Source organism: Vitis vinifera, chromosome 3 (assembly GCF_030704535.1).
Source record: "Vitis vinifera cultivar Pinot Noir 40024 chromosome 3, ASM3070453v1".
In the NCBI taxonomy this organism is placed as follows: domain Eukaryota; kingdom Viridiplantae; phylum Streptophyta; class Magnoliopsida; order Vitales; family Vitaceae; genus Vitis; species Vitis vinifera.
Window position 1 is genome coordinate 20785597 of NC_081807.1, and position 72089 is coordinate 20857685.

General features: G+C 35.6%; 1 protein-coding gene and 1 pseudogene across 1 annotated transcript; both read left to right on the forward strand.

Moving 5' to 3' along the window:
- Positions 1-13446: 13446 nt before the first annotated feature.
- On the forward strand, positions 13447-15418 carry LOC100255275 (anthocyanidin 3-O-glucosyltransferase 2-like; annotated as a pseudogene).
- A 34273-nt stretch (positions 15419-49691) lies between these two features.
- Positions 49692-51272, forward strand: LOC100244985 (anthocyanidin 3-O-glucosyltransferase 6). Its single transcript, XM_002265031.5, has one exon. The coding sequence runs from the start codon at positions 49757-49759 to the stop codon at positions 51185-51187; it is 1431 nt and encodes a 476-aa protein (XP_002265067.1). The 5' UTR covers positions 49692-49756; the 3' UTR covers positions 51188-51272.
- The last annotated feature ends 20817 nt before the right edge of the window (positions 51273-72089 follow it).

Below are 72089 nucleotides of genomic sequence, written 5' to 3' on the forward strand. Positions count from 1 at the left end.
AGATGAGTCTGTAGAGAAGTATAAAGCTCGTTTAGTTTCCAAAGGCTTTAAACAAAGGAATGATGTAGATTACTTTGACATATTTTCCCTTGTGACTAGAATAGCGTCAATTAGAGTATTGATCGCTCTATCTTCCATTCATAACCTGGTGATACACCAAATGGACGTCAAAATTGCATTCTTGAATGGGGATTTGGAAGAGCAAATTTATATGGAACAACTTGAGGGTTGTGTAGTTCTAGGGAAGAAGAAAAATGTGTGTAGGTTGGTTAAATCACTATATAGGTTAAAACAAGTTCCCAAACAATGGCACATCAAGTTTGATCATGTGTTAGTAACTAATAGATATTCCATTCATGATGTTGATAAATGTATCTACAACAAGTATGAGGATAACACATGTGTAGTCATTTGCCTTTATGTTGATGACATGCTGATTTTTGGAACTAGCCTAGAGGTTGTGTGTAAGACCAAAAAATTCCTAGGTTCTGAGTTTGATATGAAAGACCTAGGAAAGGTAGAGGTGATTCTAGGAATTAAAATAACTAGAACACATAATGGGCTTAAGCTTTCTCAAGAGCACTATGCTGAGAAGATCCTAAAGAAGTTTGAACACTTTGATTGTAAACCAGTGTCAACTCCTTATGATCTCAGCTCACAACTGAAGAAAAATAAAGAACAAAATGTTGCCCAAATCGAGTATGCTCAAATCATAGGAACCCTAATGTACTTAATGAACTATACCATACTTGACATTGCTTATGTAGTAGGTAGATTAAGTCGGTACACCTAAAGTCCTAATCAGGACCATTGGACCATTGTTCGTAGAGTCCTTAAGTATTTGAGAGGCACCATTAACTATGGTTTGTGCTATAGTGGATATCCAAGTGTCCTTGAAGGATTTAGTGATGTAAATTGGATCTTAGAGTCAGATGAGATGAAATCCACTAGTGGATATGTTTTCATCCTTGGTAGAAGTGTAGTTTCTTGAAAGTTTGCCAAGCAAACTTGCATTACTCAGTCTACTATGGAAGCTAAGTTTATTACCTTAGAAAAGACAAGTTCTGAGGTTGAGTGGCTTAGAAACCTCTTAGTAGATCCCGTCTGTGTCTATGCGTTGTGATAGCCAAGTTGTAATTGCTAAGGCTAAGAGTAAAATATTTAATGGAAAGAACAAACATATATGCCTAAGGCACAATATTGTGCGACTGCTGCTTGAAATAGGGGTTATATCTCTAGAATTTGTGAGGTCAAAGTTGAATTTGCTCGATCCTTTGACCAAACCACTAAATAAGAAACTAATGGAAGAAACATCGAGGGGGATGGGGCTTATGCCTATTACAAAAGTCAACAGTGGTGGTAACCTAACCTATTAGAATGGAAAATTCTATGAAGTTGGTTCATATGGGTAATAACAAATCGCTTGTCAACTTGAGGTGCTCTATCAACTTTAATTGTATGAGAGTCTATCCCTATGGTGTGGATAGAGCATATTCTGCATTGACTAAGGTTGAGTGTTTACTCTTAATGAATGCCACATTCCTTATGAATGGTATGTTTAAATGCATAATATACTTGATGGATTCAACTATATGAGAGTAGAGATGAGACCACTTCCTATAAAAACTTAAGCAGGTTCTCTAGAGCTCTCATAAATATCCAGGCAGAGTACATGGCCTATTTGTGTCAACCCGTTATGTACAACTCATAATGTAATTAAGAAAACCAATGTGGATAAAGGTCTCTTAAGTTACATCAAGAAACACTGGTTCATAGAAATTCATTTTTCACCGTATTTTGTGATTCAATACTTATTTGTCCTAAGATTGGTTCATAGCCTTTGGGTACCAATACTGATGCATTTGATTTTTTTTTCTCCATTTTTTCCTTCCTTCACATCTACTCTCTATGAGGGATTGCAGAAAGAGTGTAAATGTGAAGTTGTGTTTGACTTAGTCTTTTATTTTTTAATGACTCTTTGGGAAGATTCCCATTAGGAGTGTGCTAGTAGAGTCTCGTTCCGCTTACATGTAGAGTCTTGTTCTGTTTAAACTAGAGTCATGTTCTAATTACAAGTAGAGTCATATTTTTATTACAAGTAGAGTCCTGTTGGGACTGTGTTAGTGGCCTATAAAAGCAGGTCACTCCTCACTCTCAAATATATTTTTTTTTTCAGAGAGTTCTTCTAAATCTTCCAACATTTGGCTTTCCTCTCCACTCTTTCATACATCTATCTGGAGGAATTTTTTAGAACACGAATTGTACACATCTCGCCTGTAGAGTGCACCCAAGGTGAGATTCACTGGTTGATGAATCCTAGAGGTAGATCACTGGTACCCTAGTGCACCAAGTTTATCTTCAAGGAAGGTGAATCGATTTCAAGAACACTGTTTGTCACACCTCAACCGATCATCGATAAGTTTCGTGTTATTCATTCTATTCTTTGTTTGTGTGTTTTGGGCTATTCATTTGTTTTCATACCCTTAAAACAATAGTTACTTCATGGGAAAGAGAACATTGGAAGATAAGAAGATTTTTGGAGGAATATGACAATTGTATTCTCTAGGGAGCCACAACATCAATATGAGAAGAGTAAGTCTTCATTGAAAAAAAAAAAAAGACAAATTTAAGGAAAATGATCAACAGGGACTGCAAATTTGATTTTGAGGGTCTCCTTACAATAGACCGAACCATCTAACAACCCTTTTCTTCATAAGAGGACATCACTTTATGACCATACTAAATCCAACATTGCCATTTGGACCGTAAGGATGCTTGCTTGCTATTTGCACCAGAGAAGGATGAATGAAGTTGTATCGTGCACCATTTTGTGAGTTGCAAACCACATTCTGGTAAGTTAAGAGGAAATAATCCACATCAAATTTTGGAAGCCATGACATCTGGGAGGTTATTGATACTTGAGAGGAAAATTTTCAACTTTTTGACTTCTTTGATCATTTAATCCAACTGAAAGTAAAAAAAATCAAGGATCATTGACGAATGAGGTTGTGATATGGTGCCTAATTTCTAGTACAATAGCCTTAATTTTGAGTTATATATCATATTCGATCATCAAAGGCAGGAGTAATAGATGACGGGGGTTCAGATTCTTCCATCCATATACCAATGATGGCGTTGATGGTGAGAGGGTCTTGTGGCACACCGTCAAAGCCATCCAAAAAGATTGCCTCATCTACACCGATGACCATGATGCTTCTTCTAATAGCTTGATGGCTCGTGTCGTTCGACATTTTGGTGGAGTTTTCAAGGTGAGGGTTGAGAAGCAGGTTTGAGCGTGTTGAGAAAGAGATTCAAAGCCTTGGGAGGATTTTTTAGAAAAGAGATCGCACACAAAGGGTTGTCCACTTTCCATTTGAGAGAACGATAATCAGAATTTTTAAGGAACAACAATCAGAATTTCTAGAGTGGTGGATGTTAAGAATTTTTTTTTTTTTTTTTTATGGGATAACGATCAGAATTTTTCCGAGAACAACAATCAGAATTTTTGGAGAGGAAGATGCAACAAAGAAACCATCATCTTAATGCGCACCACCAGAATTGTAGAACCAACTCACCATCGATAACTGTTCTCCATCTTCATGCACAGGTTGATCATTCGACCAATGGGACGCACTCTCTACGGGGAAAACCAATAGAACCAGACATCATCTTCACATGAAAGAAGGTTTCCACATTGAGGGGCTGCCACTTTGAAACCATTGTCGGCATCTCTCCATCACAAAGGAGCTTCGGCATGCATCGCTTCACAGGAACACCCATAGGTGAGTTTTTTTTATTTTTTTTGGGAAACTTTGGTATTTGAATCCATGAGTGCTATACATGTAGTGGAAGATTGAGGATTTTTTTTTTTTTTTAAATATAATATAGAGTCATGAGTGTTTGAACGCTAGTGGCTTGGCTTTTTTTAGGGAAAAAAAATTGATGTATATACACGTGGTCCGCCATGTGATGTTTCAAGTATGTTAATAGTTTGTTTCATTGAATTAAAAATTAAAGTGAATGTGGTGGGTCATGTTGTTATTGGTTTACATTGTTATAAATTTACAATGAAACAAATGAAAACTAATATCCATAAAAATTCATTCATTTATTTATTTATTTATTCATTTTCATAAAGTTATTTGTTGCAAATTTTGAATATCCATGTTAGTTTATACTTTTCATAAAACCATTTGTTGTTAATTTTAAATATATATATTAATTTATATTGCTCCTTGAACTTTTAGTTTGTAGTTTTGGTTGATCCATGTTAATTTTTGTTATCCTTAAAATTATCAATTGTTATTTTGGTTGATCCATGTTAATTTTTTGTGGTCCTTTGAATTTTTAGTTTTTAATTTGATGGTCTGTGTTAATTTTTATATACCTTTGAGCTTTTAATTGTTGATTTTAATAAACTATGTTAGTATATATTCCTTCTTGAATTTTTAGTTTTTGGTTTTGGTTGATCCATGTTGATTTATATTGCTCTTTGAATTATTAATTAATATTTTGGTTGATCCATGTTGTTTAATAGTTTTCTTTAAATATGAGGGTTTTAGTTTTTATTTACCTCTTATTAGTTTGTGATTTAAATATCCTTAGATGTTAGTTTTTATTATTTTCCAATTATTCATTCTTATTGAACCTAAATTAGTTCATGTTTTTATTATCTCTAGCATTAGTTTGGTTGTTCCTCATTAATTTAGGTTTTTAATATCCCTAGTTGTTGACTTTTGTTAATATTTCATGTTAGTATATGTTCTTAATAATTTTAGGCTTAGTTTCCTTGACCCTTGATGATATTAATTCATGCTAGTTTAAAATTGTTATTATCATTGTTATTATTATTATTATTTGTTAACCCATATAGATTTTTTTGTTGTCCTTTGACCTTTTAATCTTAGGTATTGATTATCCATGTCATTTGAGTATTATTAGATCATTTTCATGCTATGAGAGTTCTCATCTTTAAAATTTTGGTAATTCTAAGGTGTTAAATCTTCTTAGTATTATTCATGATAATTTTATGTTAAATAATTTTTCTTGAATGACAGTAAATTAGTTTCAGATTTTTCATTATTTGTTTAATATTAGTTAGTTTCATGTTATTTAGATTATTTTCATGCCATTAAAAGTATTATCCCTTATAGTTTATTAATTCTTAGGTTTTAATCTTCTTGTTTTAGCTTCATATCATTATATTATTTCCCATGCTATTAAAAGTTTTGTAATGCAAGTTCGATAATTTTAATATTTGATCTTCATGTTTTTAGTTTCATGTCATTCAATAATTTTTCATGATATTGAAAGTTCTTCTTTGGAAATTTAGTAGTTCTTAAGTTTTAGATCTTCTTGTTATTATTCATGTATTTTGATCCTGTTATCATATTAAAAGTTGTCTTTTTTGGAAACTCGGTAGTCTTAGGATTTAGATCCTAAATCCTCCAATTATTATTCATGCAATTTGTTTGTGTTATGAACTAAAAAATTTATCTTGAAAGGTTTAGAAGTTCTTAGGACTTAGCCTCATTCTTATTTTAGATTCATGTTATTTTTTTATATTCATGCTATTTAGAAATATGGTTGCTCATCTTTTAAAGCTCGTTTTTCTTCTAAGACGTAGTTTCTTGTTACCACTCATGGGGTTTAATTATTTATTTATTTTGAAAGCATATTGGCTAGTTTGGGATTCAGATCTCCTTATTAAAATTCATGTTTGATCTTTTATATTTGAAAGCATGTTATTTGTTTGCAATTCAGCTAAAATTCATGATATTAGTTGTTTATTTTTCAAAGATTGATTTTTAGAAAGAGATTTTTAGAAATTGACATTTTGAATTAAGTCAAAATCTCTTCTTTTCTTTCAAAAAATGAATTTTTCTCCATAAATGATGTGGCTCCTTGATCCCAAATGAAAGGTAGCCAATAAGGCGATCCATGTTGATAATTCTTTTGTTTTCAAATCCCTTTTAAATTAGAAATAAAATAAAATAAAATAAAATAAAATAACTCCATTTTGTGTCCAATGTTTTGGATTTATCAAATCACATGGTTTGATCTTTTGCTTTCCTAAAATCATTCTCAAAGGAATTTAAATATTAAAAAAAAAAATCCATTCCCGGTTTTTAAGGCCAATATCTCACTTTGTTTTAAAGAAAAAAAAATATATATGTAACTTAGTTTTATCCAAATTGCATTCCTTTTTCTTAGTTTTCTAAAACTTTATTTTCTTAACATAGATTTGAACTTGTGTTCCCAAGCTAATAGGAATACACAGGTGAATCTTATGAATATTAATTGGGGATTTGATGGGACCCCAACATAAAAGAATCTTTTCAAAACTTATTTTTGTTGCCACTTTTGCTACTTGTTATAATCATAACCATCAATTTTTTAGGAAAATTATGCAAGATGTATGTGATAATTGATGACTTTGAATACTCTGATAATTTTTGCTACGCTATTTAGATACCAAGCATGCTAGGATTTCTTTTTTTTATTATTTATTACTATAATTTTGATCTAACCTTCCATGTCTTGTGAAAACACACTATAAGTTATCTATGTTATTTAGGTACTCATCTTACCTTCACATTTTAATTTCATAAATTGTGTATTACTTTATATATGATCATTACCTATTGCTTCGTATGTGATTGTCATGTTTAGCATATCTTTTTTTATTGTTTGTTTGACTTGTCATGTTTGATTAAGAGACTAAGGTAAAACGCATGATATGTGTTTTATTTTCTAAACCGACCATTGATGTCATGTGATAGTGCTTAAGTTGCAGTTCAGGTATGCAATACAATCATTTCTTTATGATTGTGTTTTGAATTCTTGTTTGGCTTGCTAGTGTTGAAAGATTTTAAAAATCACCTTAGTCCGTCTAAGTATCCATAATCAACTAACTAATTGTCATATTTCCATCAACTTAGCTAGTAGAGAGACCTCTCTATGGATTAGAAGGGTGCTACCTCTTTGGAGGTATTTTCTTGATAGGTAACTTGATCCCCGGATCCAAACTCGAGTTTTTCGTAGACAGCTTTTCCAAAAGCTAGGAATCATTTTTAAGGGTTTTGTTCTTACTTGATTTCCCCTTTTTAAAATAAATAAATAAAAGTAAGTGGTAACTCCAGTTTTTTTTTTCTCTCGTAAAATACAATTTTTCCTTAAACAAAAGTGAGTCTTATCAATTGAGTGGGGATGTATTGTGAAAAATGTGGGTCCACAACAACCCTTCAAATGATGTGTCTAGTATTTTAAAGACATCTCTTCTAAAGGTCACCTTCAAATCTATAAACAAACATCTCTTCTGAATTAATATTCATCCATTCTCTCCATTCTTTCTCCTTTATTGTCATTCAAGTCTCCTTAGCTTCAAGTCTAGTCATTTCTCTTCTTTTTTTTACCAAATATTTGGTGTACAAGTGAGTACAAATCACCAAGTGATTCACCATTTTTTTTAGTGATTTGAAGTGTTACTATCACAAAAAAGTGATCATTGTAACCTAGGAGACAATTGTCAATAAACCATAAGCACCTGAATGGGGCAAATTCATCTTAAGGACATAAAGTCAACTTTAGCCTTGATCAACCTTATTTGTGACTTTCAGTTTTCTACATATTTTATTTTATTTGTATATTTACTATACACACTTATTATCCCTATATTTTCAGTGATCTGGACTACAACTTTTAGTAGTAAATCGAGATTTCTTCTCCAAACAGGATTTTAGGAGAAGAAATTATGTTTATGGAAAAGTTTTTACTATAGAAAATTAAATTTAATGTAGTAGATCTTGACTTATCGTGTTTGAAAGCTATGATTATTGATTAAAAAAAATTAATGTTATTTTTCTTTTAATTACAAGTATTTTTTATATATAAAGTTAATATTTAAGTATAAAACCTTTTAGAAATGTCAACTCAACTCTATTTATGGAATAATTTTAAATTTTCCTTTTAGCAAAAGTTGAAATAAACGTAAAATAACTACTTTTATTATAAGTTGATTTTATGTTTGGAATAGAATGCTTTTATTCAAAATAAAGAATAATTAAGATATTTTTAAATTTTAGTTAAATAAAACTTGTTGAATACACCAATATTTTCTCTCGTTACACCCATCTTATTTTTAATTTTTTTTTTAGTAAAAATGTGAATGTCTTTTTCTTCATCATCCTTTTGACACTCATGTCTCAAATCTTAATTAGCTTTCTTATTCACTTTTCTTCCCCTTTCCTTTATTTTATTTCAATTTTCCTTTAACTAAAATAGAAAAACAACTAGAAAAATAATAGTTGGTGTGCAACCATGACTATTGTCGGTATAGATAGAAAAGAATTGGTGGATTAAATAACCACTAAATTAATCATCAAAACTTTAACTTTAACTTTTTAACTCAATAAAATTTAGACTTGACAAACAATGAGTCATACACATTGAACGAATGTTATGCAATTCACAAAGCGATATATGACCAAATTTGAAAGGCTACAAAATCAAATCTTGTAAAATAAAAATAAAATAAAATTTTTAAAGTAAAAAAGAGAATTAGAAAAATATATTCTCTTGCTAGTAAATTTCTGAAATGAAAGAAACAAATTGCTTAATTAAATCAAAAGCGAATTGTAAAGAAATATTCTCTTGTTGATAAATTTTTTAAATGAGGGTACACAAATTGCTAAATCAATCAATCAATCAATCAAATTCCTTAAATTGAGTAACCAACTACTGGGGATTCCAAATTTAATTTCTTAACTTCACCTATAAATAAAAATCACCTTCTTCAATATAGGAGATTAAAAAAATAAATAAATAAATAAATTTCAGAAGAAGCCAGAGAAAAAAGGATTCTCAAGGAGAAAAATGTTTCACAATATACCCCCTACAAGTCCAAGAAAAGCACATGAAAAACTATGTACATACTTTTCACCATTCTCAAAGTTCAATAGTCATTTAGAAAACAAGATATGCAAGACTCTCAATTGAACTTTAATTTCAAAGAAATACTTACATCGTCATTCATTAGATTGTGATTAAAACAATCAAATCAGAGGAAAATTTTCTTTACAAAGAATATTATAATAGAAAATTGTACCTCATAAATTTTTCTAATTAGGAAAATTTAGGTAGGTGTATTTAACAACTCTTTAAAAAAATAAATTTTATCCCTAAAAAATTAATATACATTTATAGGAGCACTAAGTGACAAAATTCGAAACTAATGGAGATTTAATGCAATGTTATGAAGATTAGACCGAACGAGGACCGGATTGGTCTGGTTCACCACATCAAGCCACAAATGAGTTGAATCGGCATTAAATCGGTCCAACCACTAGGTGAGTTAGCTCAACCAATTCAAGAGCTACACTTTATTCCCTTTTTTTCTTTTCCAAAACTCACCTAACCGTCCAACACATATAAGTCCATAGTCAATTTGCATGAATGACAAGTTTATATAGCCTACTTTTGCTTCATGCTTTTTCGATGTAGAATCAAGTGAATTTTTGTTTTTGGAGACTAAATGTCATGACCATGGGATTTGAACAAAACATGGAACACCCAAGTTATCCTTACATGTTTGCAAAGAAAAACATTCGAAAGCTATATATACATTATTGAAAATTTTAAAATGAATATAAATATTTATGATTTATCTATAATAAATATGGGAATAATATAAATAAAAAACTAATAATTTGAAGATAATAAAATGTATAGCTATTGAAATCCAAACAAATTAAAATAATAAAATCCTTTTATCTTAATAAATTAAAGTTACTTATTTAATAAAAAAAAAACTAATAATTTAATAAATCATTAAGTTATCGTTATCATATTTTGAGCTATCAATATTATCAATAATAAAATGATGAAATGTGTTTAAAATTTAATTACTTATACATTTTCTTATTTCATATAATTGTTTTTAATTTTATTAATAATGCAATTTATATATTTATGACATCATTGGTTTAATAATTTCAACCATCGATCTAATCGATGAATTATGAATTCGATAACTTTTATAATTTAATGATCAATCCAATTTTGAAAACATTATTTTAATGTATGTACACTAAACCTTAGGGAATTTGATTGAAATTAACTCATACAAACAATTTTGTTTGTATATATTTCTAGTTCTTTTACTTATTTTTATGGGAGAATTATCTTTTGGGGGTAGATGGGCCCCCAAATTAACAAAAGGTCCATGTAACTCTTCAAATTGAGTTGAAGGATATGAAATAGTAACGGACAAATATACCCTTTAAGAACACATATAAAATATTTTATAAAATTAAGTTAAATAATTCTTTTTCAATAATTTTTTTTTTCAAAAATACTAAATTAAATAAAAGTAGTTTTCAAAAATATTAAATTAATTTTTTTTTTCAAAAATATTAAATAAAATAAATTTATTTTTAAAAAATATTAAATAAAATAAATTTATTTTTAAAAAATATTAAATTAAATAAAAGTATTTTAAAAAATATTAAATTAAATAAAAGTATTTTAAAAAATATTAAATTACATAAAAGTATTTTTTAAAAATATTAAATTAAATAAAAAATATTAAATTAAATAAAAGTATTTTTCAAAAATATTAATTTTTTTTCTCAAAATCAACAAATGATATTTTTTGAAATACTGAAGGATGATATCCTTCAACTCAATTTCCATACTTTCATTGGGTCTTGGGCTCAATTTAAAGAGTTATATGGACCTTTTGTTAATTTAGGGGCCCATCTACCCCCAAAACATAATTCTCCCAATTTTTATAGGACTTTCGAAATTTGCACATGTAATTGCCATTGATAGCATTTGGATATGCATTCTAATCTATTGTTCATGCATGACTAAGCAAATAACCTTCGCCACTGTAAACAACCATGATGTGAGTACCAACAAAGCCAAGTCACTCACCCTCTTCATATGGTTTTTATTTTTTATTTTATTTTTTGTTAATGTTTGGATATGGGAATAAAGAAAAAAAGACAAGGCATGCAAGCAAGGGAAAGGAAAAGTAATGGGAGGGATATAAGATTCATAATAATGATAAGGGCTTAGGTATGGTACAAATAACACCTTTTTAGTACCAATTAGTGGGTGTCACATGTGCACTGGTTCATTGCTTTGTTCTTAGCATCTCATTATTTTGTTTTGTATCCTCCCAAGTTGGATCAAACTATGCATCACTTTCCTCCTCAAGATAAAAAAACCAAAAGATAAAAAAGAATAGGCCGGTTAGGTAAACCTTTCTTCAACAATCAAGTTATCCATGAGGTTAAGTGAAAAAGACATAAAAGATGAAATTGTTTTTGTTCCTTATTTTGGAAGTGAGAATTCCTTTTATAGATTTATTTTGGTGTATTAATCATGAAAAGTTAATAAATGGAAACATCAATTCTATATTGTTCCTTAAATGATTTCCATTACGAGTATCATAAAGGCTCTAATCATTATGCAATAATTATGGAATGACATTTAAGGTTTTGGCCATTATGTGATTAATCTGTGAATTGTTGTCATTACATAATTAATGTATAGGTTATCCTTTACACAAGGTCATAATTTGCAATAGTGATCATATTTTATGAGTGGTAGTCATTCCTGAATGTGATCAATGCTTTTTGTGACGTGATGATGATAATGATCTATTTTTACGGTGAGGTGGGTCTCATGGGGACTCTTGACAAGCATTATATGGAGGTAGCACATTGCTTTTTTGACTTTGCTACATGACGAAGGATTTTCATATCCCTACACTTCCTATTTTACATGTGAACTAATTATTTTATATTTTAGTTCCATTATTTTGTAGTTTAGTCTTATTACAGGCATTACATTTTAATCTCATTGATCTATATAATGGTTCCATGTGTTTATAACATGGGTCTTTATACTTTCATTTAGTGACTCAGATTTTATTATATACTTAAATGATTAGGATTAAAATTTCAATATCATATCAAATATAAACCCAATATATTTCTTTTTTTATAATAATAAATTTATTGAAGAAAGGTATGATTGAATATTAGAGATTGTGGCTTTCAAGTTAACACTAAAAAAACTACGCACATAGATGATTTTAGTGTTAAAAAACTTGAGGAGAATTATTTCCAATTGGTGACATGTGTTAGGTATAAAGTTGCCTTTAATAAGATTGATAACTACATTACTAAAATATAAAACCTTATTGGTAATAATAGTAAAGGATTGATTATGACACTAACTACTACTTTTTTGGTATCATATCAAAAAGTTATCATCAACTAAGGGTATCAAATGTATGCATGTTGATCCTATTACTTTGTACTTGATATCTAATTAGTTATACTTTATATACATAATGATCGTATTGGTTTGTATCTTGGTTCATTACTTTTCAACATATGATACCTAGATTTCATTATTTTATACTAAACATTTCATTGTATTATACCATATATGTGATCTCATTGATCCATACCTTTATTCCATTATTTTGTACCATGTGATAGCTCGGATCCTTGCTTTTGCTATATATTACATGTGACTTTGGTTCCATTATTTTGTATTCGAGTGTTTTATTATTTTATAATTTATATATAATTTTATTGTTTTCTACCTTAATTTCACTATTATTAACCATAAATAACAATTTCAATAAAAAAAAGTTTTCTATGATATGGGATGTATATTATATATTAAATTTATCATTTATGGGAGATAATTGCCCCCCATCTAACGCTCAAAAAATTATGCATATGAAAGATTTTAGTGTCGGAAAAGTAGAGATTTTTTTCTAGAATTGGGTCAAAAAGGTATATGTGTGACATTTAAATTTGTCTGCTTATATGATTGAGATAAGAACATTTGGAATTAGAGAATTAGTCGATGTTCAATTAATAATGCAGCAGTGATGAAATTCAGTGGAATTAATTTAGATACTATTGAATGGACGTCTCACAAAGTGGACTAAATTTTATCAATTTGATTGATTTGAAAAATTCATATGTTTAAAATCATTCAACATTCTGAGAATAATTCCTTTTTCAATTAAAAATTGTCTGCTCCACACGAAAAGACAAACTTGGTTTTGGTCTCTTTCCAAAGTAGAAATAATTCCATAAATATTGAATTATATTGTTTACTAAAGAGAATTGAAGAGATCAAAGAATGCCAACCAAAAACAAAAAAACAAAAAAAGACAAATATTTGCACGGAAAAGTCCATGCAATAGTACTCACGCCCACAGCCTAAGACTTCAACATCAGAGATATGAATATTCTATATTCTATGTCGGCCATGACATCACCTCCATTCTTCTTCTCCAAGCTAAAACCACATAGTGAAGATCTATATATATATCTGAATCATCCGGTGTTTAATTCCACTGAAAATAAGAAAATTTCTTAGAATTTTCTCTGTGAGCCGTAGTATTAGCTAGTGATGGTGAAGAAAATAGAGCTTATTTTTGTCTCTGTCTCAGCTATAGGACATCTTGTATCAGCTGTGGAGTTTGCTAAGCTTCTTGTTGGTAGAGATGACCGCTTCTCAGTCACTCTACTCATCATGAAGCTACCTCTTGAGGACTCTGCGGTAACCAACTATATCCATTCAGTTTCTGCTTCCGTTTCCGGGTCCATTCGATTTGTCCACCTTCCTGAACTCGACTCAGATTCATCCAATTCCCACCCATCATCGTCATCCCCTAATATCTTCTATAATATCATTGCAAGGCAGAAGCCTCTAGTGAGGGATGCAGTCCACCAGCTCACTCGGTTTGAGTCGGGTCGACTCGTTGGGATTGTGGTCGATATGCTTTGTACTGTTAGATTAATTTTTGTAATTAATCTATAATTTGGGCCACACATGTAAATAATTAAAATGTGTGTGCTATCATTTAATTAATTAAGCCTAAATATAGTGATCTAATTAATAATTGATTAATTGGCTTAAGGGTATAATTGTCATGAGATTATTGTGTAGATACCATTAGATAATTATTATTTCTATGAGGGGCAGAAATATAATTGTGATAAAATTAAAACTGCCCTAGCGGTTTATAAATAGGGTTATGGTCCCCATTCTACGACTACGCATTCCAATTTCTGAAAATCCTCTCAGTGAGAAATTGACACAAAATCTAGTGGCTAGAATTGGAAGACCATCTCAAAGGGTTTTCTTCCTATAAGGTTTCTCCTTCAATGGATTCAGGTATGCTTCCGCTATTATTTTTTCTACTCATTGTTTTTAATCAGGAGATTCCAGTATATATGAAATTAGGGTATTCACCTTGTTAAATATTCCAGTATATATGAAATTAGGGTATTCATCTTGATTCATTTTAACATGTACTTCCATGATAGATGTAGCTAATAAATTGGGTGTTCCTTCCTATGTGTACTTCGCCTCCAGTGCGGCCTGCCTTGCTCTCATGTTTCATCTTCAAACCCTCAAGGACCGCCAGGGCGTGGATGTTACTGAGTTTGCTAACTCGGATGCTAAGTTGGTGGTCCCGGGTTTTGTCAACTCGGTTCCTGCTCGAGTCTTGCCTGCTACGGCGGTGGACAAGGAGGGTGGCGGATCCATGGATTTCCTCGATCGGGTAAGGAGCTTTAGAGATGCCAAGGGTATTTTGGTAAATACATTTATGGAGCTAGAATCTCATGTGATTAACTCCTTTGTCGATGGTACAACTCCTCCCATTTACACAGTAGGGCCATTATTGAACTTACAACATGCCAACAAACAAAAACAAGATAGTGACTTGGATGTCATCCAATGGCTTGATGATCAACCCACATCATCTGTGGTGTTTTTATGTTTTGGCAGCGCTGGAGCATTCCACATGGATCAAATCAAGGAGATTGCAATTGGGCTTCAGAATAGTGGGCATCGTTTCTTGTGGACACTCCGACAACCTCCACCAAAAGGTAAGATGGCAATACCTAGTGATTATGTGAATTTCGAGGAAGTATTACCTGAAAGGTTCTTAGATCGTACATCTAAAATTGGAAAGATAATTGGATGGGCACCACAAGCAGCTGTTTTAGCTCACTCTGCAGTAGGAGGGTTTATATCTCATTGTGGGTGGAATTCTATATTAGAAAGCATATGGTATGGTGTCCCAGTAGCTACATGACCTATGTATGCAGAACAATAATTGAATGCGTTTCAAATAGTAAGAGAGTTAGAAATGGGGGTAGAGATTAGATTTGATTATAACATGAATACTAGTAATCTTGTAAGTGCTCAAGAAATTAAGAGTAGAATAAGGAGTTTAATGGATGATAGCAACAACATTAGAATGAAAAGGGCAAAAATGAAAGAAAAGTGCATGAAGGCCTTGACAAAAGGTGGATCTTCGGACTCTAGCATACAACGTCTAATTGGAGACATGATAACTAATATCTCATGAAGTGAATGCTAAAGCAATGTATTATAAAAAAAAAGGTTCTAAGTCCTTAAAAATGTTTGTTTCAATTGCTTTTAATAATGTAATGGTTGAGTGTCATAGAAAAGTTGATTAAAAAATTAAGTTGAAAAAAATGTATTGTCTACTTATTTTAAATAAAAATAAAAGTAGCATATGTTACATCTTGTGTGACATCTTTATTTTAATATTAGATGATGTATCAAATCCAAATTGTATGGGAATATAAATAGATTTTAGGCTTTCTCATCTTATATGTCTTGTCCTTGTAAACCCCCATACGAAATGATCACGTCCCATTGCCATTTTCATTCAATTTGGTGTTTAATTTTGTTATTATTAATCGTAAGAGGTTAGTTTTACCCATCTTCCTCACATTTGATTACAAATATTTGAATTTTCAATACCTAACCTTTTCCCATGTCATTTGGGAGTGGTTATTAAAGGATTAAAGTAACTTTGTCAAAGTAGTGGTTGTGAAATGACAAAATTTTGGTTTTAGTAATATAATTTTGTAGATTTAGAGGGTATTTGGTAAATTAACTTAATAACTTAAAGTAACTTGATAACTTAATTTAAGTTATTAATTAAATTAAGTATGTTTTGTAAAATAATTTAATGATATGGCTTAAAGTAAAAAACAACTTTAAGTAATAAGCAAAATAATTAAATTATTTTTAAGTTTATATCCTCATTTGACATTTTTATCCCCATTTACCCTAATTATCTCCACAATCTCTTTTACTATTTCACGATCTTCATTGTTACTCGACTTCCATTTCCCTAATTATAATTTCTAAGAATAAATATGTTAATTTAATTATTTGAAATAAATTTTAAATTAATTTTATCAAACAATCTTAATAATTAAAGTAAGAATTAAGTAATAAGTTTTAAATCAACAACTTAAATATAATTTAACTTAAAATCAACTTAAATTATTAAGTAATAAGTATTAAGTTTTACCAAACATTCCCTTAGGTGGTGTTTGTATTTTTTTTTTTACTTAATTATAAATAGAATTAAAAAACTAAATAGCGTTTAATAGTATTAAGTATTAAGTTATTTATTTTTATAATATTTTATTTTTATTAAGTATTTAAAAATAAAGAAAAAACCAACATATTACTTTTTCTATTTAGAAAAAATTAAATATTTTGATTTTTTTTACTCAAAAAAATCTATAATAAGTCATAAAAATAGAAAAATAACCCTCTTAGTTTATATTAATTTCTTCTTTAACTTAAATGATTTTTTTTTTTTGTAGTTTTTTTTAGTGACTTTTAAAAAAAAATGCAAAAATGGACTTTTTGTGCTTAAGCTTTTCAAATTAATAGATATTTTTATTATTTTGTATTTCATATTAATATAATTAAAAATAAAAAATTGTTAAAATATCTCACGTGTATAAAGGAAATGAATCATGGGTAGAAACAAATGGAATTATGCTAAAATATAAATAAATAAATAAGATATTTTGGTTATATTGTATTTTTTTTATTGATCACCAATTTTTTAAACAAGATCGGGAATTGCATTTTAGTCTCATAGAATGGCCCAAAAAGATTATGACACATTGCATAATAAATAGACAAATGCATTACGTGTGAGGCTGGTCCCAAAGGTGATGGGGGTTGGGTAGAATAGGACTTGCATGTGACACCCAAATATCATATTCCCAAAATCAGAAAATAAATTCCCGAATCAAGGGAAACACTATGAGAGATATGAGAGATGAGAGAATGGAGAAGAAGAAAGAGCAACGAAGGTGTTCTGCTACTACTGCGAGAGGGAGTTTAAGGACGAGAAGATTCTTGTTCAGTACCAGAAGGCCAAGCACTTCAAGTGCCATGTCTGCAACAAGAAGCTCTCCACCGCCTCTGGCATGGCCATCCACGTCCTCCAAGTCCACAAGGAAACTATCTCCAAGAACTTTTGCTTGTCATTTGCAATTTTTTTTTTAAGACAATTTCCATTCATGTGTGGGATTGTTGGAATTTATATTGGTGAATGGAAATTAGGATTTTTTTTTTCTCAGAAGACATGTTTCTTAATAGACACAACTTATTTTAAAGGATGTGTCTTGTATTTAAAAGACACATCCTCTTCCAAAGGATTTGTTTAACGTCTTAAGACACAACTATAAACCCTCTAATTTGTCTTCTTAGCATATGTGACACTAGGTGTCTTCTCATACTCCTCTCTTGACTCGTAGACATCCCTTAGTGGCCCATCGACAATTATATAGTTTCATTTTCTAAACCACCTTCAGGGACCCTTTGTTGAGGTACTCATTCGGACCTACATTGTGACCTTGGCCATCCTTTGTCCTTAGGTTAGATCCCACTTAGGTTCACCTAGGCCCTCTTAGATTTACTAAAGCCCACCTTGGCCCACCTTAACACACCTCAACCCATGTTGGTCACTTTTAGGTAATTCCTGCATGACTTACGTAGTTCGCATGATTTGCATTTTTAACGCTCAAATATACTTGATTTTCTTATTTATTAATTTTTCTATTTATTTATTTATATTTAATATTATTTTTTTAGTTATTTGTTTATTTTTCTTTATTTATTTACCTATTTTCATAAAATAGCGTGTGGTTGGTTATCTTGTCTCTTTTATTACCATGGGAACTCGGGTTATACCATGGGAAATCAAGTTACTATAAGAAGAGTGTAAATGTGAAGTTGTGTTTGACTTAGGTGGTGTTTGTTTTTTTACTTAATTCTAAATAGAACCTTAATACTTAATAGTATTAAATATTAGGTTGTTTGTTTTTATAGTATTTTATTTTTATTAAGTATTAAAAGGTAAAAAAAAATCATTGTGTTATTTTTTCTATTTAGAAAAAGCCACATATTTTGGCTTTTTTTATTTAGTAAAAAGTTTATAATAAGTCATGAAAAAGTAAAAAAACAAACAACCTAAATTCTAAAACTAAATGGTTTTCAGCAAAAAGCCAAAAAAACAAACACCACCTTTAGTCTTTCTTTTTTTCCGACTCTTTGGGAAGAGTCCCATTAGGAGTGTGCTAGTAGAGTCACATTCCACTTACAAGTAGAGTCTCATTCTGCTTACAAGTAAAGTCCTATTTTGATTACAAGTAGAGTCTCAGTGGGATTGTGTTAGTGGCCTATAAAAATAGGTCACCCCTCACTCTCAAATAATTTTTTTTTTTCAAAGAGTTCTTCTAAAACTTCCAGCGTTTTGCTTCCCTCTCCACTCTTTCATACATTTATTTGGAGGAATTTTTTAGAACCCGAGTTGTACACGTCTCGCCTGTAGAGTGCACCTAAGGCGAGACTCACTGGTACCCTTGTGCATTGAGTTCATCTTCGAGAATGGTGGATCTATTTCAAGGATAGTGTTTGTCACACCTTAGCCTATCACCGATAAGTTTCTTGCTATTCATTTTGCTCTTTGTTCGTGTGTTTTGGGCTAGTCCTCTATTTTCATACCCTTAAAACAACAATCATGAAATAGATCCAAATGGAAGCCTCTCTAGTTCACACTTGTCCTAACACCTCTAAGATTGATCCCTTCAACAGGACATTGTTCAAGAGATGGCAGGAAATAGCTTTCTCTACAATTGATGTAGTGGACTTGGGACACATTTTGACTGACCCAAAACCAGAAGATGGTTCTAAATCGTTGCCTACTTGGGAAATTGGTAATAAACAAGTTAGGCATGATATTCTTAGTACCATTTCTACATAGTTGATTCTTGTGATATTTGGCATGGTAGATTAGGACATGTGAACTTTTCGTATATGAAGAAAATGGTTGAATTAAGTTTAATTCCTAAGCGGTCCTTAGAAAACCTTGGAAAATGTTAATCATTTGTAGAATCTAAAACCACAAAGATATCTTGCAAATCAGTAGAAAGAGAATCAAATCTACTAAGTTTAATACACAGTCACTTAGGAGACCTAAAAAATACAATGACTAGAGGTGGTAAACAATTCTACATAACTTTCATAGATGACTACTCAAGGTATACAAGTGTATATCTTTTGAGAAACCAAGATGAAGCAAGAGATGTTTTCATCAAGTACAAAAATGAAGTGGAAAATCAACTAAGTAGGAAGATTAAAAGGCTTAGAACTGATAAAGAATGAGAGTATAAGTCCAACCCCTTTAATTCTTTTTATGAAGATCATGGGATCATTCATGAAACTACTCTTCCTTATTCCCACGAGTCTAATGGAATAGTGGAAAGGAAAAAATAAAACCTTAAAAGAAATTATGAATGCAATGTTGGTAAGTTCAAGAGCATCCTTGAACTTGTGGGGAGAAGCTATCATCTCTGCTTGTCATATTCAAAATAGAATACCTTACAAGAGAATTGGTAAAACTCCTTATGAGTTGTGGAAGGATTATGCACCTAATATAGCATACTTGAAAGTGTGGGGGTGTTTAGCTAAAGTTCTTTTCCTTGAACCTAAAAAATGAAAACTAGAAAATGTTCATTGGTTATGCTGAGAATAGTGTGGCATATAGGTTTCTTGTTACTAAGTCAAAAAATAGTCTTGTAGATGTCAATACCATAATAGAAACAAATAATGCGGATTTCTTTGAAAACATCTTTCCCATGAAACTAAATAGTGAACAGCAAGTTCAGAAAAGAAGTAGAGATGAGACTATTGAACCTTCTAAATTTGAACCTAGAAGGAGTAAAAAAGATAAGAAACAAACAAACCTTAGAGATGGTTTTTAAACCTTCCTAATGGATGAGGACCCTAGATCCTTCAAAGAAGCTATAACTTCTCCTGATGCACCATTCTGGAAGGAGGCCATTAATAGTGAAATTGAATCAATCATGTATAACCATACATGGGAGTTAGTAGATTTGCCTCCTAGTGTAATGACTATTGGTTATAAGTGGATCTTTAAAAGAAAGTTAAAACAAAATGGGTCCATAGAGAAGTATAAAGCTCGTTTAGTTGCCAAAGGCTTGAACAAAGGAATGATGTAGATTACTTTGACACATTTACCCATGTGACTAGAATAACGCCAATTAAAGTATTGATCGCTCTAGCTTCCATTCATAATCTGGTGATACACAAATGGATGTCAAGATTGCATTATTGAATGAGGATTTGGAAAAGGAAATTTATATAGAACAACCTGAGGGTTATGTAGTTCCAGGGAAGGAAAAAAAGGTGTGTAGGTTGGTTAAATCACTATATGGGTTAAAACAAGCTCTGAAACAGTGGCACAACAAGTTTGAGCATGTGTTAGGAACTAATAGATATTCCATTAATGATGCTAATAAATGTATCTATAGCAAGTATGAGCATAACACATGTGTAGTCATTTTTCTTTATGTTGATGACATGCTGATTTTTGGAACTAGCCTAGAGGTTGTGTGTGAGACCAAGAAATTCCTAGGTTCTAAGTTTGATATGAAATACTTAGGAGAGGCAGAGGTGACTCTAGGAATTAAAATAACTAGAACACCTAATGGGTTAAACCTTTCTCAAGAGCATTATACTGAGAAGATCCTAAGGAAGTTTGAACACTTTGATTGTAAACTAGTGTCAACTCCTTATGATCTCAACTCATAGCTGAAGAAAAATAGATAACAAAATGTTCCATAAATCGAGTATGCTCAAATCATAAGGAGCCTAATGTAATAAATGAACTGTATAAGACTTGACATTGCTTATGCAATAGGTAGATTAAGTCAATACACCCAAAGTCCTAATCAGGACCATTGGGCTTCTATTCGTAGAGTTCTTAAGTATTTGAAAGGCACCATTAACTATGGTTTGTGCTATAATGGATTTCCAAGTGTCCTTGAAGGATTTAGTGATGCAAGTTGGATCTCAGATTCAGATGAGATGAAATCCACTAGTGGATATGATTTCATTCTTGGTGGAAGTGCAGTTTCTTGGAAGTCTGCCAAGCAAACTTACATTACTCCTTTACTATGGAGACTAAATTTATTGCCTTAGAAAATGCAAGTTCTAAGCTTGAGTGGCTTTAGAAACCTCTTAGCAGATATCCCTTTATGGACGAGACCAGCCCCATCTGTGTCTATGCGTTGTGATAGCCAATGTACAATTGCTAAGGATAAAAGTAAAATATTTAATGGAAAGAACGAGCATATATGCCTAAGGCACAATATTGTGCAAGAGCTGCTTGAAATCAGGGTTATATCCTTAGAATTTGTGAGGTCGGAGTTGAATTTGGCCGATCCTTTAACCAAACCACTAAATAAGAAACTAGTGGAAGAAACATCGAGGTGGATGGGGCTTATGCCTATTACAAAAGTCAAGGGTGGTGGTAACCCAACCTATTAAAATGGAAATTCCATAAAGTATGTTCATATGGGTAATAACAAATCACTTGTTAACTTGAGGTGCTCTATCAAATTTAATTATACGAGAGTCTATCCCTATGGTGTAGATAAAGTATATTCTTCATTGACTAAGGTTGAGTGTTTACTCTTAATGAATACCATATTCCTTATAGATGGTATGTTTAAATGCAGAGCATACTTTATGGATTCACCTATATGAGAGTGGAGGTGGTGTCGCTTCCTATGAGAACTTAGGCAGGTTCTTTGGAGTTCTCATGAATATCCAGGTAAGGCGCATGGCCTATTTGTGCCAACCCATTATGTACAACTCGTAGTGTAGTTGAGAAAATCAATGTTGATAAAGGTCCCTTGAGTTACATCAAGAAACATTGGTTCATAGAAATTCATTTTTCATCATGTTCTGTGATTCAATACTTATTTGTCCTAAGACTGGTTCATAGCCTTTGGGCACTAATACTGATGCATTGAATTATTTTTTCCTCCATTTTTTTCTTCCATCACATCTACTCTCTATAGGGGATTGTATGAAAAGTGTAAATGTGAAGTTGTGTTTGACTTAGTCTTTTATTTTTTGTTGACTCTTTGGGAAGAGTCTCATTGGGAGTATGCTAGTAGAGTCCTGTTCCGCTTACAAGTAGAGTCATGTTTTGTTTACAAGTAGAGTCCTTTTTTATTACAAGTAGAGTCATGTTCTGATTACGAGTAAAGTCTTGTTAGGACTGTGTTAGTGGCCTACAAAAGCAGGTCACCCCTCACTCTCAAATAATTATTTTTTTCAGATAGTTCTTTTAAGCCTTCTAATTTTTTGCTTCCCTCTCCACTATTTCATACATCTATCTAGAAGAATTTTTTAGAACCCAAACTATACATGTCTCGCCTATAAGGTACACCCAATGAGAGAATCACTAGTTGTTGAATCCTGAAGGTAGGCCACTGCTACCCTAGTGCACCGAGTTTGTATTCGATGAGGGTAGATCTATTTCAAGGACAATGTTTATCACGCCTTAACCTATTACCGATAAGTTTCTTGTTATTCATTTTGTTCTTTGTTTGTGTGTTTTGGGTTAGTCCACTATTTTCATACCCTTAAAACAATAGTTACTTCATGGGAAAGATAGGATTATGACTTGAAGGAAGTGAGATGAAGAAGATGTTGGAAGAGGAAAAGATTTTTGGAGGAAAATGACAATTGTATTCTTTAGGGAGTCGCGCCATCAATATGGGAAGATTGAGTTTCCATTGAAAAAAACAAAGATAAAAAAATATTTAAGAAAAATGATCAACAAAGACTGCTAATTTGATTTTGAGGGTCATTTTACAATAGACCGAACCATCTAATAACCCTTTTCTTCAAAAAAAAGGACATCACCTTATGACCATACTAAATCCAACATTGCCATTTAGACCACAAGGATGTTTGTTTGCTATTTGCACCATAAAATGATGCATGAAGTTGTATCGTGCACCATTTTGTGAGTTGCAAACCACATTCTGGTAAGTTAAGAGTAAATAATCCACATCAAATTTTGGAAGCCATGACATCTGGGGGCTTATTAATACTTGAGAGGAACCTTTTCGACTTTCCGACATCTTTGATCATTTAATCCAAATAAAAGTAAAAAAATCAAAGATAATTAGCGAATAAGGTTGTGATATGGTGCCTAATTTCGGGTGTAATAACCTTAATTTTGAGTTATATATCACATTTGATCGTCAAAGACATGAGCAATAGATAACGGGGGTTTAGATTCTTCCATCCATATACCAATGATGGCGGTGATGGTGAGAGGGTCTTGTGGCGCGCCGTCAAAGCCATCCAAAAAGAAAGCTCCAACCTAGACTACATCATCTACACTGATGACCATGATACTTCTTCTAACAGCTTGATGGCTTGTGTCGTTCAACATTTTGGTGGAGTTTTCAAGGTGAGGGTTGAAAAACAGGTTTGAGCGTGTTGGAAAAGAGATTCAAAGTGTTGGGAGGATTTTTCAAAAAAGAGATCGCACACAAAGGATGGTCCTCTTTCTAGTTGAGAGAACGACGAGCTGAATTTTTTAGGAACAACAATCAGAATTTTTAGAATGGTGGATGTTCAGAATTTTTTTTTTTTTTATGGGATAACGATCAGAATTTTTTCGAGGACATCAATCAAAATTTTTGGAGAGGAAGATGCAACAAAGAGCCATTATCCTAGCGCTCACCACCAAAATTGTAGAACCAACTCACCATTGACAACTTTTCTCTATCTTCATGCACAGGTTGATCAATTGACCATTGGGACACTCTCTCTACGAGAAAACCAATAGAACCAATTGTCATATTCATATGAAAGAAGGTTGCCACATGGAGGGGCTACCACTTTGAAACCATTGTCGGCATTATTGATGCTAAGCCAACTGGAGTTAGGTCCATCTAGCTTCGTTGAAGTTAGAAAAACTTCTTCCCTACTTCGTGACTCTTAAAGAATCCGTCTAGCTATACTGGAGTTAGACAAGCTTGCTTCCTGCACAAAAGGATGTTCGGACGGGTAGTTCAGACACGTCCCTTTGAAGCTAAAGTTAGACAAGAATAGCTCTAACTATTTTGTGGGAAAGAGTGAGTGTGTATGTACACGCGTACCTTGTTCGTACTTTTTGGAGGGTTTATATAGAACTGATGACACTACCACTATAGTACTGACTAGACACTTTGACCTTCTTTTGTAATGATAATTATCCTGCGGGCGGCTGGACAATTATCATAGTTAAGGGCAGTTGGCAGGTGCCATTTGCTGACATGTCAAGATCTCAGACCATGTAGCTATCTGTCCACTCAGTCTGTCAACGTTTGGGATTATGTTGAGTCATTAATTGACATGGACTTGTGGGCTAAATGGAGTCTTGTTGGCTGCTCAAATGTCAAGCGTGAATGATCAAGCATGCCAGAGGTCTTTAAGACATGACTAGACAATTCTTGCCATTTGGGAGTCCAGACTCCCAATGTCACCTGGCCCTATGGGGGAAAGGAACCCTCTCACTTCTAGTGCCAGACGAAACTTGTCTTGGTCTGGATGGAACGATCTGAATAAGTTACACGTTTGTCCTAGACGGCCAAAGTGTTTGAGCTGGAAAAGGACACGTGGAAAGGGACCCCTCACAATACCCCCTTAACCTATCTACCTATGTTCGAACACCGTCGAGTAGAGGTAGAATGAGTTACCTATCTTCTCAGGTTACTTAGGCACTTTAGAACACGTATCACTTGAAGTAGCAATGATGGGTCGCATCCATCGAGGCTACCATTTAGAAGGAGCGCCGCTTTGAGATATGTTTCCAAACAACTTGTCTTTTAGGATTCCTAGGTTTTTGGGTCCTTATAAATAGAGGGCCCCCACACCCTTTGGATTACTTTTTGGTTTTTCCCACTCTAGAGTTTTCTCTTCTTAGTTTCTGCATCTTCATTGTCGTTACGCTAGTTGCCGCTCATTCTCCACTATTCTCACCGTCATTCTCAAGCTTGCTTCCGATGTACTTCCTCTCGCTAGAGAGCACTTACTTTTGACTCTAGTAAGCCTCTTGTCATTCGCTATTTTTGTTGTTCACTGTTCATTTTGGGACTACGTCGACGGTTGTTGAGTTTAGACCAAAAATAGACCTCGTGGCATCCAAATTCTAAGGTTGTCTTATGTCTTCATTTTGGAGAAGATGACTGTATCGACCATCAAATCTAGGATTTTCTAGATTTCTCCATTTTGCTTCCTCATTGTTAATACCTTCAAGGGTCGGTTTAGGCATTTTTTGTCCTGCCACCGTCGTACTAGTAAAAAGGGAGCGTGATCCTCCTTTTGATTACTGGTCAAGAGGCTTGCTCTACAAGTTTCATTAAAAGGTCTGTTTAGACTTGGACTTTTGGTCCATCTAGGTTTTTTGTTGTATAGTTGAGGCACTGCAAAACGGCGGATGGGTCGGGTGACCATTTCTAATAACTTTGTTGTCCCACGCAGGTTTCCACGCTGCCCAAAGTTACTCAGCATGTAGGCAAGATGAGGTATTGCTTCCACCAGTGGAGGTGGTAGGCCCTAGAAAGGTGGTCGGAGAGATACTAGAGTAAAGTGCCTTAAATCAAAACTTCTAGTTGATCTTCTGTCCGAATAGGAGTTTCGGGCACGCTTTCATATCTCAGACAAAATTTCTATCCACCTAGTAGACAACGAGGCTCTATCCTCCAAAAACTAGTCCTATAACTCGATGTACTTCAGCAATGAGCAATTTGTTGTGAGGCTTCATCTACTTCTTCCCTCATTCTATAAGCAATTTCTCCACTTCACCTAGATTCCTCTAGCTTTCCTTCATCCAAATGTTGTCCGGGTGTTGATGGGATGCAGCATTATGGACATGCTCTTCTAGTTGGACCTTTCCTTAATGGAAGTCTTGTTCATCTATACGGTGAAGATGAGTCAGAAGGAAAGGTTTAGCCTGTCATCCCACATCATTTCCCTCTAGCTAGTGACCGGACTTCCAAACTCAAACAAAGGTGGGACAAAGAGGCATGTCCTTGTGTCCGGTCCTTGGAGGGATCCATTTGAGGGGCTAGACAGAGTCTTTACTCTATAGCACTCGCTAGAGATTCCAAGTAGGATATGCCTCTATAACTTTTATCTATTCTTCACAATTATTTCTTCCTCACTGAGAACTTATTGGTAATCTTTCTTTTTGTGTAATGCAGGCAAGGATAGGCAAGGTCGTCTTGTAGAGTAGCTGGATAAAGTTTCCTTCACCTGACTCAACAAGATATTCGAGATAGACGCGTCTGAACGGAATCATCAGGTTCTTTTGTCAGACAAGAATCTATTAGCTTTGATCAACGACCCTAAGCTATTTATTATCCCCGTTTTCCCTCACGTGGCTTCCCTGTCTTTGGTGCCCGACGAGCACTTCGTGCTAAAGGACTTGCTCGTTTATGAGGTTGCTCGTTTGGCAAATTCAGAGACAAGTCAGGCCCGTCTAGAGTCACGGGAGAAAAAATTTTTAGGAAAGGACGCTAAGGCAAGCTTCGACTACAAACCGTCCGGCCTCTAGCTCCACCATCTGGCCTCTTGCTAAGAATAAGAAATGACTTATTGTTTAGCCCATTCAAAGGGCATGGACTCCACCACCTGCACCTCCGACTTCTCCATCAGCTTCATCCTCATCTCCTTCTTCAACTGCCAACACCGAGCCAGAGACAAGGGTTGAGCGGTGGTGGCTCCCATTGTTTGTGAATATGAAGAAAAGGTAGACATGGCTACAAACTTGAGGGCTGGATTTCAGGAGAGGCAACACAAGCACCTGTCCGAATCCATCGTGGTTAACCTTGCTCCCTCGAAGAGAGCCTATCCGAAGCCTATCTACCAAGAACTTGTCTCGGCTCCTACCCCGATGCCAATGTCTTCAACTACTGCTGCATATACCATTCCTGAATTGGACGAGAGGCTTCCTTCCACTGAAGGCATTACTTACCATGATCCAAGGAGGCCCTCCATCGGTCCGGACCATCTCAGTGATGAGTCGCTTGAATACATGACTTTCTTTCCCTCCCATCCAAAGTCATCCTACGTTCCCAGCCGGGAGGAGATAACTGAGTTAATGAGGTAGACTCATTTCTTCACTGAGAGAGAGAATCCAATACAAAATATGGGAGTGCTCTTTCTGGCCACTCAACAGATCCCGGTCGAGATAGAGAGCAATCTCAATCAATCCTTCATAGCATGGCTCCCATTTGGAACTCTAGACACTACCATTTCTCGTATCATGCCCATGCAAGACTATACGACTTTTGAGACGACGGAAGTGGTAAGTCGTTTCCCTTTTCTGTTTATTCTACCTTAGTCTTTGGTTTCTTAATAATTTTCTTGTTGCCCCTTTAGGTGATAGCCGAGGTCTAAAACCTTATATGGCAATGCGCTCAACTCTTCTACCAACTAGAAGCTGCCAAGATCATAAAGGCATACATTGCCTATAACATGGATGACAATAAGAATCTCCACACCAGGTTGGAGACAACAAAGAGTGAGGTCACTACTACCCGAAAGCTCATTGAGGAAAAAGTTGGGCTGTTGAGGAAGACAGAAGAAGGGAATGAGGCAACTGAAGCTGAGGCTAGTCAGCTAGCCAAGGAGATGGAGACGATGGAGATTAGCAAGAAGAAGGTCGATGAGAAGGCTAGACGGCTGAGGTAAGGGCTACAGGAACTCCGGGCCGTGTTCGCTGTTCAAGAGGAAGAGTTGGAGGCTAAGTACCAGAAACAAGTGGACGACATGTTCTTCTATGGCTACAGGTGTTGTATGAAGAAACATGGTATCGCCCAAGACACCCCCAGTTTCTTTTGGACGACGAGAATGAAGCTGCAGGCAGCCCTGCCCAGGGTAGAAGAGATGCTTTTGGAATCAGTCCTTCTGGCAGGCATGCTTGATCTTGTATTTGTACGCGTTTATCCTAGTCGCATGTGTCTTAGACGAAAAAACTTGTAAAGACGTTGGATTTTCCATATTTTTTAATAAATCTATTTTATCCATTTCTTTTCATACATTTTACTTTCATAAACAAGTTTTATTGATAATACAGCTTTAGGTTAGACACATTCCAAGGGCAGAGTAGGGGTACATCGTCTAGTGTTTGAAGATGGTATGCCCTTGAGTCTTTACCCTTAGTCACAACGTATGGCCCTTCCCAATTAGCCTGAAGCTTTTCGGCTCCTACTTCGACTATGTTCTCGAAGACTCTTCTGAGGACTAGAGTTCATGTCCTGAAAAATCGTGGTCGCGTCTTTTTGTTGTAATGAGAGATCGCCCTCTAGCGGTAAGAAGCCATCTGAGTAGCCACGTTTCCTCGTATTTCATCTACCCAATCCAAATGTTTTCCAATTTCTTCATCGTTATCTCTTTAACCTTGGACGACCGTTTTGGCGGTAGGCATGCCTATTTGGGTTGGAATAACGACTTCCATTCCATAGGCAAGGGAGAAAGGAGTAGCTCTTGTTGGCTATCTAGATGTGGTCTGATAAGCCCATAAGACTTCGAGCAGTTCGTCTACCCATTTCCCTTTGGCTCATTCCAATTTTTTTTTTAGTGTAGCCAATAGGGTTTTGTTTGTTGCCTCCGCTTTCCCGTTGCTCTAAGGATAGCGAGGCGTTGAATATAGGTTCTTAATGTTTAACTCCAAGTAGAATGTTTGGAAGACAATACTGTCAAATTATGATCCATTATCTGCCACAATCGCTCGTGGGTCTCCGAACTAGCACACGATGTTTTTCCAAACGACCTTGGAAACATCATTGTCCTTGATGTTGGCATAGGCTTCTGCTTCTACCCACTTGATGAAATAGTTAGTTGCTACAAGTAGAAATTTCTTTTACGCTGCTGCGACAGGTAAGGGGTCGATTATGCCCATCCCCCACTATGCAAACGGCCAAGGACATGTGAGCGGGTTGAGAGCTTTAAAAGGTATACGGGGAATGGGGGCATATCTTTGACAACGATCACATATCTTAACATAGTTTCCAACATCTTGTTTCATGGTGGGCCAATAGTATCCTTACGTGTGAGCACGATGCGCTAGGGTTCGTCCGTCTGGGTGATTGCCACACACACCTTCATGGAGTTCGGCCATGACATATTTGGCTTTTAGATCGCTCAAACATCTTAGGTATGGACCTCCAAATGACCATCTATAAATATGGTCATTGATGAGAGTGAAGATGGCAGCCTATACACAAAGTCTGTGCGCCTACTTCCCGTTTTTCAAGTAATTCTCCCATCTTGAGGTATTTCACAATATCCTGTATCTAACCAAGGTCTGCCTCATTGGCACTACATACTGGTCCAGGTATGATTGAGGGTGTGGCTTGGAGTTGGACGGGCAGCATTATTGCTTCTCTTATAGGGAGAGTGGCAGCTATTCCGGCCAGGGCGTCCACCTTCAAGTTCTACTTTTAGGGTACTCGTCTAACAATCCACTCATCTAGATTTTTTAGGCAATTTTCCACCATAGCGAGGTAGCGAGCCATGCACTCATCATTTTCTTTGTACTCTTTCTGAATTTGTCCAATGATTAGCTGATAATCGCTCCTGATCTCTAGCCTTGTTGTAGTCAATGTTATGGCAAAGTCTAGCCTAGCTAGGACGGCTTCATTTTCCGCTTCATTGTTGGAGGCAGAAAAGTAGAGACGGATGGCTTGCTCCAACAGTTCTTCAGTTGGTGATTATAGGATCAAACTTACTTTAGAATCGGACGCCTTGGATGTTTCATCTACATGAAGTGTTCACCATTGCTCCAGGGGACTCAACTAGATGTGCTAGTTTTTGAGAGAGTTCGGCTATAAAGTCGGTCATAACTTGTCCCTTCAACGCTAACCTTGGCTGGTATTTGATTCCATGTTCACTTAACTCAATGGCCCATTTCAACATTCGTCCAGATAGATTTAGTTTGTGTAGGGTAACTCGGAGTGGCTGATTTGTGAGCACAATCACTTGGTGAGCCTAGAAGTACGGGCGAAGCTTCTAAGTGGCATTTTTCAGGGCTACGGTCATCTACTCCATTCTAGAGTACCGAGTCTCTATGTTGACCATTGCTTTACTCACATAATAGACGGGATTTTGCTATTTGTCTTGTATGTATCGAAACAAGACAGCGCTAACTGCACAGTCAGATACATCCAGGTACATATAGAGTTGTTTATCATACTTGGGGCTGCTCTGAATGGGCGGTTCAATGAGGTTGCGCATGACTACTTCAAATGTCTATTTGCATTCATCCGTCTAGCCGAATGTGCTTGCTCCATTGAGCGTGAGGAAGAAAGGCCTCAACTTGTCTGTGAAACAGGCTATGAAAAGTTGGAAAGCGACTAGACAGCCTGTGAGGTGTTGCAACTCCTTTTTGCTACTCGGGGCAAGTGTTTCAAGGACGACTTTTATTTTATTCGGATTAACTTCAATTCCTCTTTGGGTCACCATAAACCCTAGAAACTTTCCTACACAAACGCCAAAAGTGCACTTAGCAAGATTAAGCTTCATGATGTATGCCCGCATCAAGCGGAATGTTTCTTCCAGGTGCTGGACGTGTTCATCTTGGGTTCCGTTTTCACAATAATGTTGTCAATGTAGACTTCCACGATTCAATCGATCAAGGGCTTAAAGATCTTCCTTATTAATCTTTGATAAGTAGCACCAACATTCTTGGGCCTAAATGACATGACTTTGTAGTAGTACAACCCATATGGTGTAACAAAAACTGTCTTCTCCTCATCCAGCTAGAACATGGGAATTTGGTGGTATCCGGAGAAAGCGTCTATAAAGGAAAGCATCCCATGCTCGACTGTGGCATCAACTATCTGATCTATTTGAGGTAACGAAAAAATATCCTTTGGACATGAGTCATTCAGGTTGGTGTAATCAACACAAACTCACACTTCCCATCATTCTTTGGAATGACCACCACATTTGCCAACCAGTCCGGATACTTGACTTCTCTGATAAACCCGACCACTAGCAACTTGTCAATCTCCGCCTGGATGATTTTCTGCCTATCCGGATGGAAGCGTCGAACCTTTTGTTGGACGGGATGTGAAGAAGGTATGACATTGAGCCTATGAGAGGCCATAGATGGATGGATTCCCGGCATATCAGAGTGAGTCCAAGCGAAGACATCTTTGTTCCATTGAAACACGCTTTCGAGCAGTTCTAATTCAACCGATGTGAGCAAGGAGCTAGTATAGGTGATTTTACCTGTGTCATGTGAGAGGCTCAGTGGTTGGAGTGGATCAGCTGCAGATGGATCATTCTCCACCGAGTTCAATAATTGCTATTGCTCTCTTGTATTTGATAATTTTGGATGTGCCTCTTCACTAGCTGGGTGTTCAGAATCTAATGCACCAATGAGCTAGCTGGTTGCCAAAAAGGTTAATTTGTCCATTCTCAATGAGGTAGCTCACCATTTGATCATACGTAGAGGGAACGACTTTCATTCTATGAAGCCATGCACATCCCATGATGGCGTTGAAATGGGACAAATCCTCGACCACTGAGAATTGTATGTTCAGGGTGATTGAGCTAACCTAGACAGGGAATACAATGTTACCCTAAGAAGTCATCGTGGCTCCATTAAACCTGGATAGTAATCGCCCTAGATTCTCTAGGGCAGAGAGTGAGTAGTCCATCTACTTGTAAGCTGACATTTGTAAGAGGTCAGTTGAGTTACTTGGATCGATCAGAACCCTTCTCACGTCGAACCCACTTATTCCTAGTGTTAGGACTAAGGCATCTTCATGTGGTTGCAATACTTGACTAGCCTTTACAAAAGGAAAGGTTACTATGCCGTCGACGGGGCGCATATTTCCTTCCAGAAAGTTGTGTTGAAAGGTGCTAATTCTCTATCTTATAGAGGTTGTACAAAGCAACCTTTGCCTTTTTTGTTTAAAACTATATTTTTCGTCAATGGGGCCTCCGTGGATGTAATTAATGATAGCTCTAGGAGTTGTTGAAGATGTGGGGGCTTGGACGGCTAGGTCTTAGGTCGTCTCTCTTTGCCTGCCAATTGCACCAACATATTGTTTCAGGTGTTCGACCATGATTAGTTTTTTCACCAAGTAGTGGAGACTTCAGCATTGTTCAATGGTATGGTCGTGATCTTTATGATAAGCACACATTTTGCTCCAATCTTATTTAGCCGGATCTATCTTGATCGATTCTGGTCACCTGAAGTCAGACAGATTGTAGATCATCAGGAGGAGTTTCTCATATGGGATATTGAAGAGGGTCAAACTAGTATGATTCTACTACTGTTGGCCATCTCGCCTCTTGTTAGCTTGCTTCAATTGTTTTAAGGGCTTAGAACTTCCTGTCTGGTCATGCCTGGTCGAACGATTGGTGACCAAGACTTACTGAGTAGCCGCCCGGACGTCATCTTCAAGCATGGAGTACTTATTTGCTCGTTTGAACAAATCGTCCATCGTTGTCGGTGGCTTCTTTGCGAGAGACTCAAAGAATGGTGTGCCTGGACATATGCTTGACTTGAAGATCTGTAGGATGGCGTCCATGTTGCAGGATTCCACCTCGAGAACAGCCTATCCGAACCATTTGATGAAGTCTATGAGTGACTCGTTTTCCTACATCTTGATGTTTTGTAGAGTGTTTATTTTTTTCTTATGATGAGTTGAATATAAGTAGTGGCCCATAAAGGCCTCCGATAAATCCCGAAAATTGTTCACGAAATTATTTGGGAGACGGTGGAACCAAGAGAGAGTCTAGTCGTGTAGGCTGGCTGGAAAGAATTTGCACAACAATGCATCATTCCTTATGTCCAAAGTCATGAGCTGCCTGAAGTGCATGATGTGATTGAACGGATCACTTATTCTGTTGTATATCGTGAATTTTGGCACTATGAACCCCCTTGAGGGCTCATAGTTAATAATGTGAAGGTCGAATGGCATAGAGATCATGTCATCTAACCGTCGACTACCAAAGTCGGGTGTGGCTCGATTTGCGGGGGATCCTCCTTATTACTGCCTAAGTAGATGAGAAGGCGACTCCAACATAATTGTTGCTACTGAGGGACTTAGACGGGCCTCCAGGGTTTCTACCATGTCTGGTTTTCCCTCTATGCCTGGCGTTTGAGGTCTCAATCGGGCTCGCATTACATCTGATAGACGTGACTATTTGTCGCACCTCTTCTTTACTGATACCTAGTTGAGTAGGTGTTTTCGTCCAACTACACCTAGCGAGCTGATGAAAACTCCTCCTCAAACCATGTCATATGATGCCAAATGGGAAATCTGCATTCCCGGGAAAAAATGTCTCATCAGTACGTCTTGAGGCTGTTCACTAGCTTTGCAGTTTGTCGACTTTGAGAGGGGCCCGCTAATGACATTGGGACATGCAACTCTTCACTCTCTTCTTTGAGTCGCCTTGTTTGGTGAAGCAAAGACTGTATCTACCGATCACTCTCTCGTTGGAGTATTTCCATACTTACATGCCAGGCAAAGTAGCTTTCGCTACCCATAGCTGATGATCAGCTTCTAGAGAGTGTTAACTTCCTTAGTCGTTCCCAAAAACGGTGCCAATGTTGATGCTAAGCCAACTAGAGTTAGGTTCATCTAGCTTCACTAAAGTTAGACAAACTTCTGCCCTACTTTGTGCCTCTTGAAGAATCCATCTAGCTATACTGGAGCCAGACGGGTTTGCTTCCTACATAAAATGATGTCCAGAAGGGTAGTCCAAGCACGCCCCTCCGAAGCTTAAGTTAGACAAGAGTAGCTCTAACTATTTTGTGGGAAAGAGAGAGCGTATGTACGCGTGTACCTTGTTTGTGCTTTTTGGAGGGTTTATATAGAGCTAATGACACTACCACTATAGTGCTGACTAGACACTCTGACATTCTTCTATAATGATGATTGTCCTGCAGGCGGCTGGGCAATCATCACAATTAAAGGTGGCTGGTGATTCGTGCCCAACTGGTGTACTCTTGATTCAGTCCTCAGACGAGAGTTATCAACAAAATTTATAAGCTTATTTCACCATATACTAGGGTAGCATAGCATAGTGGTTCTAGGATCATTCACTGGGATGGGTTTTCATTTCACACCTGATATTAGTTTAAAGAATTGGATTGGTGCTTTTTCTTTTCCAAGTTAGCTTTAAAAGAAAACATAATCTTTGGTTTGGAAAATGTTGGTTTTAAGCTAACAAAAAAAAATAGTAATTGATTTTAATTACAAAGAAAAAGGTTTCTTGGAGTTTGAGGTCACTAGATTCAGGCCCCTTATACAAAAGTGGAGATTCCGGATCTTTCCTCGTATTAGGGATTTAACCTATAGTTATTCTCCCAATTGGTGTGTTATAGTTGCTTTCCATTGATGGTTTCAACGCTAAATCCCTCTCACTGATGCATCTTACAATGGCTCGTACCTCTCACCTAGCATTTGCCATTCAAGGTGATCCTTAAGCTTGGATTACCCTTCAAAAGCTGGCAAGAGATAACTAATGGATGTCTCCTTAGAGTCCAAAAGCTTACCAAGTGTTGGCTATTCTAGAAAATCCTACCTTTAAACAACCTACCAGAGGCTCGCAAGAGATAAACTAGTGTAACTCAATGGACGGAGTCCACTTGCTGATTACTACCAAAAAGTGCTATTTTGTAGACCTAACTATAATGGTTTTAAGCACCTTTGAGTAGTAATCATATTCATTTAACCCAATTAATTCATTAAGGTCCTTAGTAATTGGTTTTAACCATTTTGTGGCAAGTTTACATGTTTTTATCAGCTTATGAATCAATTCAAGCATGCCAAATGATGGAGGAGCTACTTGGACAAGTTATGGTAAAGCTTTTGGAAGCTCAAATTCATGAAGAACCAAGCTTTGGAGCTCCATAGCCCTTTGCCAAAGTCGTTCAAAGTATGCAAGGAAAGAACAATGGAAAAGAGGAAAAGCAAGCAAAGTGAAGAGAAGCAAAGAGGACAGCAGCTGCAGTATTCTTTCACACTTTTGGAGCACTTCCTGAAGTCCATTTTTTACATGCTATATACCATTTCAAAGCTCTGGAAGTCAAGAATCCAACTCTTCAAACCGTGTATGATTTGGAGCTGAAATGAGGAAGATATGGCCTTCGGAAGCCAACTGCTCTAGGTTGTACGAAAATTTCGCACGACACAAGGTGTTATGCGAAATTCGCACGACACAAGGTGTTATGCGAAATTCGCATAACACCTTCAAAATTCACATAACCCATGCGTGGTGCGAATTTTCCTCTGTTTTTGCCAACTCCACTTTAGATATTTTCCTTTGTATTTTGTGATGTAATTTCCTTTCTTATCCTTGTAACTAACCAATCACAAGTTTTTGCTTTTGTAAAGACTATATAAGGGGTGGAAATCACCTCTTGGAAAATATATAGAACATAGGTTACGTTTTACACTTAGAGAAATATACAGAGCTCTCTCGTTTCTCTTTTCTCTTTACTATTTTATTTTCTTGGAAGCCAAACAGCCTCTGAGGGCTTTTCCTCAGAGGATGATTGGCTAAAACTTTTAGTTTCTCAAAGTATGGATGTTATGTGATAGCTTGGATGCAATCCCATGGAAATTTCTCGCACCTAGAAGGTAAGGTAGACGTTTTTCATTAAAGGTTCATTAATGCAAAGTTTGGTTTTTATTTCCTTTGGACAACTTCCAACAGCCAATACTTGATAAGCTTTTGGATTTCTATCCATTAGTTATCTCCTACGAGTTATTGGAAGGTGAGGTTTTCAATTCCAAGTTTTGCATTAATCCATTAGAACCAATTTCAATGGCCATTGAAAGGTGAGTTTATCACCTGGAATGACTTTGAGTTGCCAATATTTGGTAAGCTTTTGGCTTTAGACCATTAGTAATCTCTTACGAGCCATTCAAAGGAAGTCTAAGGTGAATAACCATTGATGAAATTCACTACCATCTGTTTTGCCATTTTAAAGGATTAAAACTTGATTTGCTAAATCCATACCGGTTCGGGAAGCAAGCATCACCATAGTTGCAACCCCAACGCGAGGAGCCTATCCTGAGATTTCCAATTTGCATAAGAGCCAGAGCATAGCTATCCTATCTTTGAGAAACTTGTTTTTACACCCTTTCATTTTAGTCTTTAATGTTAGCTTAGATTAGTTTAAATCTTTCTAAAACATTTACATCTTCTTTTAAAGCTAACATCCATAAGAAAATCACCTATTTTCCTAATTTGAATATCACTTATGTTTGCGAAAACTCTTCCCAGTGAACGATCCTAGAACCACTATGCTATAGTAGCTTGGCTACTTTAGTAATAGTATTTAAGGTATAAATTTTGTTGATACGCCTTTAAAGCTAAGCTACCATGAGTCGAATCACTTGCTTTACCAAGTGTTGGCCCAGGTGATTTTAAGTCATTTTAAGTTAACTAAAAATATAAAAATCATTAACGGGTCACAACTTCCTCTTCATTAAAAACTAAAAAAAGGAAAACTCCCACTTTTGTAGTCGGGTCCCTTACCTAGCTCCCTTCCGTCCAAGAGACAAAAAGTCTAACCTCTCATCCTCTAAGAAAATATCTTTAGAGGTTGTTTGGTTAGAAAGAAAAATACAATCAAAACGAGTAGGTAAGGTAGAGCAACGCTCTGTATATTTCTTACTAAAACATGTCAAGTGATCCTCCTCTCCAATGTCTTCCCCTCTTCAAAGAGACGAGAGATATCAAAGATATATGAGAGATATATTACAAGGAGATATCTTAGGATATATATAAAGAGATATTTTCAACCTCTTGATTAGATATCCTAAATATCTTAAAAGATCTTCAACTGATTACAAGGAGAGAATTTATAATTACACCAAATATCTTAAGGTAAAAATCTAACGAAGTCGGTGTAAAATATCTAAATATTACATTTTCGCATCGGAGAAAAGTGATGCAAAAATTTTTGCATCGAAGAAAGGCAGTGTGAAAATTTTCGCATTAGAGAAAGTTAGTGCGAAAAGTTTCACATCGGGGAAAGTCAGTGCAAAAATTTTCGCATCAGGGAATGTCAGTGCGAAATTCCTTTTTAGCTTTATGCAGTTGCCTTCAAATGGTCATAACTTCTTCGTTTTAGCTTCGATTTGCACACCGTTTGAAGCATTGGACTCCTGACTTCCCAAGATTCGAAATAATATATAGTATATAGACAATAAACTCCAAGAAGTGCTCCAAATTTTCCTTGAAACTGCTGCTCTTTTGAATTTTGCATAACATGTGAAGATTTCGCATTACCATGTGAAATTGCTTCATGATGGATTTATTTCTCTAATCCTCTTCCTTTCATCTCTTGATTTTCTTGGAAGCTCATTCCCAAGGGTTGCACAAAATTCTCCCTCATTCTTGGCTTGCTTCAATGATAAAAAAGCTACCAAAAACACCAAAACTAGCCAAAAATTGATTAAAAACATTTGCAAGGTTCCTTAACTTGCCAATTGAGTTAAAAGGTATTAATTACTACTCAAAAGTGTTTAAAATAGTTTATAACAAGCTATAAAAAATGCACTTTTTGAGTAGTAATCAGCTGGCAAGTGCCATCTGCTGACGTGCCAAGATCTTGGATCGTGTAGTTGTCTGTCCCCTCAACCTGTCGACGTCTGAGATTATATGCAGCAATTAATTAACATGGACTTGTGGGCTAAATGGAGTCTCGTAGGCCACTCAAAATGTCAAGCGTGAATGATCACGCATGCCATAGATCTTTAAGACTTGATGGGACAGTTCTTCCCGTTTGGGAGTCCGAACTCCCAATGCCGTTTGGCCTTGTGAGGGAAAGGAACCCTCTCACTTTTGGTGCCAGACGGAACTTGTCTTGGTCTGGATGGAATGATCCGGATGGATTACATACTTGTCCTAGACGACTAGAGTATCTAAGCTGGAAAGGGACACGTGAAGGGGGACCCCCCATAGGCATTTCTTCATCACAAAGGAGCTTCAACATGTACCGCTTCATGGGAACACCCATAGGTGAGTTTTTATTTTTATTTTATAGGAAACTTTGGTATTTGGATCCATGAGGGTCATATATGTAGTGGAAGATTGACAATTGTTTTTTTTTTTTAATATAATATAGAGTCATGAATGTTTGGAAGCTAGTGCCTTGGCTTTTTTTAGAGAAAAAAAAAAAGTAAGATTGCTGTATATACACATGGCCATCCATGCGATGTTTCAAGTGTGTTAGTAGTTTGTTTCATTGAATTAAAAATTAAAGTGAATGTGGTGGGTCATGTTGTTATTGGTTTACATTCTTATAAATTTAAAATGAAACAAATGAAAACTAATATCCATGTAGCTTTATAATATTCATAAAAATTTATTTATTTATTTATTTATTCATTTTTATAAATTTATTTGTTTCAAATTTTGAATATCCATGTTAGTTTATACTTTTCATAAAATCATTTTTTGTTAATTTTAAATATCTATGTTAATTTATATTGCTCCTTGAACTTTTAGTTTGTAATTTTGGTCAATCCATGTTAATTTGTGTTTTCCTTAAAATTATTAATCGTTATTTTCGTTGATCCATGTTAATTTTTTGTGGTCCTTTGAATTTTTAGTTTTTAATTTGATGGCCTATGTTAATTTTTATATACCTCTGAGCTTTTAGTTGATGATTTTAATAACCTATGTTAGTATATATTGCTTCTTGAATTTTTAGTTTTTGGTTTTGGTTGATCCATGTTGATTTATATTGCTCCTTGAATTATTAATTAATATTTTGGTTGATCCATGTTGTTCAATAGTTTTCTTTAAATCTTAGGGTTTTAGTTTTTATTTACCTCTTATTAGTTTGTGATTTAAATATCCTTAGATGTTAGTTTTTATTATTTTCCAATTATTCATTCTTATTGAACCTAAATTAGTTCATGTTTTTATTATCTCTAGCATTAGTTTGGTTGTTCCTCATTAATTTAGGTTTTAATATCCCTAGTTGTTGACTTTTTTTTAATATTTCATGTTAGTATATATTCTTAATAATTTTAGGGTTGGTTTCCATTAATTTATTTTCTCATGTTTTGATATTCTAGTTGTCATTTTTCAATATTTCATGTTAGTACATGTTCTTAATATTTTAAGGAGTAGTTTTCACTTATTTAATATCTCGTGTTTCAATATTTCATACTTACTAGTTTTCGATATTTGATTGTTAGTGCATGTTCTTAACATCTCTAGGCTTAGATGCCATTGATCTTGTTATTCCGTTATTCTTAAAATTTATTGTTGGTAGTTTGATGTTAGTTTTATAAACTAGATGTTAGTATATATTTTTATTTTTTATTCTTTTTTATGTTCAGTTTCCTTTACCCTTGATGCAATTAATTTATGTTAGTTTAAAATTGTTTTTATCATTGTTATTATTATTATTGTTGTTGTTGTTGTTGTTGTTGTTATTATTATTATTATTATTATTATTATTATTATTATTATTTGTTAACCCATATTGATTTTTTTGTTGTCCTTTGATCTTTTAATCTTAGGTATTGATAATCCATGTCATTTGAGTATTATTAGATCATTTTCATGCTATGAGAGTTCTCATCTTTAAAATTTTGGTAGTTTTAAGGTGTTAAATATTCTTAGTATTATTCATGATAATTTTATGTTAAATAATTTTTCTTAAATGGCAGTAAATTAGTTTCAGGATGATTTTTGGTTATTTGTTTGATATTAGTTAGATTCATGTTATTTAGATTATTTGCATGCCATTAAAAGTCTTATCCCTTATAGTTTATTAATTCTTAGGTTTTAATCTTCTTGTTTTAGTTTCATGTCATTCGATAATTTTCCATGATATTGAAAGTTCTCATCTTAGAAATTTAGTAGTTTTTAGGTTTTGGATCCTCTTGTTATTATTCATGTATTTTGATTGTGTTATTGTATTAAACGTTGTCTTTTTTGGAAACTCGGTAGTCTTAGGATTTCGATCCTCCAATTATTATTCATGCAATTTGTTTGTGTTATGAATTAAAAATTTTATCTTGGAAAGTTTAGAAGTTCTTAGGACTTAGCCTCATTCTTATTTTAGATTCATGTTATTTATTTATATTCATGCTATTTAGAAATATGGTTGCTCATCTTTTAAAGCTCGTTTTTCTTTTAAGACGTAGTTTCTTGTTACCACTCATGGTATTTAATTATTTATTTATTTTGAAAGCATATTGGCTTGTTTGGGACTCGAATCTCCTTATTAAAATTCTTGTTTGATCTTTTATATTTGAAAGCATGTTATTTTTTTGTGATTTAGTTAAAATTCATGATGTTAATTGTTTATCTTTCAAAGATTGATTTTTAGAAAAGGATTTTTAAAAATTGACATTTTGAATTAAGTCAAAATCACTTCTTTTCTTTCAAAAAATGAATTTTTCCCCATAAATGATGTGGCTCCTTGATCCCAAATGAAAGGTAGCCAATAAGGCAATGCATGTTGATAATTCTTTTGTTTTCAAATCCCTTTTAAATTAGAAATAAAATAAAGTAAAATAAAAACTTCATTTTGTGTCCAATGTTTTGGATTCATCAAATCACATGGTTTCTTTTGCTTTCCTAAAATCATTCTCAAACGAATTTAAATCTTTTTTTAAAAAAAAAAAAATCTATTCTGGGTTTTTAAGGCTAAGATCTCACTTTGTTTTAAACAAAAAAATATATATGTAACTTAGTTTTATCCAGATTGCATTCCTTTTTCTTAGTTTTCTAAAACTTTATTTTCTTAACATAGATTTAAACTTGTGCTCCCAAGCTAGTAGGAATACACGGGTGAATCTTATGAATATTAATTGGGGATTCGATGGGACCCCAACATAAAAGAATATTTTCAAAACTTATTTTTGTTGCCACTTTTTCTACTTGTTATAATCATAGCCGTCAATTTTTTAGGAATAATATGCAAGATGTATGTGAAAATTGATGACTTTGTATACTCTAATCATTTTTGTTATGCTATTTAGATACCAAGCATCCTAGGATTTCTTTCTTTTATTATTTATTACTAGAATTTTGATCTAACCTTCCATGTCCTATGAAAGCGCATTATAAGTTATCTATGTTATTCAGGTACTCATCTTACCTTCGCATTTTAATTCCATAAATTATGTATTGCTTTATATATGATCATTACGTATTGCTACGTATGTGATTGTCATGTTTAGCTTATTTTTTTTATTGTTTGTTTGGTTTGTCATGTTTGATTAAGAGACTAGGGTAAAATGCATGATGTGTGTTTATTTTCTAAACTGACCATTGATGTCTTGTGATAGTGCTTAAGTTGCGATTCAGGCATGCAATACAATCCTTTCTTTATGATTGTGTTTTGAATTCCTGTTTGGCTTGTAAGTGTTGATAGATTTTAAAAATCACCTTAATCCATCTAAGTATCCATAATCAACTGACTAATTGTCATATTTCCATCAACTTAGCTAGTAGAGACCTCTTTAAGGCTTAAAGGGATGCTACCTCTTTGGAGGTACCTTCCCAATAGGTAACCTAATCCCCAAACCCAGACTCGAGTTTTTCGTAGATAACTTTTTCAAAAGCTAGGAGTCATTTTAAGGGTTTTGTTCTTACTTGATTTCCCCTTTTAAAATTAAATAAATAAAAGTAAGTTGTGACTTTAGTTTTTTTTTTTTTTTCGTAAAATGCAATGTTTCCGTAAACAAAAGTGAGTCTCGCCAATCGAGTGGGGATGTATTGTGAAAAATGTGGGTCCACAACAACCCTTCAAGGAATGTGTCTAGTATTTTAAAGACATTTCTTCTAAAGGTCACCTTCAAATCTATAAACAAACATCTCTTCTGAATGAATATTCATCCATTCTCTCCAATCTCTCTTTTATTGTCATTCAAGTCCTCCTTAGCTTCAAGTCTAGTCATTTCTCTTTTTTTTTTACCAAATATTTGGTATACAAGTGAGTACAAATCACCAAGTGATTCACCATTTTTTTGTGATTTGAAGTGTTACTATCGCAAAAAAGTGACCATTGTATCTTGGGAGACAATTGTCAATAAACCATAAGCACCTGAACGGGAAAAATTCATCTTAAGGACATAGAGTCAAACTTTAGCCTCGATCAACCTTATTTGTGAGTTTCAATTTCCTACTTATTTTATTTATTTGTATATCTACTATACACACTTATTATCCATATATTTTCAGTGATTGGACTACAACTTTTAATCGTAAATAGAGATTTCTTCTCCAAATAGGATTTTAGGAGAAGAAATTATGTTTATGGAAAAGTTTTTACTATAAAAAATCAAATTTAATGTAGTAGATCTTGACTTATCATGTTTGAAAGTCTATGATTATTGATAAAAAAAAAAAATTAATGTTATTTTTCTTTTAATTACAAGTCTGTTATATATAAAAAAGTTAATATTTAAGTATAAAACCTTTTAGAAATGTAACTCAACTCTATTTATGGAATAATTTTAAATTTTCCTTTTAGCGAAAGTTGAAATAAACATAAAATAACTACTTTTATTATAAGTTGATTTTATGTTTGGAATAGAATGCTTTTATTATAAATAAAGAATAATTAAGATATTTTAAAATTTTAGTTAAATAAAACTTGTTGAATACACAAATATTTTCTCTCTTTACACCCATCTTATTTTAATTTTATTTTTTTTATAGTAAAAATGTGAATGTCTTTTTCTTCATCATCCTTTTGATGCTCATGTCTCAAATCTTAATTAGCTTTCTTATTCACTTTTCTTCCCCTTTCCTTTATTTTATTTCAATTTTCTTTTAACTAAAATAGAAAAACAACTAAAAAATAATAATAGTTGGCGTGCAACCATGACTATTGTCGGTATAGATAGAAAAGAATTGGTGGATTAAATAACCACTAAATTAATCATCAAAACTTTAACTTTTTAACTCAATAAAATTTAGACTTGACAAACAATGGGTCATACACATTGAACAAATGTTATGCAATTCAAAAAGTGATATATGGCAAAATTTGAAAGGCCACAAAATCAAATCTTGTAAAATAAAAATAAAATAAAATGATTAAAGTAAAAAAGAGAATTAGAAAAAGATACTCTCTTGTTAGTAAATTTCTGAAATGAAAGAAACAAATTGCTTAATTGAAGTCAAAAGAGAATTGTAAAGAAATATTCTCTCGTTGATAAATTTTTTAAATGAGGGGACACAAATTGCTAAATCAATCAATCAAATCCCTTAAATTGAGTAATCAACTATTGGGGATTCCAAATTTAATATCTTAACTTCACCTATAAATAAATATCAACTCCTTCAATATAGGGGATTAAAAAAATAAATAAATAAATAAATTTAAGAAGAAGACAGAGAAAAAAGGATTCTCAAGGAGAAAAATGTTTCACAATATGCCCCCTACAAGTCCAAAAAAAGCACATGAAAAACTACATACATACTTTTCACCATTCTCAAAGTTCAATAAAGTCATTTAGAAACAAACTATGTAAGACTCTCAATTGAACTTTAATTTCAAAGAAATACTTACATCGTCATTCACTAGATTATGATTAAAACAATCAAATCAAAGGAAAATTTTCTTTACAAAGAATATTATAATGGAGAATTATACCTCATAATTTTTCTAATTAGGAAAATTTAGGTAGGTGTATTTAACAACTCATTCAAAAATAAATTTTATCCCTAAAAAATTAATATACATTTATAGGAGCACTAAGTGACAAAATTCGAAACTAATGGAGATTTAATGCAATTTTATGAAGATTAGACTGAACGAGGACCGGATTGGTCTAGTTCACCACATCAAGCCAAAAATGAGTTGAATCGACATTAAATCGGTCCAACCACTAGGTGAGTTAGCTCAGCCAATTCAAGAGCTACACTTTACTCCCTTTTTTCTTTTCCAAAACTCACCTAACGGTCCAACACATATAAGCCCATAGTTAATTTGCATGAATGACAAGTTTATATAGTCTACTTTTGCTTCATGCTTTTTCAATGTAGAATCAAGTGAATTTTTGTTTTTCGAGACTAAATGTCATGACCATGGGATTTGAACAAAAGATGGAACACCCAAGTTATCCTTACATGTTTGCAAAGAAAAGCATTTGAAAGTGATTGCTACTCAAAAAGTGCTATTTGATAGCCTGTAATTAACTCTTTTAAACACTTTTGAGTAGTAGTTATCACCTTTGAACCCAATTAACATATTAAGGACCCTTGCAATCAATTCTAATCAAATTGTGTTAAGTTTTGGTGTTTTGATAGCTTTTTTATCACCAAAGCAATCCGTGATTAAGGAGAGTTCTTTGGAATCCATAGCAAAGCAATGGAAAGCTCATAAACATGAAGAACCGAAGCTTTGAAGTCCTTTTCCATAAGCAGATTCGGAACGCAATGAGTAAAAGATGTCCGGACAGGATGGCAGCGGAAGTCAATGATCCGGACAACATATCCGGATAGGATATGTTATCGTCCGGGTATGATGTTCACGAGTGCCGTGTGCTTTTCCCTGAGGGAGTCCGGATAAGGGGAGCGCGCCACATGTCCTCTTGGGGAATTCGGATGGTGTTGATCCGGATAGCCTTGCGCTCTCCATGTCATCCGAGAGAGGGGTCCACTTACGCAACATAGCTCATTCCACCCGGGGAAGAATTCTATCCGGCCGACTTTCCACCTTCTCCGGACATTTCATATCCAGAATTCCGTGCGCCGACATTTTACATCCGGATGTGAGCCGTGCGCCGACATTTTGCATCCGGATGGGAGAGGAGGACGTTTCAGCTTCTCCGGTCAGACATATCCGGATCCACTGATAGCACTTACCAAGAGAGTTTTTCTCTCAGTATACAGTGCCACGGTGTTCTCCTGAAGCTTCCTGATATTTCCGACCGACATCCTGAGATATTTTGCTTTAGATATTTGTTATCTAAATCCCCAAACTCTCCTTGTAATCCACCTATCATAGGATTCCTTAGTCTTTAAGTAAGAACAAAGGGGTGAATAACCTCATATATATAGTTTGTAATTTTCTTTACAGAGGATAATTATGTAATCGACGGAAGAAAGAAATATATTTCATAGAGCACTTGCTCTGTTTTTCCTTCATATAATTGTTTTCTCGTTAGTTTTCTTATTAGACAAACAAGCTTTGAGGAAGTTTCCTCAGAGAATGAGTGGCTAGACTTTTAGTTCCTTGGAGTTAAGGTTGCCAGGAAAGGTTCCAAGTGCAAGAATTAGTAGCTTTGTGGTTTCAGTCATTAATGAAGAGAAAGTGTGATCCTTTAATGATTTCTATGTTTTTAGTTAACTTAAAACACCTTCAAGTCACTTGAGCCAACACTTGGTAAGGCACGTGATCTCCGTCCATGGAGATGCACTAGTTTACCTCTTGCGAGCTTTTGGGAAGTGACTTGAAGGTAGGATTTTCTAGAATTGCCAACACTTGGTAAGCTTTTGGACTCCAAGGAGACATCCATTAGTTATCTCTTGCGAGCTTGAGAAGGGAAGTCCAAAGTTAAAGATCACCTTGAATGGAAAATTCTAGGTGAGAGGCACGAGCCATTGCAAGTTGCATCAGTGAGAAGGAATTAGAGCTGAAATCCATTTAAAGGATACATCTGTACAGCACCGGTTAGAGAATTGACTATATGTTAATTCTCTAATGCGAGGAAATGAACCAAATGACCAGAGCTCTGTTTTTGCATAAGGAACCTCCCCTGTGAACCTAAACCTCCAAGGAATGTTTTTCTTCATAAGTAATTTCCATTACTTTCTTTTCAGTTAGCTTTAAACAAAACCTCATTTAAACAAAGTTTGTGTTTTATTTCTTAAGCTAACCTTGAAATGAAAAAGCACCAATTTACTTTGAATTGGTATCACTTGTGAGTTGAAAACCCTTCCCAGTGAACGATCCTAGAGCCACTATGCTATATTAGCTAAGCTATCCTAATGCATGGTGATATAGGTTATAAATTTTGTTGATTACTCTCTCAATCAAAGAGCACCAGCTAGACATGAATCAGTTGAGACACCAATTGGGAACGAATCAAATGGCGCCATTGCCGGGGAAGGTGCCAACTTCATAGTGATATTATTTCAGGGTACTTGTGGTTGTCATCACAAGTTTGGTGAGTTTTCTCTCATTTTACTAACTCTTTTAGTTTTTTTTCTTTTACTCGTTTATATTCTAGCATAGTTTTTAATTTAGTTTTAGTTAATCGAACTCTTTTTGGTAGTTTTGTTTTTGTTTTCCTCTGTTTTTGTTTTTTTTTTTCTTTGTTACAGTTAATACTAGTTGTGTATGCCAAAGTGGATACGAGATTGTGGAGGAAGGCTTGTTAAACTTGAAACACCTCATAACAAGGAGTTGGAAGTAATCTTGAACATCATGGAATCAAAAAGCTATATATACATTATTGAAAATTTTAAAATGAATATAAATATTTATGATTTATCTATAATAAATATGGGAATAATATAAATAAAAAACTAATAATTTGAAGATAATAAAATGTATAGCAATTGAAATACAAACAAATTAAAATAATAAAATCTTTTTATCTTAATAAATAAAAGTTACTCATTTAATAAAACAAAAATTACTAATAATTTAATAAATCATTAAGTTATCCTTATCATATTTTAAGCTATCAATATTAACAATAATAAAATGATGAAATGTGTTTAAAATTTAATTACTTATTTATTTTCTTATTTTGTATAATTGTTTTTAGTTTTATTAATAATGCAATTTATATATTTATGACATCATTGGTTTAATCATTTCAACCATCGATTTGATCAGGGAATTGTGAACTAATAATTTTTCCAATTTAATGATTAATCCAACTTTGAAAACATTATTTTAATGTATGTACACTAAACCTTAGCGGATGTGATTGAAATTAACTCATACAAACAATTTTGTTCGTATATATTTCTAGTTCTTTTACTTATGTTTATATGACTTTTGAAATTTGCACATATAATTGCTATTGATAGCATTTGGATATGCATTCTAACCTATTGGTCATGACTAAGCAAAACCACTATAAACAACCATGACATGAGTACCAACAAAGCCAAGTCACTCACCCTCTTCATATAGTTTTTATTTTTATTTTTATTTTATTTTTATTTTTATTTTTGTTAATGTTTGGATATGAGAATAAGGAAAAAAAGACAAGACATGCAAGCAAGGGAAAGGAAAAGTAATGGGAGGGATAAAAGATTCATAATAATGATAAGGGCTTAAGTATGGTACAGATAAGACCTTTTTAGTACCAATTAGTGGGTATCACATATGCACTGGTTCATTGCTTTGTTCTTAGCATCTCATTATTTTGTATTGTGACCTCCCAAGTTGGATCAAACTATGCATCACTTTCCTCCTCAAGATCAAAAATCCAAAAAATAAAAAAGAATAGGTCGATTAGACAAACCTTTCTTCAATAATCAAGTTAACCATGAGGTTAAGTGAAAAAGACATAAAAGATTAAATTGTTTTTGTACCTTATTTTGGTGTATTAATTATGAGAAGTTAATAAATGGAGGCATCAATTATATATTATACCTTCAATGATTTCCATTATCAATATCTTAAAGGCTCTAATCATTATGCAATAATTATGGAATGACATTTAAGGTTTTGGTCATTACATGATTAATATGTGAGTCATTGTCATTACATAATTAATGTATAGGTTATCATTTATACAAGGTCGTATTTTCAAATACTGATCATATTTTATGAGTGGTAGTCATTCCTAAATGTGATCAATGCTTTTTGTGATATGATGATGATAATGATCTATTATTGTAGTGAGGTGGGTCTCATGGGACCTCATGACAAGCATTATATGGAGGTAGCACATTGCTTTTTTTACTTTGCTACATGACAAAGGATTTTCATATCGCTACACTTCCTATTTTACATGTGAACTAATTATTTTATATTTTAGTTCCATTATTTTGTAGTTGAGTCTTATTACAGGCATTACATTTTAATCTCAATGATCTATATAATGGTTACATGTGTTTATAACATGGGTCTTTATACTTTCATTTAGTGACTCAGATTTTATTATATACTTAAATGATTAAGATTAAATTTTCAATATCATATCAAATATAAACCCAATATTTTTTTTATAATAATAAATTTATTGAAGAAATGTATGACTGAATATTAGAGATTGTGGCTCTCAAGTTAACACTAAAAAAACTATGCACATAGAAAATTTTAGTGTTAAAAAACTTGAGGAGAATTATTTCCAATTGGTGACATGTGTTAGGTATAAAGTTGCTTTTAATAAAATTGATAACTACATTACTTAAATATAATACCTTATTGGTAATAATAGTAAAGGTTTAATTATGACACCAAATACTACTTTTTTTGGTATCATATAAAAAAGTTATCATCAACTAAGGGTATCAAATGTATGCATGTTGATCCTATTACTTTGTACTTGATATCTAATTAGTTATACTTTATATACATAATGATCGTATTGGTTTGTATCTTGGTTCATTACTTTTCAACATATGATACCTAGATTTCATTATTTTATACTAAGTGTTTCATTGTTTTATACCATATATGTGATCTCATTGATCCATACCTTTGTTCCATTATCTTGTACCATGTGATAGCTCAGTTCCCTTGCTTTTGCTATGTATTACATGGGACTTTGGTTCCATTATTTTGTATTCAATTGTGTTATTATTTTATAATTTATATATAATTCTATTGTTTTCTACCTTAATTTCACTATTATTAACTGTGAATAACAATCTCAATAAAAAAGTTTTCTATGATATGGGATCTATATTATATATTAAATTTATCATAGAAGGAAGATAATTGCTCGCCATCTAATGCTCAAAAAAACTTATGCATATGAAAGATTTTCGTGTCAGAAAATTAGAGATTTTTTTTTTCTAGAATTGAGTCAAAAAGGTACATGTGTGACATTTAAATTTATGATTGAGATAAGACCATTTGGAATTAGAGAATTGATCGATGTTCAATTAATAATGCAGCAGTGTTGAAATTCAGTGGAATTAATTTAGTTACTATTGAATGGATGTCTCACAAAGTGGACTAAATTTTATCGATTTGATTGATTCGAAAAATTCATATGTTTAACGGATTTAATATTGGTGATTAATTATATCAATTCGAAAAATTACATACTTCTTACAATCATTCAATATTAAATTATATTGTTTATTAGGGAGGATTGAAGAGATCAAAGAATGCCAAGGAAAAAAAAAACAATGACACACGCCCACAGGCTAAGACTTCAACATTAGCTAGTGATTTATTCTATATTCTATGTCAGCCATGACATCACCTCCATTATTCTTCTCCAAGCCAAAACCACATGCTGAAGATCTATATATATATCTGAATCATCCGGTGTTTAATTCCACTGAAAGTAAGAAAATTTCTTAGAATTTTCTCTGTTAGCCGTAGTATTAGCTAGTGATGATGAAGAAAATAGAGCTTATTTTTGTCTCTGTCTCAGCTATAGGACATATTGTATCAACTGTGGAGTTTGCTAAGCTTCTTGTTGGTAGAGATGACCGCTTCTCAGCCACTCTGCTCATCATGAAGCTACCTTTTGAGGACTCTGCGGCAACCAACTATATCCATTCAGTTTCTGCTTCCGTTTCCGGGTCCATTCGATTTGTCCACCTTCCTGAACTCGACTCAGATTCATCATCGTCATCCACTAGTATCTTATTCTCTAATATCATTGAAAGGCAGAAGCCTCTGGTGAGGGATGCAATTCACCATCTCACTCGGTCTGAGTCAGGTCGACTCGCTGGGATTGTGGTCGATTTGCTTTGCACTTCCATGATAGATGTAGCTAATGAATTGGGTGTTCCTTCCTACGTGTACTTCGCCTCCAGTGCGGCCTGCCTTGCTCTCATGTTTCATCTTCAAACCCTCAAGGACCACCAGGGCTTGGATGTTACTGAGTTTGCTAACTCGGATGCTGAGTTGGTGGTCCCGGGTTTTGTCAACTCGGTTCCTGCTCGAGTCTTGCCTGCTGTGGCGGTGGACAAGGAGGGTGGCGGATCCATGGATTTCCTCGACCGGGCAAGGGGCTTTAGAGAGGCCAAGGGTATTTTGGTAAATACGTTTGTGGAGCTAGAATCTCATGTGATTAACTCCTTTGTCGATGGTACAACTCCTCCCATTTACACAGTAGGGCCGTTATTGAACTTACAACATGCCAACAACCAAAAACAAGATAGTGGCTTGGATGTCATCCGATGGCTTGATGATCAGCCCACATCATCTGTGGTGTTTTTATGTTTTGGTAGCGCTGGAGCATTCCACATGGATCAAATCAAGGAGATTGCAATTGGGCTTGAGAATAGTGGGCATGGTTTCTTGTGGACACTCCGAAGACCTCCACCAAAAGATAAGATGACACTATCTAGTGATTATGTGAATTTCAATGAAGTATTACCTGAAGGGTTCTTAGATCGTACATCTAAAATTGGAAAGATAATTGGATGGGCACCACAAGCGGCTGTTTTAGCTCACTCTGCAGTAGGAGGGTTTATATCTCATTGTGGGTGGAATTCTACATTAGAAAGCATATGGTATGGTGTCCCAGTAGCTACATGGCCTATGTATGCAGAACAACAATTGATTGCGTTTCAAATAGTAAGAGAGTTAGAAATAGGGGTAGAGATTAGATTTGATTATAACATGAATACTAGTAATCTTGTAAGTGCTCAAGAAATTGAGGGTAAAATAAGAAGTTTAATGGATGGTAGCAGCGACATTAGAATGAAAAGGACAAGAATGAAAGAAAAGTGCATGAAGGCCTTGACAGAAGGTGGATCTTCAGACTCTAGCATACAACGTCTAATTGGAGACATGATAACTAATATCTCATGAAGTGAATGCTAAAGCGAAGTATTATAAAAAAAAAGGTTCTAAGTCCTTAAAAATGTTTGTTTCAATTGCTTTTAATAATGTATTGGTTGAGTGTCATAGAAAAGTTGATTAAAAAATTAAGTTGAAAAAAATGTATTGTCTACTTATTTTAAATAAAAATAAAAGTAGCATATGTTACATCTTGTGTGACGTCTTTATTTTAATATTAGATGATGTATCAAATCCAAATTGTATGGGAATATAAATAGATTTTAGGCTTTCTCATCTTATATGTCTTGTCCTTGTAAACCCCCATACGAAATGATCACGTCCCATTGCCATTTTCATTCAATTTGGTGTTTAATTTTGTTATTATTAATCGTAAGAGGTTAGTTTTACCAATCTTCCTCACATTTGATTACAAATATTTGAATTTTCAATACCTAACCTTGTCCCATGTCATTTGGGAGTGGTTATTAAAGGATTAAAGTAACTTTATCAAAGTAGTGGTTGTGAAATGACAAAATTTTGGTTTTAGTAATATAATTTTGTAGATTTAGAGGGTATTTGGTAAATTAACTTAATAACTTAAAGTAACTTGATAACTTAATTTAAGTTATTAATTAAATTAAGTATGTTTTGTAAAATAATTTAATGATATGGCTTAAAGTAAAAAACAACTTTAAGTAATAAGTAAAATAATTAACTTATTTTTAAGTTTATATCCTCATTTGACATTTTTATCCCCATTTACCCTAATTATCTCCACAATCTCTTTTACTATTTCACGATTTTCATTGTTACTCGACCTCTATTTCCCTAATTATAATTTCTAAGAATAAATATGTTAATTTAATTATTTGAAATAAATTTTAAATTAATTTTATCAAACAATTTTAATAATTAAAATAATAATTAAGTAATAAGTTTTAAATCAACAACTTAAATATAATTAAACTTAAAATCAACTTAAATTATTAAGTAATAAGTATTAAGTTTTACCAAACATTCCCTTAGGTGATGTTTGTATTTTTTTTTTTTTTACTTAATTATAAATAGAATTAAAAAACTAAATAGCGTTTAATAGTATTAAGTATTAAGTTATTTTATTTTTATAATATTTTATTTTTATTAAATATTTAAAAATAAAGAAAAAACCAACATATTACTTTTTCTATTTAGAAAAAATTAAATATTTTGATTTTTTTTACTCAAAAAAATCTATAATAAGTCATAAAAATAGAAAAATAACCCTCTTAGTTTATATTAATTTCTTCTTTAACTTAAATGATTTTTTTTTTGTAGTTTTTTTTAGTGACTTTTTTAAAAAAAAATGCAAAAATGGACTTTTTGTGCTTAAGCTTTTCAAATTAATAGATATTTTTATTATTTTGTATTTCATATTAATATAATTAAAAATAAAAAATTGTTAAAATATCCCACGTGTATAAAGGAAATGAATCATGGGTAGAAACAAATGGAATTATGCTAAAATATAAATAAATAAATAAGATATTTTGGTTATATTGTATTTTTTTTTATTGATCACCAATTTTTTAAACAAGATCGGGAATTGCATTTTAGTCTCATAGAATGGCCCAAAAAGATTATGACACATTGCATAATAAATAGACAAATGCATTACGTGTGAGACCGGTCCCAAAGGTGATGGGGGTTGGGTAGAATAGGACTTGCATGTGACACCCAAATATCATATTTCCAAAATCAGAAAATAAATTCCCGAATCAAGGGAAACCCTATGAGAGATATGAGAGATGAGAGAATGGAGAAGAAGAAGAAAGCAACGAAGGTGTTCTGCTACTACTACGAGAGGGAGTTTGAGGACGAGAAGATTCTTGTTCAGTACCAGAAGGCCAAGCACTTCAAGTGCCATGTCTGCAACAAGAAGCTCTCCACTGCCTTTGGCATGGCCATCCACGTCCTCCAAGTCCACAAGGAAACTGTCTCCAAGAACTTTTACTTGTCATTTGCAATTTTTTTTTTTAAGACAATTTCCATTCATGTGTGGGATTGTTGGAATTTATATAGGTGAATGGAAATTAGGATTTTTTTTTTTTCTCAGAAGACATGTTTCTTAATAGACACAACTTATTTTAAAGGATGTGTCTTGTATTTAAAAGACACATCCTCTTCCAAAGGATTTGTTTAATGTCTTAAGACACAACTATAAACCCTCTAATTTGTCTTCTTAGCATATGTGACACTAGGTGTCTTCTCATACTTCTCTCTTGACTCGTAGACATCCCTTAGTGGCCCATCGACAATTATATAGTTTCATTTTCTAAGCCACCTTCAGGGACCCTTTGTTGAGGGACTCATTCGGACCTACATTGTGACCTTGGCCATCCTTTGTCCTTAGGTTAGATCCCACTTAGGTTCACCTAGGCCCTCTTAGATTTACTAAAGCCCACCTTGGCCCACCTTAACACACCTCAACCCATGTTGGTCACTTTTAGGTAATTTCTGCATGACTTACGTAGTTCGCATGATAATATACTTGATTTTCTTATTTATTAATTTTTCTATTTATTTATTTATATTTAATATTATTTTTTTAGTTATTTTTTTATTTTTCTTTATTTATTTACCTATTTTCATAAAATAACGTGTGGTTGGTTATCTTGTCTCTTTTATTACCATGGGAACTCAGGTTATACCATGGGAAATCAAGTTACTATAGGAAGAGTGTAAATGTGAAGTTGTGTTTGACTTAGTCTTTCTTTTTTTCCGACTCTTTGGGAAGAGTCCCATTAGGAGTGTGCTAGTAGAGTCACATTCCACTTACAAGTAGAGTCTCATTCTGCTTACAAGTAAAGTCCTATTTTGATTACAAGTAGAGTCTCGGTGGGATTGTGTTAGTGGCCTATAAAAACAGGTTACCCCTCACTCTCAAATAATTTTTTTTTTCAAAGAGTTCTTCTAAAACTTCCAGCGTTTTGCTTCCCTCTCCACTCTTTCATACATTTATTTGGAGGAATTTTTTAGAACCCGAGTTGTACACGTCTCGCCTGTAGAGTGCACCTAAGGCGAGACTCACTGGTACCCTTGTGCACCGAGTTCATCTTCGAGAATGGTGGATCTATTTCAAGAACAGTGTTTGTCACACCTTAGCCTATCACCGATAAGTTTCTTGCTATTCATTTTGCTCTTTGTTTGTGTGTTTTGGGCTAGTCCTCTATTTTCATATCCTTAAAACAACAATCATGAAATAGATCCAAATGGAAGCCTCTCTAGTTCACACTTGTCCTAACGCCTCTAAGATTGATCCCTTCAACAGGACATTGTTCAAGAGATGGCAGGAAATAGCTTTCTCTGCCATTGATGTAGTGGCCTTGGGACACATTTTGACTGACCCAAAACCAGAAGATGGTTCTAAATCGTTGCCTACTTGGGAAATTGGTAATAAACAAGTTAGGCATGATATTCTTAGTACCATTTCTACATAGTTGATTCTTGTGATATTTGGCATGGTAGATTAGGACATGTGAACTTTTCGTATATGAAGAAAATGGTTGAATTAAGTTTAATTCCTAAGCGGTCCTTAGAAAACCTTGGAAAATGTTAATCATGTGTAGAATCTAAAACCACAAAGAAATCTTGCAAATCAGTAGAAAGAGAATCAAATCTACTAAGTTTAATACACAGTCACTTAGGAGACCTAAAAAATACAATGACTAGAGGTGGTAAACGATTCTACATAACTTTCATAGATGACTACTCAAGGTATACAAGTGTATATCTTTTGAGAAACCAAGATGAAGCAAGAGATGTTTTCATCAAGTACAAAAATGAAGTGGAAAATCAACTAAGTAGGAATATTAAAAGGCTTAGAACTGATAAAGAATGAGAGTATGAGTCCAACCCCTTTAATTCTTTTTATGAAGATCATGGGATCATTCATGAAACTACTCTTCCTTATTCCCTCGAGTCTAATGGAATAGCAAAAAGGAAAAAATAGAACCTTAAAAGAAATTATGAATGCAATGTTGGTAAGTTCAAGAGCATCCTTGAACTTATGGGGAGATGCTATCATCTCTGCTTGTCATATTCAAAATAGAATACCTTACAAGAGAACTGGTAAAACTCCTTATGAGTTGTGGAAGGATTATGCACCTAATATAGCATACTTGAAAGTGTGGGGGTGTTTAGCTAAAGTTCTTTTCCCTAAACCTAAAAAATGAAAACTAGGTCCTAAAACCTTTGATGCAATGTTCATTAGTTATGCTGAGAATAGTATGGCATATAGGTTTCTTGTTACTAAGTCAAAAAACAGTCTTGTAGATGTCAATACCATAATAGAAACAAATAATGCGGATTTCTTTGAAAACATCTTTCCCATGAAACTAAATAGTGAACAGCAAGTTCAGAAAAGAAGTAGAGATGAGACTATTGAACCTTCTAAATTTGAACCTAGAAGGAGTAAAAAAGATAAGAAAGAAATAAACCTTAGAGATGGTTTTTAAACCTTCCTAATGGATGAGGACCCTAGATCCTTCAAAGAAGCTATAACTTCTCCTGATACACCATTCTGGAAGGAGGCCATTAATAGTGAAATTGAATCAATCATGTATAACCATACATGGGAGTTAGTAGATTTACCTCCTAGTGTAATGACTATTGGTTATAAGTGGATCTTTAAAAGAAAGTTAAAACAAAATGGGTCCATAGAGAAGTATAAAGCTCGTTTAGTTGCCAAAGGCTTGAACAAAGGAATGATGTAGATTACTTTGACACATTTACCCATGTGACTAGAATAGCGTCAATTAAAGTATTGATCGCTCTAGCTTCCATTCATAATCTGGTGATACACAAATGGATGTCAAGATTGCATTATTGAATGAGGATTTGGAAGAGGAAATTTATATAGAACAACCTGAGGGTTATGTAGTTCCAAGGAAGGAAAAAAATGTGTGTAGGTTGGTTAAATCACTATATGGGTTAAAACAAGCTCTGAAACAGTGGCACAACAAGTTTGAGCATGTGTTAGGAACTAATAGATATTCCATTAATGATGCTAATAAATGTATCTATAGCAAGTATGAGCATAACACATGTGTAGTCATTTTTCTTTATGTTGATGACATACTGATTTTTGGAACTAGCCTAGAGGTTGTGTGTAAGACCAAGAAATTCCTAGGTTCTAAGTTTGATATGAAATACTTAGGAGAAGCAGAGGTGACTCTAGGAATTAAAATAACTAGAACACCTAATGGGTTAAACCTTTCTCAAGAGCACTATACTGAGAAGATCCTAAGGAAGTTTGAACACTTTGATTGTAAACTAGTGTCAACTCCTTATGATCTCAACTCATAGCTGAAGAAAAATAGAGAACAAAATGTTCCATAAATCGAGTATGCTCAAATCATAAGGAGCCTAATGTAATAAATGAACTTTATAAGACTTGACATTGCTTATGCAATAGGTAGATTAAGTCAATACACCCAAAGTCCTAATCAGGACCATTGGGCTTCTGTTCGTAGAGTCCTTAAGTATTTGAAAGGCACCATTAACTATGGTTTGTGCTATAATGGATTTCCAAGTGTCTTTGAAAGATTTAGTGATGCAAGTTGGATCTCAGATTCAGATGAGATGAAATCCACTAGTGGATATGATTTCATTCTTGGTGGAAGTGCAGTTTCTTGGAAGTCTGCCAAGCAAACTTACATTACTCTTTTACTATGGAGACTAAGTTTATTGCCTTAGAAAATGCAAGTTCTAAGCTTGAGTGGCTTTAGAAACCTCTTAGCAGATATCCCTTTATGGACGAGACCAGCCCCGTCTGTGTCTATGTGTTGTGATAGCCAATGTACAATTGCTAAGAATAAAAGTAAAATATTTAATGGAAAGAACGAGCATATACACCTAAGGCACAATATTGTGCAAGAGCTGCTTGAAATAAGGGTTATATCCTTAGAATTTGTGAGGTCAGAGTTGAATTTGGCCGATCCTTTGACCAAACCACTAAATAAGAAACTAGTGGAAGAAACATCGAGGTGGATGAGGCTTATGCCTATTACAGAAGTCAAGGGTGGTGGTAACCCAACCTATTAAAATGGAAATTCCATAAAGTAGGTTCATATGGGTAATAACAAATCACTTGTTGACTTGAGGTGCTCTATCAAATTTAATTATATGAGAGTCTATCCCTATGGTGTAGATAAAGTGTATTCTTCATTGACTAAGGTTGAGTGTTTACTCTTAATGAATACCATATTCCTTATGGATGGTATGTTTAAATGCAGAGCATACTTTATGGATTCACCTATATGAGAGTGGAGGTGGTGTCGCTTCCTATGAGAACTTAGGCAGGTTCTTTGGAGTTCTCATGAATATCCAGGTAAGGCGCATGGCCTATTTGTGCCAACCCGTTATGTACAGCTCGTAGTGTAGTTGAGAAAATCAATGATGATAAAGGTCCCTTGAGTTACATCAAGAAACATTGGTTCATAGAAATTCATTTTTCATCATGTTCTGTGATTCAATACTTATTTGTCCTAAGACTGGTTCATAGCCTTTGGGCACTAATACTGATGCATTGAATTATTTTTTCCTCTATTTTTTTCTTCCATCACATCTACTCTCTGTAGGGGATTGTATGAAAAGTGTAAATGTGAAGTTGTGTTTGACTTAGTCTTTTATTTTTTGTTGACTCTTTGGGAAGAGTCTCATTGGGAGTATGCTAGTAGAGTCATGTTTTGTTTTCAAGTAGAGTCCTTTTTTATTACAAGTAGAGTCATGTTCTGATTACAAGTAAAGTCTTGTTAGGACTGTGTTAGTGGCCTATAAAAGCAAGTCACCTCTCACTCTCAAATAATTTTTTTTTTCAGATAATTCTTTTAAACCTTTTAATTTTTTGCTTCCCTCTCCACTCTTTCGTACATCTATCTAGAAGAATTTTTTAGAACCCAAACTATACACATCTCACCTATAAGGTGCACCCAAGGATAGAATCACTAGTTGTTGAATCCTGAAGGTAGACCACTGCTACCCTAGTGCACCGAGTTCGTATTCGATGAGAGTGGATCTATTTCAAGGACAATGTTTATCACGCCTCAACCTATTACCGATAAGTTTCTTGTTATTCATTTTGTTCTTTGTTTGTGTGTTTTGGGTTAGTCCACTATTTTCATACCCTTAAAACAATAGTTACTTCATGGGAAAGATAGGATTATGACTTGAAGGAAGTGAGATGAAGAAGATGTTGGAAGAGGAAAAGATTTTTGGAGGAAAATGACAATTGTATTCTTTAGGGAGTCGCGCCATCAATATGGGAAGAGTGAGTTTCCATTGAAAAAAACAAGGATAAAAAAATATTTAAGAAAAATGATCAACAAAGACTGCTAATTTGATTTTGAGGGTCTTTTTACAATAGACCGAACCATCTAACAACCCTTTTCTTCAAAAAAAGGACATCACCTTATGACCATACTAAATCCAACATTGCCATTTGGACCACAAGGATGCTTGTTTGCTATTTGCACCATAAAATGATGCATGAAGTTGTATCGTGCACCATTTTGTGAGTTGCAAACCACATTCTAGTAAGTTAAGAGGAAATAATCCACATCAAATTTTGGAAGCCATGACATCTGGGGGCTTATTGATACTTGAGAGGAACCTTTTCGACTTTCCGACATCTTTGATCATTTAATCCAAATGAAAGTAAAAAAATCAAAGATAATTAGCGAATAAGGTTGTGATTTGGTGCCTAATTTCGGGTGTAATAACCTTAATTTTGAGTTATATATCACATTCGATCATCAAAGACATGAGCAATAGATAACGAGGGTTTAGATTCTTCCATCCATATACCAATGATGGTGGTGATGGTGAGAGGGTCTTGTGGCGTGCCGTCAAAGCCATCCAAAAAGAAAGCTTCGACCTAGACTACATCATCTACACTGATGACCATGATACTTCTTCTAACAGCTTGATGGCTTGTGTCGTTCAACATTTTGGTGGAGTTTTCAAGGTGAGGGTTGAAAAACAGGTTTGAGCGTGTTGGAAAAGAGATTCAAAGTGTTGGGAGGATTTTTCAAAAAAGAGATCGCACACAAAGGATGGTCCTCTTTCCATTTGAGAGAACGACGAGCTGAATTTTTTAGGAACAACAATCATAATTTTTAGAGTGGTGGATGTTCAGAATTTTTTTTTTATTTATGGGATAACGATCAGAATTTTTTCGAGGACATCAATCAAAATTTTTGGAGAGGAAGATGCAACAAAGAGCCATTATCCTAGCGCTCACCACCAAAATTGTAGAACCAACTCACCATTGACAACTTTTCTCTATCTTCATGCACAGGTTGATCATTTGACCATTGGGACACTCTCTCTACGAGAAAACCAATAGAACCAATTGTCATATTCACATGAAAAAAGGTTGCCACATGGAGGGGCTACCACTTTGAAACCATTGTCGGCATTATTGCTGCTAAGCCAACTAGAGTTAGGTCCATCTAGCTTCGTTGAAGTTAGGAAAACTTCTTCCCTACTTCGTGCCTCTTCAAGAATCCGTCTAGCTATACTGGAGTCAGACAAGCTTGCTTCCTGCACAAAAGGATGTTCGGACGGGTAGTTCATGCACATTCCTCTGAAGCTAAAGTTAGACAAGAATAGCTCTAACTATTTTGTGGGAAAGAGTGAGTGTGTATGTACACGCGTACCTTGTTCGTACTTTTTGGAGGGTTTATATAGAACTGATGACACTACCACTATAGTACTGACTAGACACTTTGACCTTCTTTTGTAATGATAATTATCCTGCAAGCGGCTGGGCAATCATCATAGTTAAGGGCGGTTGGCAGGTGTCATTTGCTGACATGTCAAGATCTCAGACCATGTAGCTATCTGTCCACTCAGTCTGTCGACGTCTGGGATTATGTTGAGTCATTAATTGACATGGACTTGTGGGCTAAATGGAGTCTTGTTGGCTGCTCAAATGTCAAGCGTGAATGATCAAGCATGCCAGAGGTCTTTAAGACATGACTAGACAGTTCTTGCCATTTGGGAGTCCAGACTCCCAATGTCGTCTGGCCCTATGGGGGAAAGGAACCCTCTCACTTCTAGTGCCAGACGAAACTTGTCTTGGTCTAGATGGAACAATCTGAATAAGTTACACACTTGTCCTAAACGGCCAAAGTGTCTGAACTGGAAAAGGACACGTGGAAAGGGACCCCTCACAATACCCCCTTAACCTATCTACCTATGTTCGAACAAGTAACCATCGAGTAGAAGTAGAATGAGTTACCTATCTTCTCAGGTTACTTAGGCGCTTTGGAACACGTATCACTTGAAGTAGCAATGATGGGTCGCGTCCATCGAGGCTACCATTTAAAAGGAGCGCCGCTTTGAGAAATGTTTCCAAACAACTTGTCTTTTAAGATTCCTAGGTTTTTGGGTCCTTATAAATAGAGGGCCCCCACACCCTTTGAATTACTTTTTGGTTTTTCCCGCTCTAGAGTTTTCTCTTCTCAGTTTCTGCATCTTCATTGTCATTACGCTAGTTGCCGCTCATTCTCCACTATTTTCACCGTCATTCTCAAGCTTGCTTCCGGTGGACTTCCTCTCGCTAGAGAGCACTTACTTTTGACTCTAGTAAGCCTCTTGTCATTCACTATTTTTGTTGTTCACTGTTCATTTTGGGACTACGTCGACGGTTGTTGAGTTTAGACAAAAAATAGACCTCATGGCGTCCAAATTCTAAGGTTGTCTTATGTCTTCATTTTGGAGAAGATGACTGTATCTACCATCAAATCTAGGGTTTTCTAGATTTCCCCTTTTTGCTTCCTCATTGTTAATACCTTCAAGGGTCGATTCAGGCATTTTTTGTCCTGCCACCGTCGTGCTAGTAAAAAGGGAGCGTGATCCTCCTTTTGATTACTGGTCAAGAGGCTTGCTCTACAAGTTTCATTAAAAGGTCTGTTTAGACTTGGACTTTTGGTCCATCTAGGTTTTTTGTTGTATAGTTGAGGCACTGCAAAACGGCGGATGGGTCGGGTGACCATTTCTAATAGCTTTGTTGTCCCACGCAGGTTTCCACGCTACCCAGAGTTACTCAGCATGTAGGCAAGATGAGGTATTGCTTCCACCAGTGGAGATGGTAGGCCCTAGAAAGGTGGTCGGAGAGATACTAGAGTAAGGTGCCTTAAATCAAAGCTTCCAGTTGATCTTTTGTCCAAATAGGATTTTCGGGCACGCTTTCATATCTCAGACAAAATTTCTATCCACCTAGTAGACGACGAGGCTCTATCCTCCAAAAACCAGTCCTATAACTCGACGTACTTCAGCAATGAGCAATTTGTTGTGGGGCTTCATCTACTTCTTCCATCTTTCTTCAAGCAATTTCTCCACTTCACCGAGATTCCTCTAGCTTTCCTTCATCCAAATGTAGTCTGGGTGTTAATGGGATGCAGCATTATGGACATGCTCTTCTAGTTGGACCTTTCCTTAATGGAAGTCTTGTTCATCTATACGGTGAAGATGAGTCAGAAGGAAAGGTTTAGCCTGTCATCCCACATCATTTCCCTCTAACTAGTGACCAGACTTCCAAACTCAAACAAAGGTGGGACAAAGAGGCATGTCCTTGTGTCTGGTCCTTGGAGGGATCCATTTGAGGGGCTAGACAGAGTCTTTACTCTACAGCACTCGCTAGAGATTCCAAGTAGGATATGCCTCTGTAACTTTTGTCTATTCTTCGCAATTATTTCTTCCTCACTGAGAACTTATTGGTAATCTTTCTTTTTGTGTAATGCAGCCAATGATAGGCAAGGTCGTCTTATAGAGTAGCTGGATAAAGTTTCCTTCACCTAACTCAACAAGATATTCGAGATAGACGCGTCTGAATGGAATCATCAGGTTCTTTAGTCAGACAAGAATCTATTAGCGTTGATCAACGACCCTAAGCTGTTTATTATCCCCGTTTTCCCTCACGTGGCTTCCTTGTCTTTGGTGCCCGATGAGCACTTCGTGCTGAAGGACTTGCCTGTTTACGAGGTTGCTCGTTTGGCAAATTCAGAGACAAGTCAGGCCCGTCTAGAGTAACGGGAGAAAAAAACGTTAGGAAGGGACACTAAGGCAAGCTTCGACTACAAACCGTTCGACCTCTAGCTCCACCATCCGGCCTCTTGCTAAGAAGAAGAAATGACTTACTGTTTAGCCCATTCAAAGGGCATGGACTCCACCACCCGCACCTCCGACTTCTCCATCAGCTTCATCCTCATCTCCGTCTTCAACTGCCAACATCGAGCCAAAGACAAGGGTTGAGCGGTGGTGGCTCCCATTGTTTGTGAATATGAAGAAAAGGTAGACATGGCTACAAACTTGAGGGCTGGATTTTAGGAGAGGCAGCACAAGCACATGTCCGAATCCATCGTGGTTAACCTTGCTCTCTCGAAGAGAGCCTATCCGAAGCCTATCTACCAAGAACTTGTCTCGGCTCCTACCCCAATGCCAATGTCTTCAACTACTACTGCATATACCATTCCTGAATTGGACGAGAGGCTTCCTTCCGCTGAAGGCATTACTTACCATGATCTAAGGAGGCCCTCCATCGGTCCGGACCATCTCAGTGACGAGTCGCTTGAATACATGACTTCATTTCCCTCCCTTCCAAAGTCATCCTACGTTCCCAGCCGGGAGGAGATAACTGAGTTGATGAGGTAGACTCCTTTCTTCACTGAGAGAGAGAATCTAATACAAAATATGGGAGTGCTCTTTCTGGCCACTCAACGGATCCCGGTCGAGATAGAGAGCAATCTCAATCAATCCTTCGTAGCACGGCTCCCGTTTCGAACTCTAAACACTACCATTTCTCGTATCATGCCCATGCAAGACTATACGACTTTTGAGACGATAGAAGTGGTAAGTCGTTTCCCTTTTCTATTTATTCTACCTTAGTCTTTGGTTTCTTAATAATTTTCTTGTTGTCCCTTCAGGTGATGGTCGAGGTCTGAAACCTTATCCGGCAACGCGCTCAACTCTTCTACCAACTAGAAGCTGCCAAGATCATAAAGGCATACATTGCCCATAACATGGACGACAATAAGAATCTCCACACCAGGTTGGAGACAACAGAGAGTGAGGTCACTACTACCCGAAAGCTCATTGAGGAAAAAGTTGGGCTGTTGAGGAAGGTAGAAGAAGGGAATGAGGCAACTGAAGCTGAGGCTTGTCAGCTAGCCGAGGAGATGGAGACGATGGAGATTAGCAAGAAGAAAGTCGATGAGAAGGCTAGACGGCTGAGGTAAGGGCTATAGGAACTCCGGGCCGTGTTCACTATTCAAGAGGAAGAGTTGGAGGCTAAGTACCAGAAATAAGTGGACGACATGTTCTTCTATGGCTACAGGTGTTGTATGAAGAAACATGGTATCGCCCAAGACACTCCCAGTTTCTTTCGGACGACGAGGATGAAGCTGCAGGCAGCCCTGCCCAGGGTAGAAGGGATGCTTTTGGAATTAGTCCTTCTAGCAGGCATGCTTGATCTTGTATTTGTACGCATTTATCCTAGTCGAATGTGTCTTAGACGAAAAAACTTGTAAAGACGTTGGATTTTCTATATTTTTTAATAAATCTATTTTATCCATTTCTTTTCATACATTTTACTTTCATAAACAAGTTTTATTGATAATACAGCTTTAGGTTAGACACATTCCAAGGGCAGAGTAGGGGTACATCGTCTAGTGTTTGAAGATGGTATGCCCTTAAGTCTCCACCCTTAGTCACAACATATGGCCCTTCCCAATTAGCCTAAAGCTTTTCGGCTCCTACTTTGACTATGTTCTTGAAGACTCTTCTGAGGACTAGAGTTCATGTCTTGAAAAATCGTGGTCGCGTCTTTTTGTTGTAATGAGAGATCGCCCTCTAGTGGTAAGAAGCCATCTGGGTAGCCATGTTTCCTCATATTTCATCTACCCAATCCAAATGTTTTCCAATTTCTTCATCATTGTCTCTTTAACCTTGGACGGCCGTTTTGGCGGTAGGCATGCCTATTTGGGTTGGAATAACAACTTCTATTCCATAGGCAAGGGCGAAAGGAGTAGCTCTTGTTGGCTATCTAGATGTGATCTGATAAGCCCATAAGACTTCAGGCAGTTCGTCTACCCATTTCCCTTTGGCTCATTCCAATTTTTTTTTTAGTGTAGCCAATAGGGTTTTGTTTGTTGCTTCCGTTTTCCCGTTGCTCTAAGGATAGCGAGGCATTGAATATAGGTTCTTAATGTTTAACTCCAAGTAGAATGTTTGGAAGACAATACTGTCAAATTATGATCCATTATCTGCCACAATCGCTCGTGAGTCTCTGAACTGGCACACGATGTTTTTCCAAACGACCTTGGAAACATCATTGTCCTTGATGTTGGCATAGGCTTCTGCTTCTACCCACTTGATGAAATAGTTAGTTACTACAAGTAGAAATTTCTTTTACGCAGTTGCATTAGGTAAGGGGTCAATTATGCCCATCCCCCACTATGCAAACAGCCAAGGACATGTGAGCGGGTTGAGAGCTTTAGAATGTATACAGGGAATGGGGGCATATCTTTGACAACGATCACATATCTTAACATAGTTTCCAACATCTTGTTTCATGGTGGGCCAATAGTATCCTTACGTGTGAGCACGATACGCTAGGGTTCGTCCGTCTAGGTGATTGCCACACACACCTTCATGGAGTTCTGCCATGACATATTTGGCTTTTAGATCGCTCAAACATCTTAGGTATGGACCTCCAAATGACCGTCTATAAATATGGTCATTGATCAGAGTGAAGATGGCAGCCTGTACACAAAGTCTGTGCGCCTGCTTCCCCTTTTTCAAGTAATTCTCCCATCTTGAGGTATTTCACAATATCCTGTATCCAACCAAGGTCTGCCTCATTAGCACTACATACTGGTCCAGGTATGATTGAGGGTGTGGCTTAGAGGTGGACGGGCAGCATTATTGCTTCTCTTATAGGGAGAGTGGTAGCTATTCCGGCTAGGGCGTCCACCTTCAAGTTCTACTTTCAGGGTACTCGTCTAACAATCCACTCATCTAGATTTTTTAGGCAATTTTCCACCATAGCGAGGTAGCGAGCCATGAACTCATTCTTTTCTTCGTACTCTTTCTGAATTTTTCCAACGATTAGCTGATAATCGCTCCTGATCTCTAGCCTTGTTGTAGTCAATGTTATGGCAAAGTCTAGCCTGGCTAGGACGGCTTCATATTCCGCTTCATTGTTGGAGTTAGAAAAGTAGAGACGGATGGCTTGCTCCAACAGTTCTTCGGTTAGTGATTGTAGGATCAAACTTACTTTAGAATCGGACGCCTTGGATGTTTCATCTACATGAAGTGTCCACCATTGCTCTCCAGGGGACTCAACTAGATGTGCTAGTTTTTAAGAGAGTTCGGCTATAAAGTCGGTCATAACTTGTCCCTTCAACGCTAACCTTGGCTGGTATTTGATTCCATGTTCACTTAACTCAATGGCCCATTTCAACATTCGTCCAGATAGATTCAGTTTGTGTAGGGTAACTCGGAGTGGCTGATTTGTGAGCACAATCACTTGGTGAGCCTAGAAGTACGGGCGAAGCTTCTGAGTGGCATTTTTCAGGGCTAGGGTCGTCTACTCCATTCTAGAGTACTGAGTCTCTATGTTTACCATTGCTTTACTCACACAATAGACGGGATTTTGCTATTTGTCTTGTATGTATCGAAACAGGACAGCGCTAACTGCACAGTCAAATACATCCAGGTACATATAGAGTTGTTTATCATACTTGGGGCTACTCCGAATGGGCGGTTCAATGAGGTAGCGCTTGACTACTTCAAATGTCTGTTTGCATTCATCCGTCTAGCCAAATGTGCTTGCTCCATAGAGCGTGAGGAAGAAATGCCTCAATTTGTCTGTGAAACGGGCTATGAAAAGCTGGAAAGCGACTAGACGGCCCGTGAGGTGTTGCAACTCCTTTTTACTACTTAGGGCAAGTGTTTCAAGGACAACTTTTATTTTATTCGGATTAACTTCAATTCCTCTTTGGGTCACCATAAACCCTAGAAACTTTCCTACACAAACGCCAAAAGTGCACTTAGCTAGATTAAGCTTCATGTTGTATGCCCGCATCAGGCGGAATGTTTCTTCCAGGTGCTGGACGTGTTCATCTCGAGTTCCGTTTTTCACAATAATGTTGTCAATGTAAACTTCCACGATTCAATCGATCAAGGGCTTAAAGATCTTCCTTATTAATCTTTGATAAGTAGCACCAACATTCTTGAGCCTAATGACATGACTTTGTAGTAGTACAACCCATATGGTGTAACAAAAACTGTCTTCTCCTCATCCAGCTAGAACATGGGAATTTGGTGGTATCCGGAGAAAGCGTCTATAAAGGAAAGCATCCCATGCTCGGCAGTGGCATCAACTATCTGATCTATTTAAGGTAAGGAAAAAATATCCTTTGGACATGAGTCATTCAGGTTGGTGTAATCAACACAAACTCGACACTTCCCATCATTCTTTAGAATGACCACCACGTTTGCCAACTAGTCCGGATACTTGACTTCTCTGATAAACCCGACCACTAGCAACTTGTCAATCTCCGCCTGGATGATTTTCTGCCTATCCGGATGGAAGCGTCGAACCTTTTGTCGGATAGGATGTGAAGAAGGTATGACATTGAGCCTATGAGAGGCCATAGATGGATGGATTCCCGGCATATCAGAGTGAGTCCAAGCGAAGACATCTTTGTTCCATTGAAACACGCTTTCGAGCAGTTCTAATTCATCCGATGTGAGCAAGGAGCTAGTATAGGTGATTTTACCTGTGTCATGTGAGAGGCTCAGTGGTTGGAGTGGATCAGCTGTAGATGGATCATTCTCCACCGAGTTCAATAATTGCTATTGCTCTCTTGTATTTGATAATTTCGGATGTGCCTCTTCACTAGTTAGGTGTTCAGAATCTAATGCCACTTGGTAGCATTGGCACATGGCTAGCTGGTTGCCAAGAAGGTTAATTTGTCCATTCTCAATGAGGTAGCTCACCATTTGATGATACGTAGAGGGAACGACTTTCATTCTATGAAGCCATGCACATCCCATGATGGCGTTGAAATGGGACAAATCCTCGACCATCGAGAATTGTATGTTTAGGGTGATTGAGCTAGCCTGGACAGGGAATACAATCTTACCCTGAGAAGTCATCGTGGCTCCATTGAACCTGGATAGTAATCGCCCTAGATTCTCTAGGGCAGAGAGTAAGTAGTCCATCTGCTTGTAAGCTGACATTTGTAAGAGGTCAGTTGAGCTATCTGGATCGATCAGAACCCTTCTCACGTCGAACCCACTTATTCCTAGTGTTAGGACTAAGGCATCTTCATGTGGTTGCAATACTCGACTAGCCTTTACAAAAGGAAAGGTTACTATGCCGTCGACGGGGCGCATATTTCCTTTTAGAAAGTTGTGTTGAACGGTGCTGATTCTCTATCTTATAGAGGCCGTACAGAGCAACCTTTGTCTTTTCTGTTTAAAACTATATCTTTCGTTAATGGGGCCTCCGTGGATGTAATTAATGACAGCTCTAGGAGTTGTTGAAGATGTGGGCTTGGACGGCTAGGTCTTGGGTCGTCTCTCTTTGCCTGCCGGTTGCACCAACATATTGTTTCAAGTGTTCGACCATGATTAGTTTTTTCACCAAGTAGTGGAGACTTCAGCATTGTTCAGTGGTATGGTCGTGATCTTTATGATAAGCACACATTTTGCTCCAATCCTATTTAGTCGGATCTATCTTGATCGATTCTGGTCACCTGAAGTCAGACAGCTCGCAGATCATCAGGAGGAGTTTCTCATATGGGATATTGAAGGGGGTCAAACTAGTATGATTCTACTGTTGTTGGCCATCCCGCCTCTTGTTAGCTTGCCTTAATTGGTTTAAGGGCTTAGAACTTCCTGTCTGGTCATGCCTGGTCGAACGATTGGTGACCAAGACCTACTGAGTAGCCGCCCGGACGTCATCTTCAAGCATGGAGTACTTATTTGCTCGTCTGAACAGATCGTCCATCGTTGTCGGTGGCTTCTTTGCGCGAGACTCAAAAAATGGTGTGCCTGGACAGATGTTTCACTTGAAGATCTGTAGGATGGCGTCCATGCTGTAGGATTCTACCTAGAGAACAGCCTATCCGAACCATTTCATGAAGTCTATGAGTGACTCGTTTTCCTACATCTTGATGTTCTGCAGAGTGTTTATTTTTTTCTTATGATGAGTTGAATATAAGTAGTGGCCCATAAAGGCCTCTGATAAATCCCGAAAATTGTTCATGAAATTATTTGGGAGAGGGTGGAACCAAGAGAAAGTCTAGTCGTGTAGGCTGGCTGGAAAGAATTTGCACAACAATGCATCATTCCTTATGTCCAAAGTCATGAGTTGCCTGAAGTGAATGTGATTGAACGGATCACTTATTTTGTTGTATATCGTGAATTTTGGCACTATGAACCCCCTTGAGGGCTCATAGTTAATAATGTGAGGGTCGAATGGCATAGAGATCATGTCATCTAACCGCCGACTACCGAAGTCGGGTGTGGCTCGATTTGCGGGGGGTCCTCCTTATTACTACCTAAGTAGATGAGAAGGCCACTCCAACATAATTGTTGCTACTAAGGGACTTAGACGAGCCTCCAGGGTTTCTACCATGTCTGGTTTTCCCTCTATGACTGGCGTCTGAGGTCCCAATCGGGCTCGCATTACATCTAATAGACGTGACTATTTGTCGCACCTCTTCTTTACTGATACCCAGTTGAGTAGGTGTTTTTGTCCAACAACACCTGGCGAGCTGATGAAAACTCCTCAAACCGTGTCATATGATGCCAAATGGGAACTCTGCATTCCCGGGAAAAAATGTCTCATCAGTACGTCTTAAGGTTGTTCACTAGCCTTGCAGTTTGTCGACTTTGAGAGGGGCCCGCTAATGACATTGGGACATGCAACTCTTCACTCTCTTCTTTGAGTCGCCTTGTTTGGTGAAGCAAAGACTGTATCTACCGATCACTCTCTCGTTGGAGTATTTCCATACTTTCACGCTAGGCAAAGTAGCTTTCGCTACCCATAGCTGATGATCAGCTTCTAGAGGGTGTTAACATCTTTAGTCATTCCCAAAAACGGTGCCAATGTTGATGCTAAGCCAACTAGAGTTAGGTTCGTCTAGCTTCACTAAAGTTAGACAAACTTCTTCCCTACTTTGTGCCTCTTGAAGAATCCGTCTAGCTATACTGGAGCCAGACGGGTTTGCTTCCTACACAAAATGATGTCCAGACGGGTAGTCCAAGCACGCCCCTCCGAAGCTTAAGTTAGACAAGAGTAGCTCTAACTATTTTGTGGGAAAGAGTGAGCGTATGTACGCGTGTACCTTGTTCATGCTTTTTGGAGGGTTTATATAGAGCTAATGACACTACCACTATAGTGCTGACTAGACACTCTGACATTCTTCTGTAATGATGATTGTTCTGCGGGCGGCTGGGCAATCATCACAATTAAAGGTAGCTGGTGATTCGTGCCCAACTGGTGTACTCTTGATTCAGTCCTCAGACGGGAGTTATCAACAAAATTTATAAGCTTATTTCACCATATACTAGGGTAGCATAGCATAGTGGTTCTAGGATCATTCACTGGGATGGGTTTTCATTTCACACCTGATATTAGTTTAAAGAATTGGATTTGTGCTTTTTCTTTTCTAAGTTAGCTTTAAAAGAAAACATAATCTTTGGTTTGGAAAAGGTTGGTTTTAAGCTAACCAAAAAAAATAGTAATTGATTTTAATTACAAAGAAAAGGGTCTCTTGGAGTTTCAGGTCACTAGATTCAGGCCCCTTATACAAAAGTGGAGATTCCGGATCTTTCCTCGCATTAGGGATTTAACCTATAGTTATCCTCCCAACCGATGTGTTATAGTTGCTTTCCATTGATGGTTTCAACGCTAAATCCCTCTCACTGATGCATCTTGCAATGGCTCGTACCTCTCACCTAGCATTTGCCATTCAAGGTGATCCTTAAGCTTGGATTACCCTTCAAAAGCTCGCAAGAGATAACTAATGGATGTCTCCTTAGAGTCCAAAAGCTTACCAAGTGTTGGCTATTCTAGAAAATCCTACCTTTAAACAACCTACCAGAGGCTCGCAAGAGATAATCTAGTGTAACTCAATGGACGGAGTCCACTTGCCTTACCAAGTGTTGGCCCAGGTGATTTTAAGGCATTTTAAGTTAACTAAAAATATAAAAATCATTAACGGGTCAAAACTTCCTCTTCATTAAAAACTAAAACAAGGAAAGCTCCCACTTTTGTAGTCGGGTCCCTTACCTAACTCCCTTCCGTCCAAGAGACAAAAAGTCTAACCTCTCATCCTCTGAGAAAATATCTTCAAAGGTTGTTTGGCTAGAAAGAAAAAGACAATCAAAACGAGTAGGTAAGGCAGAGTAACACTCTGTATATTTCTAACTAAAACATGTCAAGTGATCCCCCTCTCCAATGTCTTCCCCTTTTCAGAGAGACGAGAGATATCAAAGATATATGAGAGATATATTACAAGGAGATATCTTAGGATATATATAAAGAGATATTTTCAACCTCTTGATTAGATATCCTAAATATCTTAAAAGATCTTCAACTGATTACAAGGAGATAATTTATAATTACACCAAATATCTTAAGGTAAAAATCTAACGGAGTCGATATAAAATATCTAAATATTACATTTTCGCATCGGAGAAAGGTGATGCAAAAATTTTCACATCGAAGAAAGGCAGTGTGAAAATTTTCGCATTAGAGAAAGTTAGTGCGAAAATTTTCACATCGGGGAAATTTAGTGCAAAAATTTTCACATCGGGGAATGTCAGTGCGAAATTCCTTTTTAGCTTTGTGCAGTTGCCTTCAAATGGCCATAACTTCTTCGTTTCAGCTCCGATTTGCACACCGTTTGAAGAATTGGACTCCTGACTTCCCAAGCTTCGAAATAATATATATTATATAGACAATAAACTCCAGGAAGTGCTCCAAATTTTCCTTGAAACTGTTGCTCTTTTGAATTTTGCATAGCATGTGAAGATTTCACATTACCATGTGAAATTGCTTCATGATGGATTTCTTTCTCTAATCCTCTTCCTTACATCTCTTGATTTTCTTGGAAGCTCATTCCCAAGGGTTGCACAAAATTCTCCCTCATTCTTGGCTTGCTTCAATGATCAAAAAGCTACCAAAAACACCAAAACTAGCCAAAAATTGATTAAAAACATTTGCAAGGTTCCTTAACTTGCCAATTGAGTTAAAAGGTATTAATTACTACTCAAAAGTGTTTAAAATAGTTTATAAAAAGCTATAAAAAAATGCACTTTTTGAGTAGTAATCAGTTGGCAAGTGCCATCTGCTGACGTGCCAAGATCTTGGATCGTGTAGTTGTCTGTCCCCTCAACCTGTCGACGTCTGGGATTATATGCAGCAATTAATTAACATGGACTTGTGGGCTAAATGGAGTCTCATAGGCCACTCAAATGTCAGGCGTGAATGATCACGCATGCCATAGATCTTTAAGACTTGATGGGACAGTTCTTCCCGTTTGGGAGTCCGAACTCCCAATGCCATTTGGCCTTGTGGGGGAAAGGAACCCTCTCACTTCTGGTGCTAGACGGAACTTGTCTTGGTCTGGATGGAACGATCCGGATGGATTACACACTTGTCCTAGACGACCAGAGTATCTAAGCTGGAAAGGGACACGTGAAGGGGGACCCCCCATAGGCATTTCTTCATCACAAAGGAGCTTTAGCATGTACCACTTCACGGGAACACCCATAGGTGAGTTTTTTTTTTTTTTTTTAGGAAACTTTGGTATTTGGATCCATGAGGGTCATATATGTAGTGGAAGATTGACAATTGTTATTTTTTTTTAAT

Bases quoted from the DNA above. Each gene is read 5' to 3' on its own strand.
- LOC100244985 (XM_002265031.5), top strand. From the start codon at position 49,757: ATGATGAAGAAAATAGAGCTTATTTTTGTCTCTGTCTCAGCTATAGGA.